At 38.8% G+C, this 60,948-nt stretch overlaps 1 pseudogene; it reads right to left on the minus strand.

Moving 5' to 3' along the window:
* Window positions 1–28,494: 28,494 nt before the first annotated feature.
* LOC149832245 (uncharacterized) lies at window positions 28,495–39,994 on the minus strand (annotated as a pseudogene).
* Between the last annotated feature and the right edge of the window lie 20,954 nt (window positions 39,995–60,948).

Here is a 60,948-nt window from a genome sequence, read left to right on the forward strand (position 1 = left end):
TCTAGGTACTCAATTTTATGAAGTTGGTTACTTTTCAAATTGTGTCAAACATGTTCTAAGATACATCTTGGTACTTTTAAATTTTGAACATTTCCTGGACTTTTCTAATTTCCTACCATGACCAAGGATCGGGTTGCGACTGTCTTTTTTTTTTCTGATGAGAAGGAACCCATCTGGATCAAGCCCGTTAATCTTTTTTTTTTTTTGAAAGGCAAGCTGGGGGTTAGGCAGACCCCTACCAGTTACACAACTATACCATTGGGTTTTGAAACTGCAACGTCCCAACACAAGGTGACGTGCACCAGCTGCTCCTACCAGACAAGCGGACCCCCCCCCCTTTGGTATCAAGCCCGTTAATCTGCTCCATCCCGAAGTTGTGAACCCTATGAGAGTGGAACAACCCCAAAGAGCCACTCGGGGGGTTGTGAGGGCAACTTGTGAATGACACAAAGTTGATGAGACATCACAAGTCCAAAATCCATGGATGGCATCCTTTGTGGCAAGGTCGAAGCTGGGTGGGCAGGGGGAGACCTCAAGGGTTTTACCAATTGGAATATGTGCAGCCAATGATCGAGGTTTCTCTTTGGAATATCCAGAAAAAAAAAACATTATGGCACTCGGCCTAACCCAACTGGGCAACCTGACGGGGTGCATCAAATGGGTGTTTGGCAATGGAAAAAATGAAGACTTCTGAAATCCCGGAAAGCACATGACTCCCCTCTCCCCATTGCCTAGTTTTTTTAAAAAAAACAAGGCCTAATGGTCGGTATAGATGCTCACAATTTTAGGAAATGTATAAGTTGGAACAAACAACTCAACCACCTCTACTTTTTTGTGGAATATATATAGGATTATCCCACTCGCTCCCCACATGTGATGAACCCTATGTTAAATGAAATATGAGCCTTCCATTTTTTTCAATCCCTTTAGGTCAATATTGAGAAACATCACCCCACAAACAAGAAAAGGAAAAAAAAAAAAGTTACCATGATCTCAAAAGTCATGTCAATGCATTAAATATGATAATGTAGAATAACAGAGTTATCCCATGAATCAAGGCACTACACCACACATGATGAGGTTGGATAATTGAAAAAAAAAAGTAAGAATGCGGTGTGTGTAGGTGTGGAAAAAACTGGGAAATAACTAGAAATGGACCCTTCAAGTTATAAGGACCACAGGCTTACAGGTGCCCACTAGAGAGTGCAATCTCATAAAGATATGGCTTTTGTAGCTGCACCCTATTTTAAAGTAGAGACTTCAATTACAGGGTGTTGCTGTACAGAAAATAACGTACGCAATTGTTTCCTTTCTGGTAGGTAAGGGAAATGAAATGAGCCCCTCCTGGCTCGGTTTTGTTCAGCTCATAAAGAACCCGTTTGAACTCGTGACATAAGCTCAGCAAGAGTAGTGAATATATTTTCAATATAATTTATATCATAGAGTGTAGATGGCCCAAGTGATTGGCTTGAAAGCAATATGTTTAGAGTTCAAATCTTATTGCTTACATCTTTGAGCTAATGTATTTATTTTTTTTGTAATGAACAGCTGGTTTGAGCTTGGCTCAATGGGTTTAGAGTCTAAATTCTATTATTTTTACTCTTAAAAAACAAATTTTTTTTTTGGTTAAATCAGCCAGCTTGTACTCGGCTCATTTAACTTAAATTGCCATGAGCTTGAGCTCAGCTTGGTTTGTCACAAGAATGAACCCAGCTTGAACATGCCAGTCCATTTACCATCCCTACCTATACGTAAGTGAATGAATCAGGTCCCAACTTGCCAGTGGATTGATGCTTTGGTCTCCTATCCAACTATAAGACCAGATCTATGGATCGGATTGGAGTAGAAACAAGCAAGCCCAGACCTAAAAAGTGAGATTCAATTGCAGTATATAACTCCCTAGCTACATAAAGGTTCAACATATACAGTAGAATCCTATGTCACAATGACACGACTAAAAGGATCCGTGATACATCATTTTTTTATGCTTTCATAACGGGGGCACAACACGTGTGGATAAGTTGGAGTATCCTTGTGACAGGCAGAATCCACATGGATACATGTCAAATATATAGCGATATAATCAGCAAGGGAATATATTGTGTTATTGATCAAAGCAAATTGGTTTTGCCAAGAGAATGTTTAAATCTTGTGGTTCTCTAGAAAAGCAGCTAGAAGCCTCAATGAAGGGAAATTTGGAAAGATGAATTATGAAACACAATTAATAAATCATGCTTTTAGAGCGATTTCGTTAAAAGAACAGGATAAATTGAAAATGTTCACACGTTAAATGCATCACATTATGTTTTATTTTTCGTAATGACCTAAAAGTATTACAATCAATTTAATTTAGTGTTCACATTACGTGCAGCGTCCACTCATCTTAGCATTTCTTTTCTTTTTCTTTTCTTTTATTTTATTTTATTTATAACCCGAAGAAACCACACCGGGGATGCGACCCGATTGAACTCATCTTAGCATCTTTTCGTATCAATGTGGTGTCTATCTAGAGAAATGTTGAATAGGATGGTCATCAGCAGCAGAGCTGCATAAAAAATAACTTCCTTAATTTACAGTCAATATCAATAAATAACTTGGGATCTGACCCAGCGTCATGGATCTCGTTTCATATATTGAAAAAATAATTGTTTTTTTTTTAAATCAAGAAATCTTTACACACACAACATATGTACATAATTATTTATTTGTTGATAGCCAAGCTAGCTAGCTGGAGGCACCACCATGGGTTTCGAACCATTGACCCACGGTTGTGAAAGTGAGACCAAATCATTCAGGTATGCCATTCGACTCCATATATGAAAATTTTAAAATAGAAAAATTTGCCAAAACAAAGAAAATATATAAATGAGATCAAATGTTAAAATCTTGAAAAATCACAAGATATGGGAAAAGGTGATGTTTTGAGACCATTGCAGTCTTATCAAGAATTTCCGGCTTCATGGATTTCTCACCCCAAATTAAAGATGTCAGACATAATTATGACATAGAACTGACCCACACACATGAGAGGATGTCATATCTGATTAAAGTAAAACTGACCCATATCCGTTTGATATTATCACAAGTTGGGACGCTCATGGACATGGAACCACATGGATCCGACCCATCAAAAGCCTTGTTTTCTTGTGGGCCTCTTTGGTGCCCTAAGATATTTGATGCAGTTGGCTTGGTTGCAAGATAACAATGATGCAAATAGAAAACAATTACTGACATTTTCATTATCATCATTGTAGGGCTTTTGCCGACTACCAGATGATGACAAGGAAAAGGGGGCCACCCTGGCTGCTGCTATTGATTGATTGATTAATATATATATATATATATATATACATATGAACACATCCCATGATATATTCACATTCACATGCAGTGTCCCTATAAACATTGGTTCTGACTGCGAGGTGACAAGAGAGTGGCCCCTAAAATGTCATGATTTTTAATTAAAAAGCAGCATTATGGCTTCTTCTTTTTTTGCAGGGATGCATGCTCTTGACAAAAACATAGCCATGGTCTGAATTTGCCATATTACGATTCGAAGCAGTGTTTTGAGAATCGGTTTATGAATCAATTCGGGTTTGCAAAGAAAACTTTGAACGAATTGAAAAACTGAATGGGTCTATTTAAGCAAATGATATTTTATTTTGTTAAAATCATATATATAATAGAGGATCATCCTACACAAGCAATCCGACATTTACCAATGCTAAATTAGTATCAGTAAAAGATGGCCTTGAGTAAGTAAAAACCTTTATTGACACTAACATAGTGCTAGTAGTTTCGCTAGTATAATACATTTATTGTCACTAACTAATTCATAGCATGAGATTTAACTGCTTCAAAAATAATGTAAAAAAAAAACTTTTTTGGCGTTAGATTAGTGCCAGAAACAATGCATTTTCTAACACTTTTTAGTGCCGGTGTTCATTTTTTTAGTTACCTTAGTTTTTATCTCATGTATAACTTGCTTATTCATTTATTCATTGAAAAATGAATATGTTTATACGTACATTCATTCATTTAAAAGTAAACCAACTCATACATTCTTTCATAAGAAATGAACTAGCGCGTTCATTCATTTATTCTAAAATAATTCATTTTTTGCATACATTGATATTTTTTCATTTAATATGAACAAACTTTTACATGCATTGATTCATTCATCACCAAACACTTCATAACTTCAACCCTCCAAAACTCTAACATTAATATATGAAACCCTCCAAGAAACACAACATATACACATACATAAACACACAATTATCTTCATTCAACACTTTATAACTTCAATATTTTACATATAAAACCCTACAAGAAATACAACATATAAACATACATAAATACACTATTATCTTTATTCAGTACTCCATAACTCCAACATTCACATATAAAACACTGCAAGAAATACAACATATAGACATAAATAAACACACAACTATTTTAATTTAATGCAAGAGTTATGCTCAACTTGGACTTGCGCTAAATACATCATTGTAGGACACCTTTATGACAAACATCCATATACATTCATATTTGTCTAGTCCCAAAACCTGAGAAAGGACATCTCATTGCGATGGGTCATCAAGAGATTCATCTGACATCTAAGATAATTGAGCTATCTTGTTTATGAACTTCATCTACACGATAACATATTAATTTAATAAGAATTATATATTTTATTTTCATATATAATTCTTCTATGAATAATAATGAACCTTAATAACACAAATTGTCCTTATCATCGCTTGATTTGTTTCGACAACGACAACCTCGGGTTTTTGGTTGGTATGGGTCATGCAAAATATTTATCCTTGAGAAGGCCCTCACCTCATCATCACCTACGAATAAATGAAATGTGATTAAAAAGTATAAAGTCTGTGCTTATAGTATGAGAACATTTTTATTAGGCACGATTGATTGTGTTTTGTGTACTTAGTGCTTATAAAAATATGTAAGTGATATATATATATATATATATACTATTACAATCGGATATAATGAATACATATAATATTAACATATAATAAAAAATGCAAACTTTTGATTGATTAGAATCAAAATGACGCATCAAACATTCTCACTGATTATCAGTGACGTAAGGTGAACGTATAGCAATGTGCTCATCGAAAGTATTATGTTACTTGTAGATCATCATAAACTTTAACCTAAAGTTTCTCTAAGCTCTAGTGTATTCTTTCAACACATATTCTTTCATCATCTCTAAAATTTCATACTTTTCATACATTAATAATATATGTATCTTACATATTATTGAAAAAATAAATGCTAAAAATCAAATTAATTATAATATATATATATATATATATATATATATATATATATATATATATATATATATATATATATATATATATATATATATATATATATATATATAAACATACATACCAGAATTGAAGCTCAAACATCCTCCTTGTAAGAATGTGGTAATGCACGCCATGCAAAAAATATAGAGGTATCTGATAATAATCTTGTGTGATGGTTTATATGAAGATACTAAGGTATTGTGTCTCTTGCACTATGGGTTGTTCATACATATTAATGACAACCTTATGCTATACCCTCTTGTCCTCCTATCTACTATATTGAAAAGATATGCATTAATAATTTATTAGTTACCATAAACAACATTGCATTGTCAATATGACATAACAAATACCTAATGACTCAATAGGGATTTCAGATTTATGCGTCGATGCATAAGATGATACTAGTCTAGAATTTTGCATCTGTTTGAATAATAAATTCAAATCTAAATGATATATAAGAAAAAAAAATCTTGTATGCAATCACTTAATATATTATAAAATTAACAATAAAAATGCAAAACTCTTAAAATCTAAATCATATATAAGAAAAAAATTATAGATTTAGCATGTTTTTGCTAAATAGATTATAAAATTAGGAATTAAAATATAAAATTATTAAATTTTAAATAAGATATAAAAAACAAATTTAGCATGAATTTACTAAATAAATTACATAATTAAGAATTAAATATAAAACTCATAAAATCTAAATTATATATAAGAAAAAAATAAATTTAGCATGCATTCACATAATATATTATAAAATTAGCAATTAAAATACAAAAATCCTAAAATCTAAATCGTATAAAAAATAGATTTAATATGCTTTTACTAAATAATATTTTAAAATTAAAATATAAAACCCTTAAATTCTAAATCACATATATAAAAAAATAGATTTAACATACATTCACTAAATAAATTAAATAATTAAGAATTAAAATACAAAGCTCCTAAAATCTAAATCATATATAAGAAAAAAACCCATAAAATTTAAATCATTTATAAGAAAAAAATAGATTTAGCATGCATTCACTAAATAAATTATAAAATTAAGAATGAAAAACACTTAAAATCTAAATCAATTATAAGAAAAAAATAAATTTAGCATGCTTTCACTAAATAAATTTCTAAATTAACAATTAAAATACAAAAACCTTAAAATCAAAATTTGCAAAAATTAAAAAAAAATACCTTGCTAGTAGTGGCAGGCAGTAGGAGCGAGCGCCAACTATGGTTGTGGTCGGTTAACGAGAGAGAGAGAGAGAGAGAGAGAGAGAGAGAGAGAGAGAGAGAGAGAGAGAGAGAGAGAGAGAGAGAGATGTCAACAATGGTGGTCGTTGGTGAACACATAGAGAGAGAGAGAGAGAGAGAGAGAGAGAGAGAGAGAGAGAGAGAGAGAGAGATGCCAACAATGGTGGTCGCCGGTGAACATAGAGAGAGAGAGAGAAAGAGAGAGAGAGAAGAAAGGGAGTTGCCGATGGTGGTGGTTGGTGAACATAAAGATAGACAGAGAGAAAGAGGGTGCGAAAGTTCAAGAAGTCATTTTTTTTTAAATCTTCAATTTTTATTGGCACACTTTTTATGTGCACTAGAAAAAACTAATATTTAATGGTGCAACAAGTAGATGCACTGGTAAAAACCTTTTTCCATACACACTTCCTTTGTATGATAAGGAAAATTTATTGTATTAGCGCCCTATGTTTGGTGCAAGTATAACTTACTTTTTCACTGACACTAAGCATATTAATGCAACTAAGAATGATCTTTGAGTGGTGCATCAAGGGAGACATGACACTAAATATATTATTTCTTGTAGTGCAACCAAAAGAAGGTCCAAAATCGACAACCAATGATTGGCAGTGTTGTTTCTCTAATGATCAAGTTTTTCATTGATCAAACTTTACATATTGAATTTTTATCATTTATTTAGTAAGTGACATATTTTAAATTATGAATTTTTGATATTTAGATGCATTTTTTAAAGCACTAAAATTAAACTGCCCACAATATTTTGTATTATAAAGTTTTAAATGCATAGTGAGTCATCAATTTTTCTGTGTTTTGGAAAACATGTCTAGATGTCATAATGACTTTGTATAAAGTATATTTCGTACTAAATAAATTATAAAAAGCAAATATATATAATTTGATCAATAAAACACTCAAACAATAGAGAAGGGAAGTCGTCTGATCATCATTGATTGTAGATTTTGGATCTTTCGTTGGTTGGATATATATATATATATATATATATATATATATATATATATATATATATATATATATATATATATATATATATATATAATGGGTGTGTAGAATAGAGTGTGTCAGGCAATTCATCCCAATACAACAGAATGGGCCTGAATCCACCAATTCAGTAGAAGTCTTGAATAGGCCTTCGAAGGAAATAAAAAAATAATTGATTTGATTTGATTTTGATAACACTGACTAGAAGTGCAATTGGGTTGGTTTAAGTCGGGTTTAGGTCAAATGTTGTCGAACATGTTTTTGAAATGAGTGCAAAGTTTAGGTTCAAACCTGACCCAATCCGACTTGGGTTCAAGTCCGAGTTTCTGCATGATGAAATTATAAACCCATGTTGGATCAGAATTGAATGAGTTGAGCTTTAAATAGATTTGAGAAGGAGCTTTATGTTAGGATTATATATATATATATATATATATATATATATATATATATATATATATATAAGATTTTATAATATTTAAATTGGTATAATAGTTTTATGTTGGGTTACATCAAGGATCTGTATTAAGTCATTTCCTAGTTGCTATAGTGATGGTTGAGCTTACGTAATCAATTCAAGAAAATATGTCGTGGTGTATGTTGTTTGCTGATGATATTGTTTTGATTGATGAGTCTAGAGCTGGGGTTAATGCTAAGTTAGAAGTATGGAGACAGACATTGGAAGCAAGAGGTTTTAAGTTGAGTAAGAGTAAGACAAAATATATAGAATGTCGGTTTAGTAAGCAATGAAGTAGTGATGGGAGTGTAGTGAAGCTTGGTGAGCAAGAAATACTGGTGGATGACTGTTTCAAATATTTGGGATCTATCATTCAAAAGTATGGAGAAATTGATGGAGATGTAAATCATAGGATAAAGGTTGGGTGGATGAAATGGAAAAGTGCAACTGGAGTGTTGTGCGATCATAGAATGCCATTGCGGTTGAAGGAAAAGTTTTATAGGATGACAATTAGGCCCGCTTTACTATATGGTACAGAATATTGGGCTGCCAAGAGACATCATATTCAAAAAATGAGTGTAGCTAATATGTGTATGCTTAGATGGATGTGTGGAAATACAATAAAATATAAGATTCGAAACAAGGAGATACGTAAGAAAGTAGGTGCTGCATCCATTGAAAATAAGATGAGAGAGAATCATTTACGGTGGTTTGGACATATTCAACGAAAGCCTAATGATGCTCAAATTAGAAGGATGGAGAAATGGAAAAATATATTAGTTAAAAGAGGTCGGGATAAGCCTAAGAAGACTTGGATGGAGATGATAGGAAAGGATATGAATGCTTTGAACCTCACCGAGGACATGGCATTGGATAGAAATGATTGGAGGAGAAGGATTCATGTGGAAGACCCAGAATGATTTTCTGTTTTGGTTCATATAGCCGACCCCAATTGTTTTGGGATAAAGGCGTAGTTGTTGTTGTTGTATAATAGTAATTTCTTTAATGGAGATCAGGGATGGGGTGAGGCGGGTGACAGAGTAAGTCCATCCTTGCTCGTATTGATGTTAACTTTCATCCCTGGTCCATTCCATGTTTCATGTCCTCCATCCCCGATCCAAATGGGACGAGGCAAGGTGGTGCCCTGTTTTCCCCTACTCCACTGCTATTCTTAAACGTGGTTGTTACCCATGTGGTCATTGGTGTCCTATATCAAGTTGAAGGCCCATGATCCAATCCTACTGGCACATGGAGGCTGCCTTTACTTTATCACTATTGGGGAACGTAAGGTGCCCTCAAAACAAAGTTTTACATCGCAGGAAGGCGGGCCCATTAAGTGACCCGGTTCTTAGTGAGGGTTTTCCTTTGTCTAAATGAAAAGAAAAAAAATGTAGGCACATAACGAGTTCATATTGAGCCGAGTTGAAACTTATTTTGCAAGTACAAACAAAGCTCATGACCCAGTCGGTCACTAGAGGCTTGGTTCGTCTACCAGCCCTAACCGTCAGGTCGCCCAACCTTGACCGAGTCACAAGACTGATGACCAAGTCATCGAAATTTTACAGCAAAAGAAGCAAAAGCCCACAAAAATCCAAAGCAGTTTCGGTTTGTCCAACTCACTTAGTCACAAACCCGATACGATCGTCTTACAAAACAAACAAGATTAGTTATGGACCAAAGTGGTGAAAAGGGTTGGGACCTCACCAGTTCCATAAAAGCAACGTGAAGGTGACACCATCTTGGATAATACGAGATATTCCTGATCCTGCAAAAAAAGAAATTCCCGCGGCCGAGACGTCATGAACTGACTTGGATGTACAGGGGCAGTCTTCTCATTGTTTGAACAAATCGGGAAAATCTGATATGGTACGCTACCTCGAGATCAGTGCTCAGTGCATATTGGGTGGACGGTCATCCTTTTGAGTGACGCCTTCCCAATTCTCATCTTTTTTTGATGTGATCTGAATTCCAAAAATTTTCACATACTGATTTTGGCCATACATTGCGGAGAGGGTTGTGACGGTTGTCTGCATTTTTGAGCTTAGGAGCTTATTGTATAGCGTATGGTGGGTAGGAATGAAGAAGGTTTAGATCTTCATGATGAACGGCAATAACTGTGGGTGTATCGAAAGTATGTGAAAATGGTTGTCCATATAGTTGAGGTGAAGGTTTTCAGTGGATGCTGAGACCTTTACAATGATGGGATGCCCTTATTTCGACCTTGGAGAGCCCGAGATGCCCTACATTTCATGCCTATGAATGCATCACGCGTCCTCTATAAATCCCCCCCTCTCTCTATCCTCTATCTTAGAGGCTTTGAACGATTGGGGGCTCACTTTCGCCCTTCGTCGCCAAGGTGCTTCTGTTGCCCTCCCTTTCCGCTTATCTTTTCGTGTGTTCTTCTCTCTATCGGAGGCCTTCGCGTCCTGTCTCACCGCCGGATCGCTGCTGGCTCGTGATGTCGGGTGATTCCTTAGAGCTGTTAGGGTGGAATCCCTTCAGGCATGCTCTGTTGGCGCCACTCTACGGGCTCTGTTTTTCTTTCATAGGCTGCCCAACTCGATCGACGGTCGGGGTTGGCAGGAGGTGAAAGCTACCTGGCAGCGATCTTTCTCCAAAAAGCTTTCTCGTTCTCGTCTTTCACAGGCGAAGCCGGGTGACTGGTGGTGCGCGGGTTGCCTTTCGCTCAACTTTCACAGGCGTCGTGCTTGCCTCCATTGCGCCTCGTTGTTCAGATCTCGACGGCACCTCGTGGGCTGTAGTCCCTCTTCCATCTATCGAATGAGCCTCTTCGCGAGGTATGCAACGCCCTCGCAAAGCTTCATTCGCGCCTTAGGTCCAGATCGGTATCTTGGAAGATTCTTCGTCGTCATTTTTGGGATTCAAGATCGGCTCTGTTTGGGTGCCGATGCGACCGTCAACGGCTGCACCAATGTCTTTCACAGGGAAGCGTTTCAATCTCAATCATCTTTGTCGTGACCGTATCAGTGGCTCGCCTACCATCTTGGGTCGGGTCAGTTACTGCTCTGCTGTGTCGGGCCCGCCTGTCTATTGTGCTGCCACCATCTCTGAGGGTTCCGCTTCTGGTGACTTTTGCAGCCAGGGAGTGCATGTGTCATGCTCGGGGGCGCAGGCGGCATGCTTTGGGGTGCCTGCGATTTATCTGTCCTTTTCTCCTCAGCGTAGATCGGGGATGCAGGTCGCGTGCTCTGGGGTGCCTTCGATTTATTCACCTTTTTCTGTTCGACGAAGGTACTATTTCTCTTCTTTCGCTCTTTTTGATTTGCGAGGAGATGTTAAGGCCAAAGGTAAGGCAAGCAGGCTCTCCCTGATTCATTTATCGAGATCTCGCCTCTCCTTGTCTTGGTGGTCGTGCTGGCCACTCGGTTTTCGAGCCGTATGGAGACCGATGGATAGCGTGGGGCCCTTTATCGACGTTACAAGGTCTTCTTGGGTGAGCAGGGATTTTCTTCGTCCGATGTCATCATCTTGCTCTCCTTCGGGGGCGTTGGGGTTCGGGCTACCACGGCTCCTTGGCGGTGTTTGTGTCTTTGTGTCGGCAGGGGGCTTTTTTGCAGCCTCGGGGTGAGAGTCTGCTAGCATCATCATCATCATCTATAGTATCTTCCTTTATGGGCTCGTTGTTCAAAGTGGGGCAGGTTATCAGGTGGAATGGCGGGTGTGATGAGGCATCTTGGCCTCAGTCAGGAAGATGTTGGCTGGTGTGGCTTCCCGGGTGGTCTGAGTCTTGTACTATGTTGTTGCGGAACCTTTTGATGGATCCTTTCTTCGAGCTTGATGGGGATCGGGGACCGTCAGGTGTCGCCTTGGCGTCTAAGGATTCTCTCTGCCCCTCGGCAGTTGCAACATCCTCTATTTCGTTTGCTTCGACCTATGGGGCATCTGAGTTTGGGCCTTTCTCGCGAAAGAGGTCTTATCTCTTGGAGGACTCTCTCCTTGCTCGGGCCCACAGGTCGCCTATTATCGAAGTCCCGATCCAACAGTGTTTCTTCCACAAGCTGGTTGATGGCCTTTCAGTCTTGATTTCGTCTATCTCAACCAAGTGCATCGTCTGTCCGATTCGCCTGGTCTCCATCAGTTTGGTAAGTGCCCCTCTATTAGCCGTGTATTGCAGGGCTCCGTCTGCATTGAACACCTCCTCTTTCATCTAGGAGGGCGACTTCGAAGGCCTGAAGGGCTCCTCAAACTTGGTCTATCCGTCAATTGCGAGTTCGTCATCTATGAGTGGTCAACTCTCATCCTTTTTGGGTCTGCCTGTGGACGATGCAGCTCGGCGGCTCAAGCTTGCGCTTTCCCAAGCTCAACTACTCAGCGTCGATTCTGTTATGCGTGAGTCCTTGGCCACGATCGCAGATCGTTTACCGACCTTGGTCGCGGATGATGGGTGTATCTCGTACATCAACACCCCATCTCCTTCGGTCGAGGGGTTATCTCATCCTGGGTGGGGTGGTCTCCCAATTAGGAGACATTGTCGACCTTTGCTATCTCCATTCCGCAAGTCTGGGGTCTCTCCTAGGCGGTCTGTGAGGATCCGCACTGCTCGGGTATTTTCGGACTTTCAGCTATGAAGATCTTGTGTTGGAATATTTAGGGACTGAATTGCCCCACCAAACGTCTTTTTCTGGCGAGTTGGATCCGTCAAGAAAAGCCCGATCTAATTGCACTTTGTGAAACGAAGATGGCAGATATCTCAAGCTCCGTCGTCTCCGAAATCTGGCGTGGTGCAGATTTCTTCTTTAAGCCTGCGACTCAATATGCAGGAGGCATCCTCTTTCTCGGGAAGCATTCTCTAGCCTTACAACGGGTGGACGAAGGTACATTTTTCATATCCATCACTCTTCCCTTACCTCCTAAGACTATTTCAGCAGTGGTCACTATGGTGTATGGTCCTCACCGTCAAAGTCGTCGGGAGGAGTTTTGGTTGGACTTAAATAGGGTAATTGCATCATTCGGGGACCAACATATTATCATGGGAGATTTCAACTGCCTTATGTCTCCTATCGATTCTAGCATTCCGGTTAATTACTCGGCTTCAATGAGGGGCTTTCAAAACTTTATTCAGATGAACCAGTTGTACCACATTCCCCATATAGGTGAAGCTTTCTCGTGGTCCAATCGATGATCTACACCGTGCTTCCGTCTGCTAGACAGGGTACTCGTTTCGTCAGAGTTGTTGAGTTCTATTAATGACATCTCTTGTTGCCTTCTTCCACCATCTGTCTCAGACCATAGTCAGATTGTTATTCGATGGGGTCAAGGCTTCACCGGCGACAGATCCTTTAGATTTGAGCAATGGTGGCTTAAGGAGGCGGGCTTCGAGTCGTTAGTCCATCAATCTTAGAGTAGACCTTGCTTTGCAGTCCGGGCGGCTACAAGATGCATGGTTAAGCTTTTTCGACTATCCCGCGATATCAAATCTTGGCTTATCTCCAATAGAATAAGCAAATTCCAAAATATGAGGGATTGTGAGCGAGAGTTGGCTTCTATCAATCAGTCTCTCTTGGATACGTCCTATATGAATGCATCAGATATTGAAAGTCGCAATGCTAAATCGGCCGAGCTGACTCTTCTAGTGCAATCGTGGCGTCTAAAGGATGAGATTCGTTGGAAGCAGCGGTCAAGGGTGACTTGGCTTAAAGCGGGTGACGGAAATACAAGGTTCTTTCATTCTTTAGCGTCTCACCGGCATCGAAGACATGCAATTCACACTCTGTATATCAATGGTGTCTCCTTTTTGGGCGATCAGGTAATCAATGTTGTCTCCAACTATTTTCCTAACCTGTATTCCTGCAACCAAGCTGTAGGTAGCAATATGGGTACAACTTTATTTTTGTCCATGGATCAAGCGCTATCCAACTCGATTCAGGGGTTGTTCACCGAAGAAAAAATCGTCTCGGCGGTGCGGGATTCATCTGGGTGGAAAGCTCCAGAATTTGATGGGTATCTTGTGGATTTCTTTCGCATATTCTGGCAATGCGTTAAGAGTGACATTCTTAGTGTCTTTATCGAGTTTCATCGTAATGGCCGATTGCCGGTTCATTCTCACCTAGCAATTGTGTCGCTTATTCCTAAGGAAGAAGCCGCATCAGATATCTCGAGGTTTAGACCTATATCAGTGTTAGGGAGTTTATATCGCATTATCGCCAAGGTCTTATCTAACAAGATGCGGTCAATTGCTCCTAGGATTTTTTCGGAGGCTCAGTTCGCCTTCATTCCTAACAGAAGACTTCAACATTCATTCATTTTGGCCACAGAAGTGTTGCGCTCTCTCAAGATCAACGGGGGGGCCTTTTTCACTCTAAAGCTTGACTTTCATAAAGCCTACGACTCGGTTCATTGGTCGTTCCTCTTCAACATGTTGACAAACTTGGGCTTCGAAAGCCGTTTCTCTAGCTGGGTGCATGAGCTAGTAACCAATGCTCAATCACAGTTTCAGATCAATGAGGTCAAGGGAAAACAGTTTAAACTTGGTCGTGGTCTTCGACAAGGATGTCCTCTGTATCCGTTACTCTTTAACGTCGTCTCTGAAGGCCTGGTGGTTTTGGTTAAGAGGGCAGTGAAGGGTGATCTAATTGAATCTCTCGGTATTCAAGAGTGTCGTAGTCAGATCCTGACCTACGCTGATGACATAATTATCTTCGGAAGGGCCTCCATCCAACAAATGTTAAGATTCAAGCTTGTCCTTTTTTTCCAATCGATGTCAGGTCTATCCTTGAACTATGAGAAGTGTTGTCTATCCATGGTCAACGCCCCTCCATCAATGTTGGACATGGGCCAGCGGATATTCGGATGCTCGGTATCGGATAACTCTTTTTCTTATCTGGGTCTGCCGCTTCAAATCAGTCGTGTATCAACGGCAGCTTGGAGTACCACTATCCAAAGGGTTCAGAAAGAAATATCGGGCTGGCAAGCGTCCTACCTTTCTATCGCGGGTAGACTAACTCTCATCAAGCACGTTCTTTCTGCTATGCCAGAATTTTTTATGTCTATGTTCCTGATGCCTATGGGGGTTAGTAAGAAGATAGCTCAGGTAGTGATGCACTTCCTGTGGTCTGAGCGAGGTTCCAAAAACAAGCGCCACCTAATAGGGTGGGACACTCTTCGACTACCCCCAAATAGAGGGGGATTGGGAATCAAGGATCCCCGGCTGAGGAGCATGATTCTTGTCATGAAGCAGAGCTGGCTTGCACACCAACCTGGGTCTCCGTGTGCAAGTGTGCTTCTAGCTAAATACGGTGGTGTGGAATCATTGGTGGAGGCCACAAGCGTGCGTCAACAAACTATGTCAAAGCTTCGGCGATCATGGATCCAAGCATGGTCTGCAGTTTTGTCTCATAATGGAAATGTTGACTCGCAGTCTCAGTTCTTTGGTCGTAATCTTGCTCTGAACGGATCTTTCCGCTCAAAAGAAGGCTACCTCGCTCTCCTTCCGTCGGGGGTGGACCGGTTCCCGACGAACCTAATCTGGGGCAAGGGTCCCACTCCGAGATCATGTTTCCTGGCTTGGCTAATCTTACACGATCGGGTGCAGACTGACAATTTCCTCAAATCCATCGGATTTCATCTGCCGAGTAAATGTGTGTTGTGTGAGGCGGCTGAAGAATTTGCCTTTCACTTTTTTTGGGAGTGCTCTGTTTTTCAAAACATCTTTAAGGTGACTTGGAATAAGCCGGGGGTCAGCGTGCGCCAGGAATCGTTCGCCAACGATTTGTTGTGGGGTCCTCAACCAGTTCGTCATTGCAACAAATGGCATATTATTTGGTGAACTTGGCTTCTCTCGTCATGGTGGGCCGTATGGATGACTCACAACAACGCTATTTTTCGATACATTCCGGTAGTGTTCAACAAAATGGTGAACCTTATTTTGGCGGACGTATACGCCATTCTCCGCATCAACATCCCTGATCTGCAACACCATCTGCCTCCAGGGACCATTCATGATCCAGGGTGATGCTCGTCGCCTAACTGTATTTGTTTCTTGTTTCTTTTTTCCTTTTCCCCTTGCATCTCTACTTTTCTTTTTTCCTTTTTTGGGGCTCCTTGGCATGTCTTGGGCACGGGTTTGGTTACCCGGTAGGTTCAATTTTGGTTGAACCTGTTTTCGTATCGTAATGTTGATGGTTATAGTTCGTCTCTCTCTCTCTCTCTCTCTCTCTCTCTCTCTCTCTCTCTCTATATATATATATATATATATATATATATATATATATATATATATATATATATATATATATATATATATATATATATATATATCAAACCTTGAATCCTGTTATTTCAATCTAAAAACAATTTTTTGAGCCGTGAAATTTTAGTGTGCATCCTGGGCCATTGATTTTCGAAGTCCTTGAAAAACCAGTTTACAGCACCCACCTGACGATAACAACAACCATTTTCTTTTAGGGCACTATGTAATTTATCTGTCATCTTGAGCACCATAGTGTTATGTTGAACTTGCATATTTCATAGCTTTTATTTGGTACCTAATTTTTACTGAAAATGATGTTTGCTTTTCTTTATTTAAGTTGATAGCCAAGCTGATGGATAACGAACATCAGTTATTTCATTTATGATTAATTTAGCTGTTAATTGTCGCCACACTCGATTTGATATTTGTCCCATTATTTTCACTATTTTCCAAATTTATTTTTATATTTTATTTTATTTGATCTTAGTTTTCTTTCTTAACCAAAGAAGGAAATCTGAATACATTCGCATGCCTTGTCATAAACACGGTTCTTATGATCGTCCTGTTCTTTAGAGCAAATATGCTTGCCATGTTTTCCAAAGAATCAAATAAAATACAAAAAAACAAAAATCGAAAACATAGTTTACTTTGTTGTCACTTTGATTATGCATATTTGCCACTGTTAACAATAAAAAGGATGCTATATAAAGGCAATGCTATCTTTAAACTCTTTGTATCACTGAGAAATTTCTACATATGTTTTATGTTTTGACTTTGTTTATTTGTGGCATGCAAGAAGGCACTAATGAAGATTATTGAAGACTGTAGGGTTCTATGCATCCTCTATATTTTGCTCAAGACTGTCCAGCCCTGTTTCAGTTACGCTCATGGCTTAATGGCAAGAGTAATGGCTCGTTTTGGTGCTGTGGTTGCAGGGGCTGTATTGTCTTGAGCAGATTCTAGAAGAGCTGACATCTACAAGCTGATGTATCATTAAATGGCAATACATTCACACTGATCATCATTACCACAATCTCATGACCAATATTATCACTATTGTTGGTTTGCTGCTGCCACTGCTGTTACTTTTTTTTTTTTGAAGAACACGGTGCTGGTGCTAATTATGATGATTACATAAATGAATCATGCATATTTTATTCAAAAAAACATTCGGGAACAATTTTAGATCTACCTACTTCTATTACATGGTAGTTTGGTGTGTATGAGATAGAGGTAGGGGATAATGTGTTTTTGAAGATATATCATATATATAGTGTGAGTGAGAGAGAAAGTGGTAGGTGCTTAATGCTTGCTAACTGAATTCTACTTAAAAAGCCTGGCCGTTGGATCAACATTAGATCCAACGGCTAAAATACATATCATTTAAAAAAAATGAGAGGGATTCAAACCTTTTTTCCCTTTCTCTTCGTCTCTCCCTCTGTCTCTCGTTACCCTAAACTAGCAACCCCTCTCTCTCTCCTAGATCAGAGGAGCGCGTCCGTGGCGGTGGAGGAGCACACGACCAGGTTCCTCTCTCTCTCTATATATATATATACGGGGCAACCTGCCGTGGGCCTGAATCCATTTGAGGGTTTTGGGGTTCATGCAAAAAAATGAAAAATATTTTCACAATGATGCCTGTTTAAGGGTGGCTAGCCAATATAGCATATTAGGTATATCAAAAATGGGCTTAGTGATTTATGGTGTGGTTCCTTTTTATTCTGTTTATGCGAGTGTTCGTCTTTGTAGACAAAGACGACGACGGGAGAGGACCAAGGAGGGGTTTTCTTTTTATTCTGTCTTGCTTATTTTCAATGAAAGGTTTGGTTGATTTACTGATCGATCTTATTTTTTAGGGTATGATTGCTAGGTAGGGCTAATGAGATTGTTATATGTGATCTTTTTGTTTTTTTTTTCCCTTTTGTTCTATTAGTTGGGAAGCAAACACGGGAATGGTGAGAGAGTTTTGTTCATTGCATTGATATTGTAGAGGGAAGATCTTTTACCTCTTTTGAGTGTTAATTAACGTTTTTTTTTTAATGTCATTGCACGCATAAGAGAGGTTCTATAAAGTTTTTATAGGACAATGATTGTTTAATAAATCTCATATTTTCTCTGAAAGCTAAGGATCTGACTTGTATCCAGGGTTGGGTTTGTTGGGTCCAGCCCAATCCCTCATTAATGATGTGAGGAAGCGGAATAGCCACCTACTACTTCTCATTAATGCAAAGGAAATTGAAGGTCCAAAACCCCTTCAGTTTCTTGAATGAGTCTAGAAGGCTCTATGCCATTTATAAATAGGGGTGTAAAGGCTGTGTGCTGGTGGGAGAAGTGCAGAGTGCAGTGAGCAGAGTGGTTGTATGCAGCGTGTAGAGAGAGAAAAAGTAAGAAAGAGAGAGAGTGAAGAGAAGAAGATGAATGAAGAAGGTTCGTCACCAAGCATTGATCCTCAGAGAGAGGTGTTGGTTGTGGTGTGGGTTTTGACTCAGGTTGTGCACCCGAGAGGTAATCTTGTATCCCTCTCTTCCTGTGATTCTTTTGCTGTTATTTTCTTTAGCTTTAGGCAAGCTATTGGATGTTGTACTCTCTACATTGTATTCTCTACTCTTATTATAGTGAATTATTCTCTTCGTGCCCCATGGGCGTAGGTCATGTTGACTGAACTATGTAAACCCTTGTGTTGTGATTTGATTGTGCCTTTGTTAGATCCTATATTGCTCCCGCATAAATTTTTGTTACCCTCATTTCTCTACAAGTGGTATCAAAACTGGTTCGTGGAAAGTCATGTCTTCTAAGTCAGTTAGCTTCAAGTTTGAGGTGGAGAGGTTTGATGGCAAAGAAAACTTCTCCTTATGACAAAGAAGGGTGAAGGCTCTACTTACACAGCAAGGGTTACACAAGGCCCTTGTCGGGAAGACGAATAAGCCAGAGACCATGACCGATGATGAATGAGATGATCTTGACTTGAGGGTAGCTGATGTGATTGAGTTGTATCTATCAGATGAAGTCATGTGCAACGTGATGGAAGAGAGGACATCGACGATATTGTGGTTGCGGCTAGAGAGACTCTATATGACCAATAACTTGTCCAACAAGTTACACCTCAAGAAACAACTTTATAGTTTTCGTATGAAGGAAGGTACTCTCATTCTTAACCATCTTAATGTATTTAATAAGATTATTGCTGGTCTATTTAGTTTGGATGTTAAACTTGAAGATGATGATAAAGCTTTGTTGTTACTAACCTCATTGTCCCCGTCCTATGAGCATCTTGTGACAACCATAATTTATGGGAAAAAAATATTGGATATGGAAGAGGTCACATGTACGCTCATTTCAAATGAAATTAGAAGAAAACCATCACCAAATGAGGATTCTGGTGAAGGATTGATGATGAGTTCATCCAAAGGCAGGGGTCGGTCAAAGGACAGAAAAAATGACCGCAAATATAGGAGCAAGTTCAGGTCAAGGAATGACATCACTTGCTACAATTGTGGAAAGAAAGGGCACTTCCAGAATCAGTGCAAAGAGCCAAAGAAAATCATAAAAAAGGGAATAAGACAATCATCAAAAACCAAAGAAGATACCACAACCACAATTGAAGGTGAGCTTGTGATTTTGTCTACTACTAATGATTCATGTACCTGCGTGTGCTAGGATACAGATTGGGTCATAGACACATGAGCCTCGTACCATGCCACACCACAGAGAGAGTATTTCAATACATACAAGACCAATAATTTTGGTGTTGACCGAATGAAAAACACAGGAACATCAGAAATTGTAGGGATTAAAGGTATTCATCTTCATACCAGTCTTGGGTACATGTTGGTGATCAAGGATGTCAGACATGTTCCAGACTTAAGGTTGAATTTGCTTTTAGTAGAAAAGCTTGATGAAGAGGGCAAAAGCTATGTTTTCAGCCAAGGACTGTGGAAACTCAGGAGCAGTTGGTTCAGGCCAGAGAAAAGAGGTGTTGTACTCTTTACAAGATGCAAGACAATGTATGCAAGAGACAGTTGAATACAGCTGAAAACTCTTCTATTGATTTGTGGCATAGTCGATTAGGCCACATGAGTGAGAAGAGCTTATATATTCTTGCTAAGGGGGGGGCAACTTCCAGAGTTAAAAGGTATACATCTAAACCCGTGTGTTTATTGCTTAGCTGGTAAGCAACATAGAGTATATTTTGTATGATAAGATGAGGCAATGCATTTTTCTGGGATATGGTGATGCTGAATTCGGCTACATGCTATGGGATTCAGAGAAGCAAAAGGTATTCAGATCCAAAAATGTGATATTCTTTGAAGACTAGACACTTGAAGATATCAAGAAAGAGGTACCAATTCAGACTTCTGCAGGTGGATCTATCCACTTGGATCCAGTTACTTCTCCAGTGGCACAAGTTGAAGGAAGAGCAGTGCAGGAAGATGATGCAGAGGCTGATGTTGATTTACTTGCAGGCCATGTTGAGCAGGAAGAAGTTTGAGAATAACCTCCTCTAGAACCCCAACTGAGAAGATCATCCAAAGAGTCACAATCTTCTAGAAGGTATTCTCCACATGAGTATATGATGTTTACTGATGCAGGTAAACTAGAGAGTTACCAGGAAGCACAGGAGTGTGAGCAGAAAGAGCAGTGACTAATAGCTATGCATGATGAGATGGATGCATTACGGAAGAACCACACTTATGACTTGGTGGAACTACTAGAAGGCAGAAAGGCCTTGAAGAACAAGTGGGTTTTTAGGTTGAAGACTCAAGAACAATATTCTCAACCAAAGTACAAAGTCAGATTGGTTGTGAAAGGCTTTGGTCAAAACCAAGGTATTGACTTTGAAGAGATTTTCTCTCATGTTGTTAAAATGTCTTCTATTCGTGTTGATCTAGGTATTGCTGCTAGCCTGGACTTGGAGATTGAGTAGCTAGATGTGAAGACTGCTTTCCTCCATGGTGATTTGGAGGAGGAGATATACATGGAGCAGCCAGAAGGCTTCAAAGTCAAAGGTAAATAAAATCTTGTCTGTAGGTTGAAAAAAAACTTGTATGGGCTGAAGCAAGCTCCAAGACAGTGGTACAAGAAATTTGATTCATTTATGGCTGAAAATGGATACAATAGATCGGCTTCAGATCATTGTATCTACATAAAATGGTTAGGTGAGAATTTTGTTACTCTCTTGTTATATATTGATGATATGCTTATCCTTGGGAAAGATATGTCTATAATTGACAGGCTCAAGAAGGAACTGAGTAAGACCTTTTCAATGAAGGACATGGGGCCAGCAAAGAAAATATTAGGCATGCAGATCTCTCGTGATAGAAAAATCAAGAAGATATGGTTATCACAGGAGAAGTACATCGAGAAGGTGTTGGACAAGTTCAGTATGAACAATGCAAAGCCAGTTGGTTCTCCTTTTGCAGGTCACTTTAAGCTAAACTAATAGCAGAGTCCATCAAGTGATGAGGAGAAGGAGAAAATGAAGAAAGTTCCTTATGCTTCAGCAGTCAGAAGCTTGATGTACCCAATGGTATGTACGAGACCTGACATCGCATATGTAGTAGGTGTTGCTAGCAGATTTCTTGCAAATCCAGGAAAAGAGCATTGGGCAACAGTAAAGTGAATATTTATATATCTTAGAGGGAGCTTCAAAGTTTGTTTAAGCTTTGGGGGTGGACCACCTGTCTTGACAGGTTACACAAATGTAGATATGGCTGGAGATATTGATACAAAGAAGTCCACATCAGGTTTTATATTCACTTTTGTAGGGGGGGTTGTATCATGGCAGTCAAAATTGCAAAGGTGTATTGCTTTGTCTAGTGCTGATGCAGAGTACATTGCTCTTACAGAAGCTTGCAAAGAGATGTTGTGAATGAAAAGATTCTTGAAGGAATTGGGTTTAGAGCAAGACAAGTACTTGGTGTACTGCGACAGTCAAAGTGTCATTCATCTCGCCAAGAATTTGAGTTTTCACTCAAAGTCAAAGCATATAGATATCATGTATCATTGGATCCGAGATGTGTTTGAGAAAAATTTACTTCATCTTGCAAAGATCTCCACAAATGATAATGGTGCAGATATGCTGACAAAGGCCTTATCGATGGAGAAACAAAATACATGTCGACAGCTGGCCGGCATGGACTCCAGTTGATTAGTTGAATTGGAGTATTCCCTTGGGCTGGAGAGGGAGATTGTTGGGTCCATCCCAATCCCTCATTAATAATGTGGGGAAGTGAAATAGTCACCCACTACTTCTCATTAATGCAGAGGAAGTTGAAGGGCTAAAACCCCTTCGGTTTTTAGAATGAGTCTAGAAGGCTCTATGCCATCTATAAATAGGGATGTAGAGGTTGTGTGCTGGTGGGAGAAGAGCAGAATGCTGTGAGCAGAGTGACTGTGTGCAGTGTGTAGAGAGAGAAAAAGTAAGAGAGAGAGAGAGAGAGTGGAGAGAAGAAGATGAAGCATCACCACACATTGATCCTTAGAGAGAGGTGTTGGTTGTGGTGTGTGTTTTGACTCGGGTTGTGCACCCGAGAGGTAATCTTGTATCCCTCTGTTTCTGTGATTCATTTGTTGTTATTGTCTTTAACTTTGGGCAAGCTATTGGACGGTGTACTCTCTATATTATACTCTTTACTCTTATTATAGTTGATCATTCTCTCTGTGCCCCGTGGACATAGGTCGTGTTGACCGAACCACGTACGTAAACCCTTGTGTTGTGATTTGATTGTGCCTTTGTTAGATCCTATATTGCTTCCGCACGAATTTTTGTTACCCTCATTTCTCTACAGGGTTTTCATTGTGAAGTGCATAAACCAAGTGCAACAAATCTGAAAATCAAATTTCATTATAAAGTGTTGCTCTCAGATTTCGGGGTCTTCTTTTCTTGGCATTTTAGAGTGTTTGATTTGCTATTAGGTTGATGTAGTCGAGTTTTGCTGGTTTAGGGATTATGGTCTTTGGATTATTGTTGCAGTCGAATGACATAGTTGGATGGTTAGTCTCATGCTATCAAAAGAGGTCACAGGTTTGAATCCCATGGGAGGTAATCTTTTATTTTAAAAGCAAAACATGTGGTAAATGTTGGAGCGACTGCTAATGTTTATTGATATTTTTTGAAATTTAGTGAAAGAAATGAAACGCTTCTCTTTAATAAAGCTTGGGTGAATCTTGTCAAGTGTATTTATAAAGCACTAAACTGGTTCTTGGTGTGTGCCAAATGCTTTTAAACATGTACTATGGTATCACACTTTGCTATATTGCCACCAAAAACTTCAAAATGACTAATCATGTCTTCATTGTGCTTTTAGTGTTCTTGGTTCTGGACTGATCATCTTGGGACTGTATGCTGTGTGTCCGGAGTCTGGAGAAACTTGTGAAGCTTTCAAGCCAAAGATCTAAGCAAGAATCTATCGAAGGTGCTGTGTGAGTGTCCGACATCATGTGATGCTGGAAAACCAGATGACAAGAAGGATGATGTTCACAGTGCTTACCTAGCTGTTTGAGCCATCAACAAGGAGTTTTTGCCTGGTTTTGAATGTTTTTTTTTTGTTGCAAACGGGCAATAGCTCCTCATATATGTCTATTTTACAGAAGAGAAACTGTTCAACAAAAGATATGTGCAATAATGGCAGATGAATACAAAAATTAATATATTCCGGCATACCATGTGCAATATACATGTAGTTGATAATGATGACAGCATTAAGTGTATGGTATGTATTTAATTGATGCTTTTCCTTTTCTTGTTTGATCAATAGCTTATGTAACATGCCAAAGAGTGGGAGTTAATAATCTAAATGATACGGCTAGATCCATAGAGGACATAATAGCAGATTATTTGACTTATAAAGGCTGCAGTTTGGACCATCAACTTACCAACCAATTGAAGCAAGAAGCTACCAGCAGGGGGTCCGCTTGTCTGGCAAGAGCAGTTAATTAGTGAACGTCACCTTGTATCAGGAAGTTGTAAGTTCGAATCCCAGTGGTATGGTTGTATAACCCCAACTGGTAGAGGTCTATCTAACCCCAGCTTGCCTATCAAAAACAAAAATGGAAGCAAGAAGCTCATCTTAAACATTGACGGCATCAAAAGGCGTACTTTCGATTCTTATCTTAAGCATGCTTTCTGAAACAAGACCCTGCATAACAACGTTGACATCCATTGCCCTCTATGTACTAGGTGCACTTCAACACTGCAGATGCATAACATTGGCGTGATTAGTTACACCATAGATACAGCAGCCATGCCTCACACATGCTAGTTTACTAATTAATAAACCATGTTGTCAAGTACGCCTGCATAGCAAACAAGGCGTTCGTTAACAATGCAAAAAAAAAAAACTCTCAAGTTTTTGTATCCTGCAATTCTACAAATATTCATGGACGAATTTGTGAAAACAGGAGACATCAAAACTATATGTATAAAGAAGAGGCGATGAATGCTTAGGCTCATAGTTTCCATTTTATGGCACTACTAGCACGGTTGAGTCTACCAAAAGACGAATCTTCAAGACCTCGCATTTCAAAGCTTGGTCTGAAGAACGGCACCTCTATCAATCTCGTAAAGTCTTTTATATGGGTTACGAGACAGATAGTTTTATAGCAGATGAACCCACTAGGAGACGAACCCTTAAGACCTTGCATTTCAAAGCCTAGTCTAAGAAAAAAGATGTGCTAGTACATGCCAGAGAGAACGTGGGAATGATGAAGGAGGAAATAAGAGAGATTCATGAACAGTTAGGACGAGAACAAACAAGAGCTGAAAAAAGAGTTTGAAGAGCCCACGAGTAAGAATGTGAGAAGGAACGATCCAACAGAAAAATAAGGACCAGGCAAAGTCTGAAACTGCAAGATGACAGGGAGTATAGTTAGTTGGGAGAGTCCCAAGTGTTTAACTTTGAGAGAGTCAATAAATCTAGGCTGACCCGTCCAGTCCAAACTATATTGTTCGAGTCAGATAGAAAGATCAAATCACTAGAATACATGGTCGACAATCTAATATCAAGAATGATATACATAAACATGGATCAAAGAGAATACTCAATGGATGACTTCCTGTAAGAGGGATACGATGATGAAGATAATGAGACCCCTGTAAAATTCCTAAAGTTCAATGGAAAGGAGGACCCAATGACTCACTTATTCTTACCTATAAGAAACATTGCTAAATATCAAAACAATAATATGAGGCTAATAAATTGGTTTCCCAAAAGCTTGAAGGGTGAGGCGTTGGAATGGTTTGTCACCCTGAACCTCTAGATGTCCTCACTAACTATGGCATCCGAAATGTAGTAGGGCTTCAGCCGTTGCCCATTGACCTTGAGCATGTTGTCCGTTCGTGGGTCCAAAATCTCAATAGCACCATGCGGAAAGACTTTATGGACTATGAACGGGCCATCTCATCTAGACTTCAGCTTCTCTGGAAAGAGATAAAGTCACGAATTATAAAGCCAAACCTTCTGCTCAGGCTCGAACTGTTTTTGCACAATGTGCTTGTCATGAAAATGCTGGGTTCGAGCCTTGTAGATTTGAGCCCTCTCATACGCATCATTTCGCAACTCCTTGAGCTCACTCATCTGTAATCTTCACTCTACGTCAGTTTGGGCCATATCAAAATTAAACTTTTTGATTGCCCAATACGCCCTATGATCTAATTCAACAAGAAGATAACATGGCTTCCCAAAAATCAATCGGTAGGGGGGCATGTCAATCGGGGTCTTAAAAGCAGTCCAATATGCCTATAATGCATCGCCAAGGTGTTGAGACCAGTCCTTGCAGTCTGGTCAGACTGTCTTTTCAAGAATCTTCTTGATCTCCCTGTTGAAGACCTCGACCTGGTCACTCGTTTGTGGATGGTATGGTGTAGCAATCCGATGTTGTACAAAATACTTTCAGAGTAAGGAAGCTACCTACACATTCTTGAAGTATACCACCATCACTAATCATTGCTTTCAGGACACCAAACCTACTAAAGATATTGTGCTTGATAAATCGAAGCACCTCCTTATGATCATTGGTCTGGGTGGCCACGACCTCGACCCACTTAGACACATAATCGATCACCACTAAAATATAAACAAAATCGAATGATGGCAGAAAGAGACCCATAAAGTCGATGACCTAGACATAAAAAATCTCTACGACAAGAATGGAAAGAAGGGGCATCATATCACGCTTGAAAATGCTCCCTGTCTGCTGACAACATAAGCATTTCCTACAAAAATCATGAGCATCTCGATACAGTGTCGGCCACCAAAATCCAGATTGGAGGACCTTCATAGCGGTCTTTTGACTAGAAAAGTGGCATCCATAGGCCAGAGCATGACAAAAAAACATAATAGAATCGTACTCCTCCTCAGGGATGCACCTTTGAATCACCAGATCGAGACATAATCAAAACAACTCTGGATCCTCCCAAAATAATCTTTCACCTGTGCTAGAAAATGATCTCGCTCATTCTTGGCCCAATGCGTAAGAAACTGACCGGTCACCAAATAGTTGATGATATTCGCAAACCAGGGTAAATGCTTGACATGAAGTAGTTGCTCATCTGAAAATGAATCATCAATCTGTCCCTGATCAGTGGATGTCTTCATCGTCAGTCTGGACAAATGGTCTGCTACAAGGTTCTCACATCCACTCTTACCTTGAATCTCGAGATCTAATTATTATAGCAAGAGGATCCAACGGATGAGTCGTGGCTTGCCATTCTTTTTACTCACCAAGTATTGTAGGGCGGTATGATCTGAGTAAACAATGACCTTGAAGCCCAATAAATATGAACAAAATTTCTTGAGGGTAAATACGACAACTAGCAGTTCCTTCTCAGTGGTCGTATAATACATCTGAGCATCAGAGAGGGTCTTGCTAGAGTAATAAATTACATGAGACCTTCGTTCTATCTTCTTGCCCAGAATGAGTCCTACCGCGTAATCTGAAGCATCATACATGATTTCAAAAGGTACAAACCAATCGAAAGATCGAAAAATAGGTGCAGTGGTCAAGGCCTCCTTCAAAGACAAAAATGCCTTCAGATAGGCATCATCAAAATAAAACGGCTGATCTTTAGAGACTAGGTTGCATAATAGTCTAAAAATCTTGCTAAAATCCTTGATGAACCGCTGATAAAAACCTTCATGCCCTAAGAATGAACACACTTGCCGTACTGAGGTTGGTGGAGATAATTTAGCAATAGACTCCACTTTGGCCTTGTCGACCTCAATCCCTTTCTCGAATATAATATATTTAAGAACAATCTCCTGTTGTATCATGAAATGACTTTTTTCCCAACTAAGTACCAGATTTGTTTCCATACATCGTTTAAGCACATGCAATAATTTTTAGAGACAATTATCAAATGAAGCACCATACACCGAAAAGTTGTCCATAAAAATCTCTAGGATGTCATCAACTATATGGGAGAAAATGGCCATCATGCACCTCTAAAAAGTTATCAGGGCATTGCAGAGCCCAAATGACGTTCTCCTAAACATGAAGGTGTCATAGGGACACGTGAAGGTAGTCTTCTTCTGGTCCTTAGGGTGAACGACCACCTGATTGTATCCTGAATACCCATCCAGGAAACAGAAATAATGTTGACCTATGAGTTTCTCCAAAATCTAGTCGATGAACGACAACGAGAAATGATCCTTCCATATTACACTATTCAACTTTTTATAATTGATGCACACTCGCCACCCCGTGGTAGTCCTCATGAAGACGCTATCTCTCTCTTCTCATTCAGAGCAACAGTGAGCCTAGACTTCTTGGGGACAACTTAAGTGGGGCTCACCCACTGACTATCGAATATGGAATAAATGACCCCTACATCCAACCATTTGACTATATCCTTCTTCACCACTTCTTTTATATGAGGATTCAACCTCCTTTGCATCGCTCTTGAGGGCTTGAAACCCTCATCCATGATAATCTGATGCATGTAAAAGGAGGGGTCTATCCCTTCAATTTTGCCACCGACCATCCAATCGCCTCTTTATGTTCATATAGAACCTGAAGAAGCTGACACTCCTAGGTGTCTGTCAGGTCTGTGGAAATGATGACGGAAAGAGTCTGGTCCTTGCCTAAAAAGGCATACTTAAGCGAAGTTGATAAGAGCTTTAATTTAAGTTTAGGCAGACTCTCAATGGAAGGTCGTACAAGCTTCTCTGCCAACTCAGGGAGTGGGTCGAAGTGTCATGTATAATTCAGCTCACTAAATTGTCTATCAATCAATCCAAGGCATCTCCTTCGAGTGATTCATTCTCCTCCTCTTGAAGTGGATTGCTTAATGTCCATATCGGCTTTGCTTCTACCAGGTCCTGAACCAAATCAGCCTGGAAAGAAGCACTCTCTCCTACAGGGCCTATCATTGCGTTGAAAATGTTCAACCTCATCTTCCTATTGTCGAACAAAATATCCATCACACCGGTGCAACAATTGACGCATGTGTTGGTAGTAGCTAAGAAGGGACAACCAAGAATAATGGGTGTCTGCCTCATTTCATCCATGCCCTCCATACCCAAAATGATGAAGTCTACAGGGAAATATAAGTCTTCCACCTTGACCAACATGTTCTCAAGAATCCCTTGCAGGATCTTGACTGGACAATCTGCTAGCTGCAGGGTCATCGGTGTCGGCTTCATCTCCTTTAATCCAAATGCGTCATAAAAGAAACCCAGCAAGATGTTCACACTTACCCTGAGGTCAAGCAAAGTACTCTTGACTGTAATGTCTCCTATGACACAAGAGATAATAGGAGCATTTGGGTCCTTGAGCTTCGATAGAATTTGGTGCTGGAGCATTCCACTCACCTGCTCAGTTATATAAATCGTCTTCGGTATATTAGGCTGCAACTTCTGTTTCTACATACAAAGCTCCTTCAGAAACTTTGCATATGTAGAGACTTGTTGAATGGCATCAAGCAAATGAAGGTTTATCTGAATATGCTTGAATATCTCAAGCATCTCCTGCATGTTCACTCCCTACTTGCCGAACAACTTTGGCATCTCTAGCACCTTAGGAAAGGGGTCTTTTGGTATATAGGACTTGGAAGGCTCAGATGAAGAAGCCCTCACGCTTTCTTGAGGTATGATAGTAGGGACTGACTACTTTTCATGCTTTCTTCTACAGCCTCCCTCGCTTTATATTACTTCCCACTCCTAAGGGTTGTAACTGCTTGAGCCTGCCCTTGATGGGCATCTGTCATGTGCAGGCCATGTATTGGCTCCTTACCTTTAGGGTTAACCACCGACTAACTAGGCAGTGTCCCCTCGCTTTACCTGCTAAGCGCCTTGATGAGCTATCCCATCTGCATCTCTAATTTGGCAATAGACTGCGTGTGAGAGCTCATATTCACATTGATATCTGAGAAGGTCTGCAACATCTTGTCCTCAACGGATTGAATGGATGCAGACTCATGGGATGGAGACTGACTAAATGAAAGTTGGCTGAAAGAAAACTAGACTGCTGAAAATCAGACGCATAACCTCCTTACCTGGGTGGGTTCTAGAAATGGATGGGGGGTTGGTTCTGTGGATTTCTCCATGAGAAATTGAGATGGTTTCGCCAACCCGAGTTATAGGTGTTGGAAAATAGGTTGGGCACAGGTTTAGTGAAACCTTACACCATCTGAGTTTGCTTCTAGACAAACTCAGAGTATTGTGGCGTTGCAGGGTAGTAAAAAACATGGTGTGCTAGGCTAGCACACATCACACACACCTGTATGGCTGGAGAGGAATTCAACAATAGCTGATCCAATTTTTGGGTCAATAGGTCGACCTTATTATGCAACTCAAGGTTCATCCCTAATTCGAAAATACCAGCCTTCTTGGCACCAATAGGGGTAGGTGTAGCCTACTCAGATCGTGAGGCTAAAGCGTGATGCATCAAATTCTCGCTCAGGGTCTCAAACAGGGCCCACGCCTCATCCTCACTCTTCAGCATGAAAGTGCCCCCACAGGCTGCATCAACCATCTGACGATTCTTCTTAGTCAGCCCATTATAAAAGTATTACACTAGTTGCCAATGGGACACCTGGTGATGAGGACACTTTCAAAGAAGATCTTTTATCCTCTCCCAAGTCTCATGAAATAGTTCTCCCTCGATTTGTGAAAAGTTGGGGATGACTTTTTGATACTGGTTCATTTTACCAATCAAAAAGTATTTTTTGAGGAACTCTCTTTGCATGCGTTCCCAAGTGGTAATTTGAACTATATATAAAGCCTTCAACCAGTGTTTGACTTTGTCCTTGAGAGAGAAAATGAATAACGTCAACCTAAACGTGTTATCCCCAAAATTATTGATCTGCACTATAAAGCATATCTCGAGGAACTCATCAAGGTAATGGTAGGGGTCCCCAAAATTGGTTTGCTCCTACAACAAGTCTAGTGATACAGGAGGCGTGAGTATATTTATTGGGAATAAAATACTTCCTCAGGAAACGGGTCAACTGCTGATCTTCAACCATGAGGCCAGATCGATGGGCTCTCCTAATACTAGATTCACTTTCCTCAAATGACTCAACAAGTTTGGGGTCAAGCGAGCGTCATCCTTGCATACACCTCAGAGTAGACTGGTGTAGCAATCATCTTAAAAGTTGGGTTTCTACCTAACTAGCGCACTAACGTGATCAAATCACACCACGAAAGCAGACAAAAACAAAATAATGAAAGCAGAAAAACAAAAAATAACCAACCACACACTTGCAACCAACAGATATTTTTGCACAAAGCAAACTATGAGCATGGTATCAACCGTGCGCAGTCACCTCCTAGGGGTAGCCTAATAGGTGGGTTGTGCAGAAAAAGTAAGTTGGTCTCTAGGTTTATAAGCACGTAGTTCTGCAATCCTAAATGCAGAAAGCAAACTAACAATCCTAATTAATCAATAAGAAAATAAACTAAAAATCCTAAATAACTGCAAAAAAAAAATTAATAACCCTAAATAACGTGAACTAGGCAACAAAATGGGTACTCAGTTCTTAGTTCGTCATTCCCCGACAACAACGCCAAAAATTTGATGCATCTTTTTCAATAGAGTATTTTAAAAATATAATTTTCAATAAAAATGTTTGTGCAAACCGTGCATCAAATAAAAATTGATTCACACTAGTGGTGAAGTCTGGGTCAAACTCAGGAAACAAAATAAGTACTTTTGGACCACACACAGAACTACTTTTGTTGCCTTAAAAATAAAGATTAATTAATTAACTAAATAAAAGAATGAGTACTACCCTCCGTGGAGGACTTACAAATATTAATTAATGGTTTTATTACAGACCCAATGAATTAAATAAAATAAAGTCCTAATCTAGAAATAAAAAGAAAAGGTCTTTAGTGCACAAGCCGCTCATCCCTTTAGTTGTTGCTATAATCTTTCCTTTCTTTTGAGGGTTGCTTAAAGGGCTCCTTGAGGGGCCTGAAGGTTCTTTTGAGGGGACCGTTTAGGGATTTCAAAGGGCTCTTCAAGGGCTTGTTTGAGGACTCACCATACGTTTGAACGCTTTTCTACAAGAATAAAAACACAAAATGAAACAAAATAGGACAAAACTAGACAAAAACTTAAGGTTAGTTGAATAAAAATTCAGCAAACAAGAATCTAAACAACTACTAATCAAACTAATTAAAATACTAGAACACAAAAGAGCAAAACAAACTAACTAACTAAATGACAAATTGCAACAACCTATGCAATGACCAACTACTTAACGCTTATGCAACTAACTAAATCTGAAATAATAAAACGTGTATGAAACAAACTACCTAATGCTTGGGTCACTAATTACTTAAAACAACTTCAACACTACTATTTAATTAAACGACTTCCTGAAAAAAGACTATATGATCTAGATTTAAACTAATGCTGGAGTATGAATCAACTAATAAAAAAAACTAAACTAAGAAATTGCATGCATCAAAAAAAATAAAATTCTATTGGCCGAAAAACACAACCCAACCTGTATCTGGTTCACACACAATCTATTCATCTTGCAGCTCACTGTGATCCGATCTAAACTCGTCCAGCAATCACCTTGAAATAAGTTTTTGATCAAAACAAATTACTGTTGAACTTGACCCAGGTATTGATGCTGAAGTGGACCAGTAAGCAGAGTTTCACGCTGGTTCTCTAAACAACATCAAACACGTTGATGTCTTTTTTTGTAATCGTTGTAAATTTTGAAAAGATTTTTATATGAAAAACATGTGAAAACCAGACATCAAATAATAAAAACCGGTTCTCACTAGTGGATGAGACCGAGTCGAACTCAGGGAACGGGAATATTTTGTATTCAAGCACACAATTCTAAACTATTCTTTATTGCTGAATTATTGAAATGTAAATTGTTCTAAGAAAAGTAAAAACAACTAGCTATTACAACAAATGAATACCCTTCGCAGAGGGCATAAAGTGCAATATTTACAAACCCAATTAAAATTCTAAGTCTAAACTGAAAAGTAAAAATCTTCTATCTTCGTACTTCGTGTCACGTAGTCTCTTTAGCTCCAATCTCGTGCAATTCTGCACAAGTCAAAAGGACACGAGCAGTACCAGAAATAGAAATATACTCGCTAAATGATCTAATGAAATCACAATTCACTAAGAAATGCTAAACAAGTAACTACTTAATCTACTAGCAAAGCACTTAACAACAACTAATTATATCTAGCTAATTATTTACTAACATCTAACAATTAACTAATATTCAATTAACTAATGTCGAACCAAAAACAAGGAATGGACAAAATAAGAGATTTATATAAGGAAAAGCAAAACAGTTATTGAAACAGGAACAAAATAGTGAAATTCAACAACAAATGAAAAAATACTAAACAAGGAAAATGATTGAACTAAGTAATTTGAAAAAGATATGAATCATGAAAAAAACATTGAAAACAAAGAATGCAAACAATCGGAAAATGAACAGTAACAGCTATTAAACTTTGAATAACGGATTGAGTTCAATTGATCAATCACCAGCTTCTATCAGACACTTTAAGAAAATCATAGTTCAGCTTTGAATAGTTTCAAATTGAACAGAATTTTACATTGCTGAACAAAATTTCTGCATATTAATTAGTGAAATACAGTCAATTCAAATACTCAACAACTCCAATGGATGCTTGGATTCACTCATGCAATCAATTTCAGTTTGATCGAATGCATATGTAATGTAGATAAACACTGGAGATACAACAGTTTCAGGAAATCACTGTAAATTTAAAGCTCAAAAACAACTTCAATTCACCAGAAAGATCAGATGATCTATTACCGGAAAAAAAACAGAGATGCCGGAAAGAGAAAAAAAATTAGAAACAAACATATCGATTTGCATTTTAATCACTTGGAATTATCTCAATCCGATTTCTTCAGTTGATCAAACAATGCTCACTCATACTGAAATTTCTTAAACATCATTCAGTTGATCAATCCAGATTTTCATTATCCAAGATTTACTCATCGGAAAACAACAACCGCACGGTGATCAGAATTCCAGAACTTATCTTTCACCGGAAAATGCAAATATCGATCCAGATGATCGATAATGCTTAGAACAGATTTTTTTTTCTGATAACAATAAACGAATTCACTAAATCTGAATCAAGAATTTGATCAGATCATCAAGATTTATTCATCAGAACAACATTCCGGTCAGAATAATTGTCAATCACCGGAGTTCTTCACAGAATTTTTTTTTCGTTTTATGTTTCTTGTTTTTTTTTTTTTCCAATTTGAAATTCAAACATTATGATTCAGAAAGAATTAAACTGAAGAAGAAGAAGTAGAAGAAGAAGAAGAAGAAGAAGAAGATGATGACTTACAGGAAATGAGGGAGAAGATGGCTTCCAACTCGTGCGCTGCAATCGATCGAAGAACTCCTTGCCACCGGATGAAGAATCTTTGCTGCTGCTGGAAGAAAAAGAAGAAGAAGAAGAAGAAGTAGAAGGAATCCGGCAACTGGGAAACAGAAGGAATAGGTGAAAAGTAGAGGGGGAAAAGAAAATTTTGGCGCACAAAAATGGAGCCCCCTCCGATCTGCTTTACACCCCTTTTTAAAAGGTTTCAAACCGGTTGGAACCGGTTTGAAACAACCATTGGTTATTTTCAAAACTTCCAAACCGGTTCCAGCCGGTTTGGTTTTCACTTTCTCCTTTTTAGAAATACAAACCGGTTCCACCTGGTTTGTATTATTATTTAGATATTTTTTTTCTTTATTTATTATTTTTATTTTTATTTTTTTCAAAAGTAAAGAAAACTGTGAAACTTTTCAAAAACCAAACTATTTATAAAAGAACTTCAAAAACTAATCTACTATATTTTTCTTCTTTTCTAAAACAACACTTAAAATGAATAAAACTATTTTTCTCTAATTTTTTTATTTTTTTCTTTTTAATAAAACTAAAACCACTAAAAAAAAACTAAAATAGGCATAAGAATGTAAAATAAAACTATTTTTTATTCATTTTCTAATTTTAAATCATTTTAGCACTTTTACTCAAAAACTAACATAATATTGGGTTTTTGAAACATTATTTTATAAAATCATGCATATTTAAATGTTAATAACCCTGAATTATATGCATGATCAAATACCCCCATGCTTATGTTTTGCTAGTCCTCGAGCAAACTAGAAAAATGCAAGAAATCAAACTATCACCTAACTCACTTTCGTAGGAATCACGGTTGCATTTAGCTCATGCAACAAGCCCTTTCAACCCATGGGTTACCCCAGTGGACGAGTAAGGTCTCGTGAGGGTTTGCAGTGATGCTACCCACAAACATCTCTTTCATGTATGCATAATATTACACATCCTCACAATCAGTAGATAATCAAAGACTTTATTTTCACAAATATTTCCTGTTATTTCAAAATCATAATATAATTAGAATCTTTTATGTACCACCACAGAAAAAGAATTTCTTTCACTTTTCTAAAAATCACAATTATTTATGTTTAATTCTTAGAAAATCCAATAAAAATATATTATTATTTACTTATCCTCACTCATATGTTTTCTACACAGGTTTTCTCAATCACACTTCTAAGCATTTAACTTTTCTTTCTTTTTAAGCTCTTTTCTCTCTCTTTTTTTTCTTTCTTTTCACGCTTTTTCTTTTTGCGCACTTATTTTTCTCATATAGTTTGCGTGTGGTCTGCTTCTATGCCTTGTGCAATGTCAATATCTTCTATACTTTTTCATACCAAAAGATATCAACTAAGACATAAAAGTGACTTCCTTCATTCACCCTTATAACATGAGAGTCAAACATTTCAACTTGTATATGTTCTCAGTTACTTAGGATCACGAAGTTTTCCACTCTCCTTTTCGAAAATGGAATTAAAAGTTTCAACTTACATCTAAGTTCCATCTACTAAGGATTGTGGAATTATCCAAACAACCTAACGCATGCTTTTTCTCACTTTTTGAGCTCATTTTTATGCTTTTGTTCATTTGCTTAGTTTTTCAAAAATAGAACTGTGCATATTCATATTTATGATTCAAAATAAATTCTAAAATGTATCTATCATCATTTCCTCGAAATCCGCATAAACAACCATAATTTTTAGATCTATGTCAGAAAAAAAAAATCGTGGGGCTTAAAAATCCTCTAAAAACATCAGATTTGAAATAACATTCATATAAGTTCAACTTTTTCTTTAAAAATCTACTTTTCATGAAATATGTGTAAACATGTGCAAGAACGTAGACAAAAATATTCTGGTGAGCTACTACACCCTCCCCCATGCTTGAATTATACTGTCCCAGTGGCATTCCCCCATGCTTATGTGAAACTAAGTGAATGCACATGAGATAAAATCAATGAGGGAAAGAAAGTAAACTCAATGAAATCTAAAATGTGAAAATATGCCTACCCTGATCATAGTTTATGAATTATGCACATGAACTATATGAAAGTACTCTTAAAAAAAAATTTGTTTTTCAATGAATATTTACAAAATTTTAAAATATATACAAACATGTGTGAGTCCTAAACTTCTAAAAGATCAACATCCTCAATGTCTTGTCCTGTCCCAGTATCTGAGATATAAGGCTTCAGCCGTTGCCCATTTACTTTAAAAATAGCACCCGTACGAGGGTCAAAAAGATCTATCGCTCCATATGGAAACACCCTATGCACAACAAATGGACCATTCCATCTTGACTTCAACTTACCTGGAAAAAGATGAAAACGTGAATGATAAAGCCATACCTTTTGCCCAGGCTCGAACTGTTTCCTAACAATATATCGATCATGAAAATGCTTAGTTCGAGCTTTGTAAATCTTTGCACTCTCATAGGCCTCATTACGCAATTCCTCTAGCTCACTCAACTGTAATTTTCTCTCGACTCCAGCTTGGGTCATGTTGAAATTGATTTTTTTTATAGCCCAATATGCTCTATGTTCTAACTCAACGGGAAGATGGCAAGGTTTCCCAAAAACTAATCGAAATGGTGACATACCAATCGGGGTCTTAAAAGCAGTCCTATAAGCCCACAAGGCATCATCAAGGCGCTGAGACCAATCCTTGCGGTCTGGTCTGACTATCTTTTCAAGAATCCTCTTTATCTCCCTGTTAGATACCTCAACTTGGCCGCTGGTTTGTGGGTGGTAAGGTGTAGCAATCCGATGATGCACAGAATATTTCCTAAGTAAGGAAGCTACCTGCACATTACGAAAGTGCGTACCACCATCACTGATGATCGCTCTAGGAACTTCGAACCGACTAAAAATGTTGTGTTTGATAAACCGAAGCACCTCTTTATGATCATTGGTCCGGGTGGCCACAGCCTCGACCCATTTTGAAACATAATCAACCGCCACTAAAATATATGTAAATCCAAATGATGGCAGAAAAGGACCCATGAAATCAATGCCCCAAACATCAAAAATTTCCACAATCAGAATAGGTAAAAGAGGCATCATGTCGCGCTTGGTAATGCGACCTGTTTGCTGACATCGCAAACACTTCCTACAGAATTCGTGAGCATCTCTATGAAGTGTGGGCCACCAAAATCCAGACTGAAGGACTTTTGCAGCAGTCTTCCGACTAGAAAAATGACCTCCACAAGCTAAAGAATGACAAAATGATAAAATGGAATGATACTCTTCTTTGGGCACACATCTCCGAATCATCTGGTCCGGGCAGGATCTAAATAATTCTGGTTCTTCACAAAAATAATGTTTCACCTGCGCAAAAAATCTATCTTTTTCATTCCGGTTCCAGTGCGCAGGATACTCTCTAGTAACCAGAAAATTTACGATGTCCGCGAACCAAGGTAAACGCTTGACATGAAATAACTGCTCATCCGGAAAAGAATCAACAATCTGTCCTTGATCAATAGATGAATCTATAGTCAGTCTAGACAGATGATCTGCTACAAGATTCTTACATCCACTCTTATCTCGAATCTCAATATCAAATTCTTGTAACAGAAGAATCCAACGAATGAGACGCGGTTTAGCATCCTTTTTACTCATCAAATATCTCAATGCAGCATGATCTGAGTAAATGATAACTTTGGAGCCTAACAAATATGATCGAAACTTCTCAAGTGCAAATACAACGGCTAGTAACTCCTTCTCAGTGGTAGTATAATGCATTTGTGTGTCAGAAAGAGTCCTACTAGCATAATGAATAACATGAGATCGTTTCTCAATCTTCTGTCCTAAAATTGCTCCAACCGCATAATCTGAAGCGTCACACATAATCTCAAAAGGCACTGACCACTCAGGAGATCTGAGAATAGGAGCAGTGGTCAGTGCTCCCTTTAGGGCTAAGAATGCCTTCAGACAGGCATCATCAAACACAAACGACTGGTCTTTTGACAACAGGTTACACAACGGTCTAGAAATCTGACTAAAATCCTTAATGAACCGTCTATAGAAACCTGCATGCCCTAAAAATGAACGCACTTGCCTCACAGAGGTCGGTGGAGCTAATTTGACAATGGTCTCCACTTTGGCCTTATCGACCTCAATACCTTTCTCGGACACAATATGTCCAAGAACAATCCCCTGCTGTACCATGAAATGACTCTTTTCCCAACTAAGCACTAGATTTGTCTCCCTACAACGCTGAAGTACACGAGATAATTTTTGGAGACAATCATCAAAAGAAGAGCCATAAACCGAGAAATCGTCCATGAAAATCTCAAGGACATCATCCATCATGTCAGAGAAAATCGCCATCATACATCTCTGAAATGTAGCCGGGGCATTACAAAGCCCAAACGGCATCCTCCTATACGCAAATGTACCATAGGGACAGGTAAATGTCGTCTTATCCTGATCCTCGGGATGAACGACCACCTGGTTATATCCGGAATATCCATCTAAAAAGCAATAATATTGCTGGCCTGCAAGTCTTTCTAAAATTTGGTCGATGAACGGTAACGGGAAATGATCTTTCCTAGTTGCACTGTTCAACTTCCTATAGTCAATACATACTCTCCATCCCGTAGTAATCCTCATGGGAATGCTCTCTCCTTTCTCATTCTTCTCCACAGTGAGCCCAGACTTTTTGGGAACAACCTAGGTAGGACTCACCCACTGACTATCGGAGATGGGATAAATAATCCCAGCATCTAACAATTTAATTACTTCCTTCTTCACCACTTCTTTCATGTGAGGATTTAATCTCCTTTGTGATTCTCTTGAGGGTTTAGCTCCCTCATCTATAATGATCCGATGCATACAAAAGGAGGGGTCAATCCCCTTTAAATCCGCCACAGACCATCCAATAGCTTCCTTGTGCTCATGCAAAACCTGTAACAACTGATGCTCCTGTGAATCTGTCAGGTTTGCAGAAATAATAACTGGGAGAGTCTGCTCTTTTCCTAAAAAGACATACTTGAGTGAAGCTGGTAAAGGCTTCAACTCCAATTCTGGGGGACTCTCTATCGATGGCTTTGCGGGCTTCTCAGCTAACTCTGGAAGTGGTTCGGAATGCCAAATCCCACTGACATTATCTGCCTCACTATCTATCATATCAAGGCGATCCTCTTTGAATGATTCATCAACCTCCTCTTGAGGTGGATCACTCAACAACCAATCATGTTCAGCTTCTATAATATCCTGAATGATATCAACCTCAAAAGAAGCTTCTTCAGTATCAGACTCCATCGATGCACAAAAAATGTTCATCCTCATTTTCCTATTTCCAAATGAAACATTCATCTCACCAGTGCGGCAATTAATGCACGCATTGGCGGTAGCTAGGAAAGGGCGACCAAGAATAATAGGAGTCTGTCTGATGCTATCAACTCCCTCCATATCTAATATCACGAAGTCGACAGGGTAATAACAATCCTCCACCTTGACTAAAACATCTTCAAGTATCCCTTTTGGGACCTTAATCGATCTATCTGCTAATTGAAGCGTCATAGGTGTGGATTTCATCTCTTTCAATCCAAATTTGTCATAGAAGAAACCCGACAAAATGTTAACACTTGCCCCAAGGTCAAGCAAAGCACGCTCAATAGTAATGTTTCCTATGACACATGAGATGATAGGGGTCCCTGGGTCATTAAGTTTGGGTGGAGTCTGGTGTTGTAATACTGCACTGATCTGCTCCGTCAAATATATTTTCTTCTGCGCATGGAACCTCAACTTCCTTTTCTGCGTACAAAGCTCTTTGAGGAACTTTGCATATGCAGGGACTTGCTGGATGGCATCTAGTAAGGGAAGGTTTATATGGACGTGCTTGAATATCTCAAGCATCTCTTGCATGTTTACTCCCGACTTACCTAATGCTCTTGGTTTCTCTAACGCCTCAGGAAAGGGGGCTTTAGGAATATGGGTTGTGGAAGGCTCAAATGGAAGAACCTTCTCGCTTTCCTGAGGTACAACATTAGGGACAGGCTGCTTCTTACTTATCTTCTCTCTTTCTTCTGCAGCCTCCCTCAAATGATACTGCTTCCCACTTCTAAGGGTTACTATTGCCTGAGCTTGCTCTTGATGTGTATCTGTCATATGCAAACTCTGCAGAGGTTCTTTACCCCTAGGGTTAACTATAGGCTGACTAGGCAATGCTCCCTCACTTCTCCTGCTAAGTGCTTCAGCGAGTTGCCCCATTTGAGTTTCTAACTTTGCAATCGACTGGGTATGTGAGCTCAAAGCTTGCAAAATCTTATCCTCAAAAGATTGACTAGGTGAAGGCTCCTGAAAATGGGGTTGAGTATAAGCAGGTTGGGCTGGAGGGTCATTGGATCTTTGAAATCCAGGTGTATAACCACCTTGTCTGGATTGACTCTGGGAAGGGTTAAGGGCTTGAGCTTGTGAGTTACGCCATGAGAAATTTGGATGGTTTCGCCAGCCCGGGTTGTAAGTATTGGCAAATGGATTGGGTGCGGGCCTAGCGAAGTTTTGAGCCATCTGAGCTTGCACTTGGACAAACTCAGGATACTGTGGCGCAGCTGGACACTGGAGAACATGGTGTGCAGGACTCGCACACAACGCACACACCTGCATGGCAGGAGAGGGACCCAACAACAATTGATCTAATTTCTAGGACAGTTGGTCTACCTTGTTGCTCAACTCAAGGTTCATCCCTATTTCGAAAATACCTGCCTTCTTAGCGCTATCCTGTACAGGTGCAACTCTATCAGACCGTGAAGCTGTCGCGTGGTGCATCGAATTCTCGCTTAATGTCTCAAAGAGCAACCATGCTTCATCCTCACTCTTGAGCATGAAAGTACCCTCACATGCGGCATCAACCATTTGACGATTCTTCTCAGTAAGACCGTCATAGAAATATTGCACCAGTTGCCATCGAGGCACCTGGTGGTGGGGACACTTGCGGAGAAGATCCTTCATCCTCTCCCAAGTCTCATGGAACAGTTCCCCCTCTATTTGCGAAAAACTGGTGATGGCCTTTCGATACTGATTCGTCTTACCGATTGGGAAATATTTTTTTAAAAATTCTCTTTGCATATGTTCCCACGTGGTAATTCGAACTGTATCTAATGCCTTCAGCCAGTGTTTGGCTTTATCCTTCAGAGAGAAGGGAAACAGGGTCAACCTCATAGCATCATCTCCAAAGTTGTTGATTCTCATTGTAGAACAAATCTCTAAGAATTCGTCGAGATGACGATATGGGTCTTCATTGCTAAGGCCATAAAATGAGGGTAGCATTTGGATTACACTGGCCTTAATCTCAAACTGATTTGCTCCTACATCAGGTCTTGTGATGCAGGAGGCGGGAGTATAGGTGTTAGGCATGAAGTACTCCCTAAGGGGACGAGTAATCTGTTGATTCTCAGCCATGGTTGCAGATCTTTGTGCTCTCCTAATAAGGGACTCGGGGTCCTCAATCGGTTCTACCAGCTCAGGGTCAAGTGAGCGTCGCCCTTGCATACACCTTAGAGTAGACCGGTGTAGCTCACGTCCTAACTTTGGGTTTTCTACCTAACTAACGCACTAAGCGGCCAAACCACGCAAACCACAAAACGAGTAAACTAAAAAACAACAAAAACTAAACAAACACCACGCAGTTACACATAACAGAGATTATGCATGAGAAATATAAAATCTATGTGTACGGTACCAATCGTACACAGTCACCTCTAAGGGGATCCTAATAGGTGGGTTGTGCAGAAAAGAAAGCTCGTCTCTAAGATATGCACATACGTGGTTCTAAACCTAAATGCAACACAAACACTAGGCAATAAAGTGAATACTAATATTACGCCGTTCCCCGGCAACGGTGCCAAAAATTTGATGTCTTTTTTTGTAATCGTTGTAAATTTTGAAAAGATTTTTATATGAAAAACATGTGAAAACCAGACATCAAATAATAAAAACCGGTTCTCCCTAGTGGATGAGACCGAGTCGAACTCAGGGAACGGGAATATTTTGTATTCAAGCACACAATTCTAAACTATTCTTTATTGCTGAATTATTGAAATGTAAACTGTTCTAAGAAAAGTAAAAACAACTAGCGATTACAACAAATGAATACCCTTCGTAGAGGGCGTAAAGTGCAATATTTACAAACCCAATTAAAATTCTAAGTCTAAACTGAAAAGTAAAAATCTTCTATCTTCGTACTTTGTGTCACGTAGTCTCTTTAGCTCCAATCTCGTGCAATCCTGCACAAGTCAAAAGGACACGAGCAGTACCAGAAATAGAAATATACTCGCTAAATGATCTAATGAAATCACAATTCACTAAGAAATGCTAAACAAGTAACTACTTAATCTACTAGCAAAGCACTTAACAACAACTAATTATATCTAGCTAATTATTTACTAACATCTAACAATTAACTAATATTCAATTAACTAATGTCGAACCAAAAACAAGGAATGGACAAAATAAGAGATTTATATAAGGAAAAGCAAAACAGTTATTGAAACAGGAACAAAATAGTGAAATTCAACAACAAATGAAAAAATACTAAACAAGGAAAATGATTGAACTAAGTAATTTGAAAAAGATATGAATCATGAAAAAAACATTGAAAACAAAGAATGCAAACAATCGGAAAATGAACAGTAACAGCTATTAAACTTTGAATAACAGATTGAGTTCAATTGATCAATCGCCAGCTTCTATCAGACACTTTAAGAAAATCATAGTTCAGCTTTGAATAGTTTCAAATTGAACAGAATTTTACATTGTTGAACAAAATTTCTGCATATTAATTAGTGAAATACAATCAATTTAAATACTCAACAACTCCAATGGATGCCTGGATTCACTCATGCAATCAATTTCAGTTTGATCGAATGCATATGTAATGTAGATAAACACTGGAGATGCAAAAGTTTCAGGAAATCACTGTAAATTTAAAGCTCAAAAACAACTTCAATTCACCAGAAAAATCAGATGATCTATTACCGGAAAAAAACAGAGATGCCGGAAAGAGAAAAAAAATTAGAAACAAACATATCGATTTGCATTTTAATCACTTGGAATTATCTCAATCCGATTTTTTCAGTTGATCAAACAATGCTTACTCATACTGAAATTTCTTAAACATCATTCAGTTGATCAATCCAGATTTTCATTATCCAAGATTTACTCACCGGAAAACAACAACCGCACGGTGATCAGAATTCCAGAACTTATCTTTCACCGGAAAATGCAAATATCGATCCAGATGATCGATAATGCTTAGAACAGATTTTTTTTTTCTGATAACAATAAACGAATTCACTAAATCTGAATCAAGAATTTGATCAAATCATCAAGATTTATTCATCAGAACAACATTCCGGTCAGAATAATTGTCAATCACCGGAGTTCTTCACAGAATTTTTTTTTCGTTTTATGTTTCTTGTTTTTTTTTTTCCAATTTGAAATTCAAACATTATGATTCAGAAAGAATTAAACTGAAGAAGAAGAAGAAGAAGAAGTAGAAGAAGAAGAAGAAGAAGAAGAAGAAGAAGAAGAAGAAGATGACTTACAGGAAATGAGGGAGAAGATGGCTTCCAACTCGTGCGCTGCAATCGATCGAAGAACTCCTTGCCACCGGATGAAGAATCTTTGCTACTGCTGGAAGAAAAAGAAGAAGAAGAAGAAGAAGAAGAAGAAGAAGAAGTAGAAGGAATCCGGCAACTGGGAAACAGAAGGAATAGGTGAAAAGCAGAGGGGGAAAAGAAAATTTTGGCGCACAAAAATGGAGCCCCCTCCGATCTGCTTTACGCCCCTTTTTAAAAGGTTTCAAACCGGTTGGAACCGGTTTGAAACAACCATTGGTTATTTTCAAAACTTCCAAACCGGTTCCAGCCGGTTTGGTTTTCACTTTCTCCTTTTTAGAAATACAAACCGGTTCCACCCGGTTTGTATTATTATTTAGATATTTTTTTCTTTATTTATTATTTTTATTTTTATTTTTTTCAAAAGTAAAGAAAACTGTGAAACTTTTCAAAAACCAAACTATTTATAAAAGAACTTCAAAAACTAATCTACTATATTTTTCTTCTTTTCTAAAAACAACACTTAAAATGAATAAAACTATTTTTCTCTAATTTTTTTATTTTTTTCTTTTTAATAAAAACTAAAACCACTAAAAAAAAACTAAAATAGGCATAAGAATGTAAAATAAAACTATTTTTTATTCATTTTCTAATTTTAAATCATTTTAGCACTTTTACTCAAAAACTAACATAATATTGGGTTTTTGAAACATTATTTTATAAAATCATGCATATTTAAATGTTAATAACCCTGAATTATATGCATGATCAAACGTCTACAACGTGTTTGAAGTTGATTGTTAAACAATTTATTAACAACGTGAAATATTGTTCTGTTTGCTTGATGAGCAAGAGAAAAGAATTTGTAAACTGCACGGGTTGCAGGCTCAAGCAATGATCCGCGGTCAATGCACATTGGTGCATACAGTTTCAGCATCACACAGATTTGTCGATCGTGTGATGTTGTGATCGTGTTTCACGTGTGCGGGAAACTCAAATAAAAACTTTGGAAATACGAACAGTAACTAAGCAACAACTAAAAAAATGATTTACAAATTAACTATTGCTAGAAAAAAATTTAATTTTAATCTATGCTATCTAGAACAATCAAGCAAAAATCGAATATAACCAGAAAATGAATGAAACTAATTTATATGATGCATGCATTTTATTCTAATATATGAAAACCATACGAACACTAATCAAATGACTCTATATGTGATGATGAAGATGATAAATAAATTATGATGCATGCAATGAATCTAAAAATAACTATGAAGATAGGGGAGAAGAGGTTTACCTTCGCAGTTTGCCTCCGACAGATGGGTTGAAAAGAAGAAGTGGCATTTCCATTGCAATCACACGGACCTCCAATCTCCCTGATAATGGGGGTAAGAAGAATCAGCGACGATGAGGTTTAGAAGCAAGAACAAGAAAGACGAAGAAAGAGGAAAAAGGTAAGCAACCAGTTGAAAAGAAAAAGGGGAAGAAAAATGTTTTCCCCTCCCTCTAAAAATTCTATGTATAGTCTTTAATTAGGTTTTTAGAAAATCTTTCAAAAAGTGTTCATAGAATTTTAAATATTTTAAAAGACTTCTCTTTCTAAACATATTTTCTAAAAACTTAATTAGTTTTCCCAAAATATTTCAAAAAGGCACAATTTGCTCAAATTATGATTTGATGAAAAACAATGAAACCCTTAGCAAACATGCATTTTTAAGCATTTATTGCACATAATCATGCATAAAAATATATGAAAGTATGCATAAAAATTATGCAAGATCAGTTAGGTCAACATAGTGTGGACCACGTGGCAAAAGGCCAAGAAAGATGGTAGCTAAAGGTAGGATACATATAACCAGAGGGTCTCCCCAAAAAAGCAGAATGAGAATGGATACAAGGGAAATCCCAAGTGGACTAGAGACAGAATATTCACCAAGTTCGAGCAGCCTCAATCATGGGTCCTAGATCTACTATTATAGGATGGCCTAGTCAAGTTATCTAATGTGTTAGATCTACCACACATAAAGGGTAATGACCCAACCAAATATTATAGATACCATAGAGTTGTGCGCCATGACACCAAAGAATGCTTCATCCTCAAGCATATCATCCAAGACCATATAGACAGTAGAGAGCTATTGATGAATTAAGAATAGCCAGAGTCGAGCGACAACAACTGTATCACAGAAAAAGCAGTTCAAGCCTATGAAATGAGTGAAGATGGGTTCCTGGAAAAAGGTATGAAAAAAGGGCTATCTAACAATGCGGTAATCTGTGCTCCACAAGTCCTCACCTACAACGATTGTTCCTACCCAATGCCTCTAGCACCCCATATTTGCTATCAAAGAGGGTGAAGGGTCAAAGAAAGAGGAATTTCATGAGAGAACTAGAAACTTAATTAGATGAATGTGATAGATTTGGGCTCACTAAACAACAATCATACAACAGTTTCTCTACTAGTGCCCTATCACCGAAAGTTCATCATAGAAAAGGATGACCTCCCTATACAGTCTTCATTCTCTAAACCCAAGGGGCAAACTGACATGGCAACCTTTAGGTCAAAAGATGAAATGACCACCCCATCAGTAAGCTTAGTTGTAAGTAGAGCATTATCCAATTCGGGCCAAGTGTCAATCAAAAACCTCTCAAAGCGGCCCAAGATCATAAGAGAGCATCTCTCAACTGCATACAAAAGGAAAACCTAGGGTCTTGACCACAAAAGGTCTGAATAAAAAATGGGCAAACAAGAAAAATTATCTTGGGTGTTGAAGGATCATTTCAAAACAATGGCCACCATCATAAGCTCAGTGAAAGGACCAGGCATGACAGATAATATGGGATTGACACTCTCATTACAAGGACTTAGCCTGGGACAAAAAAAGCTACAAGGCAGCTTGAACTCCTTCGACCCTTCTTTAACAAAAGAAAAACATCTTGCTCAGAACAAGGTTCCTACAGGTCAGGGCCAAACCACCATTGTATGGAGGAAAAATGATATCTCGCACGAGTTACCATCCTATGGCCCCAAGTAAGCCTTCAAAACCTTTGAAATATTAAAAAAAAAAACTAAAAAATAAAACTAAAAAAACTAAAAATCTGATAAAAATAAAAACATTTTGAAAATAAAAAATAATTTAAAATATTTCAAAAACTATGAAAAGCCAAAAAAATTTAAAATGATTTTTTTTTCTGGGGTCCAAGTTATCCTCTTTGTTGCAAGAGTATACTATTCTTGTTGACAAGACTAAAGAAGCCTTTATCAAACCCCTTTCTTTATTTTCTCTGAACATTTTCAATGATGTCTTTCTATTAAAATCATATGGAGGCATGTCAAAGGAGTCTGAACCTATGTAAAACCTAGGGATAGGACATTATAAAGCTATCCTAAGTTCAATTTTCTTAAGCAAGAAGAAACCTTTAGCAGCTAATCATACAAATTTCAAACTGGTTTGACCTTGTTCAACGAGACCAAGTGGTCTTAAAATCCTGGTTTACCTCTAGACACTGGTCTAACCTCATTCAGTAAGACCACAAAACGGTCTTCAAGTCCTAGTTATCCTTGAACTGATCTGACCTTGTTTGGCAAGACTTAGAACGATCATGATAGTCTAGTTCGCCTTGACTCTAACTGCCATAGTACGATGATAGAGCTTCATTATGATATAAAGTATAACATTAACGATCATTAAAGGTTAGAGATCTTCTTAAAAAATGGATTCAACTCTCTTTAAAATAGTCCTTACTTCGATTATGTCCCTGCACACAAGAGTCTACTACCTTCAATGACCATACAGAGCATATTATTTGCTCTATGCTAAGAGAATGCACACATATGGAAAAAGTATGTGTTTTGCTCCTCGGATCGAAGCCAATGCACCTTGGCCCATTGCCTCCATTTAGCATTCTCCTTCACCTGCCACTCATAAATAATTTTAACGAGTTGTTCATGCTCTAATTTCAGCCCCATGTTCATCTCTCCCACTAGTAAATTTTTCTCATCATCCTGTAGGACCCACAGTCTAGACTCCTATTCATCTAAGTCCTTAAATTTAGTCATCTCTGTGTTCTTATTCCATTCAATGAGCTTAGAGCGAACAAATGCAAGTTTTGAGTTCACCCTTTGAGCATCTCAACTACCCACACATGGGGCCAAATCCCACCAATTGGCGATAAGTTTAAACATTTTGGGCTCTCGAACCCACCATATTTTCAAAAGGAATACACGATTAGTGCGCAGTCCTATATATCATCCCCCACTCCACCCAAACTAATGAGTGGTGCAATATTGAAATAGGATCTGCCCAGGCCCGCATATCATGCAGCCCATGCACCATAGCCGATGACACAAGAACCCAATCCAGCTTTCTCATGACGAGCGAGGATCTTTTATTGAACCATGTGAACTTCACTCCTTGTAATGGTAATTTTGATAGGTTTTCAATATCCATGAAATTTGCAAACCTTTGCATGTTACAAGTATAACGTTGGGGAGTGTTCGAGTCTTCGAGCCGTAGGATGGAATTAATTAAAGTCACCCCCTATACACCAATTTAAGGATGTGCAAGGGAGGATTTCATTCCCAATTTTTTGAAGCTCTGCCCAAATTTTTTGTTAATAGGGCTCGTACATGGTCCATATATTGTTGTAAGTAAAAAGGGAGCAACCAATGACAAATCTGAAAAAAAAATGATATATATATATAGAGAGAGAGAGAAATTATTGATGAATAAGATCGATCCCATCAAGTCCTTCCTCCAGGTGATGAGAATACCCCCTGCTCTCTCTTGTGCTGCAAGGTACAAGAAATTGCAATTAATCCAAATGTTATTCATAAGTGCCCGATCCAGGGAATGCACCTCCATTTTTTGAATACACACAATATCCGACCTTTTGCGATAAATGATATCTGTAAGTATTGTTGTTTTTCACGACCACAAAGATCGTTGAGTGTTTCAAGTTTCTATACACATTATAACCGATGAGCTCTTGCTTGCTTCCCGAGAATGCATCATCCTCAAGAAGACTTTGTCTGCCCTAATTTAAGGGTGTGATGCTTCGATTTTATCTTGCTGACGATCACCGAGTATGAGGAAGGTGGTAATTTTAACTTAATTGCTCTGAGTATCTCGCTCAATGTGCAATGAGCGTCAAAAGGAACATTGATTTTTGTCAATAGATCGTGCAATAACATGTGGTCGATCTTGAGGTGGGGTTGAGTGAACCAGATCTTGAACGCTGAGATTGCAGTCATCCTTAAAACCACCTCTGGAAATAATGATGCCTAGCGGGGTGTAGGGATGGCAGTGGACTCGGGGCGGAGGCGGGGGACAAGGTCTCCACCCCCGCTTTATTTCAAAATCCGAACCTTCATCCCCGCACAGGGATGGATTTCAACCTCCACCCCCGCCTCCATCCTCGTTTCATGTCCTCCATCCCTAGTCCAAACGGGGGCGAGGCGGGGCGGGCCCATTTCCCCTTAGTCTATAGTAATCCCTTAAAGGATTGGGGACGAGGCGGGGTGGGGCTAGGCGAGGATTGGGGCGGGGACGGGGCGAGGCAGGGAAAAGCTTAAGTCCATCCTCGCATGGGGATAGATTTTAACCTTCATCCCCGCCTCCATCTCTGTTTCATTCCCTTCATCCCCGGTCCAAACGGGGCTAGGCGAGGCGGAACCCCGTTGTCCCCCGGTCCACTGCCATCCCTAGCTGGGTGTGTTGTGGTTGATTGATCCTACATTGTTACTCGACGTCCACACAACCCGACACAACTCCTAGCCAAGTAAGCTTAGTAATAGTAAGGGCGACGGTAACAACACCAATATGTTGAACAAGAGAACGAGGTGCATCGTCCCCACGAGCCCCCTTAGGCAGACCTATAACTGGTTCAACATCAATAGATTGAACTGGTTCAGTGTCTTGGGAAGGCATGTTATTCTCCAGCAGAACCGACTCAGACATAAATAACAGGATCGAGTCATTAGCCAACTGGTCTGGGTCTGTGTCTCGGGAGCAATTCAGATCTGATTTTTGGCACTGGATCTGTCTGAGGTCAATCCAGAGATCTTATATCACTACCGTTACCGTTTTAGTTGCTTGACTCAGGTTTGTAGTTTCTAGATCCAAATGGGGTCCATCCAACATTAAATTGGAATCCGAAAAGGTAGGGGAGGTCTCTAGCCATTATGGGGAAATGATGGTGGGCAGAGACCGGTTCCACCCTCCTTCTAGAAGAGGCAACCTGGTTGGCCAATCTAAGAGGCTAATAATGAAAGAACAATCCACAATGTTGCAGCCACTTTTAAAGGGATTTTCTTTTATCTTTATTGGGCCGCCCCAAGGAAGGATATTGTTGCACGCCTTTCCCATGTGAAGAGAGGCCCAATCTGTGGTTATTGGAAGAATCAACCAAATGATCGAGGATCCTCATGTCGAGGATCAGACCAACAACCGGTTTGAATCTTTGACCGGTAGGGTTCAGGCTACCTATCGGGAGAGACGATGATGTAGGTTGGAAGAATACAGTGACCAATATGAAACATTGGTTGGTCCACCCTCATCAATAATGTGCAGGTCCCTCAGTGAGTAGCAGAGCTAGCCGAAAAAGATGGTCCTATCCTCGTCTGCAGCATGTCCCCCATCACTACTCGATCCCGAGGCGGTGGTTGTTTCCAACCCCCCGGCGAGTTCCCTTTGGGGGCCTACTCTTGAGCAGCAACGAAGTCTTTAATGGCGGAGGCTCCCATAACCACTTACAGATTTGTTTGGTAGTCTTGATCTGAAGATTAACTGAGCCTGGATGAGCAGTCATGGTTAATTTTATTGAGCTTAGGTCCGCTACAGATATGACAATAGGCACACATTTAATATGTTGTTTTCATATTTTTGATATTTATTCTGATCTGTTGTTTTCATATTTTATTTTCCTTTCTTGTATTCTACTGCCAAATTATGTTTTCCTTTATTGTATTTTCCTTTTACCTTGTTTCCTTGTTCAATCCCACGATGTATGGGATTCAACTACTTTATGTAATATTTATACCTACAACATATCTCTCTCTCTCTCTTAATTTTGTGTGCCATATTCTAATATCACACTTCATATGGTATTAGAGCAGTGCATGGATCCTTTGAGTCTAACTTAGATCTTGCCTTCTCTTATTCGACTGGCATAGTTTACCTTTCAAGCATGATTCTACAGATGTGATCCTTTCTCTCGACAGTAAGTGATTTTTGGTGGCCTCTGCAGATCAGCTTGGGTGGGGGCAAAAATGGAGACGAGATCCATCTTTTACAGTCACTAACTGTAGTTTGCATTTTTTGTAGTCACCGTAGTGGTGATTGTAGTTTGCATTTTTTGTAGGCATTTCCAGTAGATTGCCTTCTATGTGGTCATAACTACTGAGTCACTGCTCAGACGTTGCTCATACCTCAGCCTCTGTTTGCAACCTCTGTAAGAGATGCTTTTGCTCTTGATCATCATTTCAGAGGTAAGCATCTATGGCCGATCAAAGTCAAAACCAAAGACAAAATTCTGATTCTATTTTTTTATGTCACAAACCCTTTCTATTTGCACCACTCAGACAATCTGGGTGTTGTTCTCATGTCACAACCTCTTGATGGTGATGATTACGTAACTTGGAGTCGTGTCGTGGTGATGGCTTTAAGTGCAAAAACAAAATAGGATTTATTAATGGGACCATAACTCCTCCTAAGCCTACTGCGCTTGAGTTTTCTAAGTGGAAACGATGTAACCACATGATTTTATCGTGGCTACTTAACTTGATTTCTCAAGAATTGGCCAACAGTATATGCCACTACGGCTCATGAGGTTTGGATTGACCTCAAAGAGCGATTTACTCAGAGCTATGCCCTACACTTTTTTCAGATTCAAAGTGCCATTTTTAAGTTACAACAAGAATCCATAATTGTTGCTAATTACTTCACCACCTTGAAAGGGTGTTTTGATGAATTAGCCTCATACTCTCCTATGCTCACTTGTTCATGTGAAGCCTTGAAAGTTATTGTTGAGCAACAACAAAGAGAAAGAATCATTTAATTCCTTATGGGACTAAATGACTCATATAATACTATTAGAGGATAAAATCTTCTGATGGATCTCCTACCAACCATTAAAAAAAAACATTCATTTATATTGCTAGAGGAGAAGCAGTGTGAGGCTCGCATTAATCCTGCCTCGTCAGATCGTGCTGCCCTTGTTAGTACTTGGTTTCTACCTCAAGATAGATGAAGAACCAAGCCCATTGTTGCTCGTCTCTCATGACCAACATGTTCTCATTGCAATGGGGTCAGTCATATTAATGAAAAATGCTACAATTTGATTGACTATACTCCAGGACACAATTTTATAAAATAAATCAAAGGATAGTCTTTGTCAATGCTACTGAAGTAGGGATGACTCCTATAAGTAATGCATCAAGTGAACCTGGGTCAAGTGTTAGCCTTATTCGAGAGGAGTACAATCAGCTCATGGCACTCGTAAAAAACAACTCCTTTGTAGCCTTGGCAAATTTCATAGGTTTGTTTTGCCAAAATTCTTCTCTTTCTTCCTCCTGAATCATCAATTCTGGGTCAAGTGAGCATATTGCTTCCTCCTCAAAATTGTGTTTTGATGTATCACAAAATAATTTATGTATTTCTGTTAAACTTTCTGATGGTTCATGTACTCAAACTCAAGATCAAGGGTTAGAAAGATCTCTGATAAAGTCGTTTTGAAAGATGCCTTATGCATACCTTCTTTCAAGTTCAATCTTCTATCAGTTAGCAAACTGACAAAGTCACTAAATTGTTCTGTCACTTTCTTTTTTGACTTGTGTATCATTCAAAACCTTTCTTCAGGGATGAAAATTGGAGTGGGTGAGGAGCAAGATGGACTCTTTATCTTGCATCACGAGCCTTCTTCACCTTTATCCATGATTTCATCTTCACCTTTAGCTTTGACCTCATGTCATCCCTTTTTTGACCTATGGCACTGGAGATTGGGACATCCATCTACATCTCTTATGAAACTTTTTTCTGCATATGATTTCAATGTTACTTTGAATGATACTTGTCATTGTGAGATTTGTCCTTGAGCTAAACAAAATGGTTTACCTTTTGGTACTAGTGCTATTTCAACAACTATTGTTTTTTAATTAATTCATGTTGACATTTGGGGTGTTTACTCTCAATCTTCTTTGTCGGGGGCCCATTACTTTCTGAGTATTGTGGATGATTTTATTAGATGCACTTGGGCATACTTAATAAGACATAAATATAAAGCAAAAACCTTACTTCAATCCTTTTACGCATGGTCCAAACTCAATGTCAGACTCAAGTCAAGAATCTAAGATCTAATAATGGGACTGAGTTTTTTTCTCATGAAATGCAAAGTTTTTGTCCAATAATGGGATTATGCATCAATATAGTTGTGCCGCAATACCCCCAACAAAATGGAGTTGTTGAGTGCAAACATCGATACCTTTTGGAGGTTGCTAGGGCCTTGATGTTTTAAGCCAACTTACCATACAAGTTTTGGGGAGAATGTGTGTTGAATACAACTTAACTGATTAATAGAATCTCTTCACCCAAATTTGATAGTAAAACTCTCTTTAAGTAATTGTTTATCAAAAAACCAAGTTTTGCTCACTTGTGTGTATTTGGTTGCCTTTGTTATGCTACTAATGTTGATCACACTAAATCTAAATTTGATTCTCGTGCAAAAAAATGCATATTTCTTAGGTACCCTTTTGCTCAGAAAGCTTACAAGGTTTCTGATTCAGAATCAAATACTCTTTTTTGTAGTCATGGTATAGTTTTTCATGAATATTTTTCCGTTTCACGAGAAAAACGAGATGGTGACCATATCAATGCTACTTGTATTTATAATTGAACCACCTATTTCCCAAGAAAGACATGATTGCCCTAAGAATGAACTAACTCTTGAATTACCCTCTAAAAATCATCAACCTGAGAATGAACTTCAAAATGAGAACCAAAATACTCTACATTGGTCTTCAAGAGAATGTAGACCATCTATGATGTTGAAAGATTTCTACTGCTCAATATCTCAATGCTCACCTCATTCAACTTCGTTGCCAAGGCATGCTATTAGTAAAGATACATGATTTCTCTTAGTCAACTTTGCCTCATTTGAAAAATCTTCTCCTTCTCACCAAGCCTTTTTATTAGCCATTTTCTCTGAATTTGAACCTGTGACATTTAGTGAAGCCATGAACGAGAAGTATTGGCGAGATGCTATGACAGTTAAAATATGTGTCTTAGAGGAGAATAACATTTTGGATAATTACTTATCTACCTAAAGCTGTCAAACCCATAGGGTGCAGTGGATATACAAAATAAAATACAAGTCGGATGACACCATAGAACGCTACAAGGAAAGATTAGTAGCAAAGAGGTATTCCCAACATAAAGGACTAGACTATCATGAGACATTTGCACCCGTAGCAAAATTGATCATTGTGAGATGCCTTCTCATGGTTGCAACAACCATAAAATAGACTCTTCATCAAATGGATGTTCATAATGCCTTCTTACATGGTGACCTCCATGAGAAAGTTTATATGGAAATGCCACCAGGGTTCTCACGGCAAGGGAAGAATATTGTGTATAAATTAAACAAGTCTTTGTATGGTCGCAAGCATACACCTAGAAACTGGTTTGCCAAGTTCTCAGGCACTCTCATTGATTATGGGTTCTCTCAGTCTAAAGTTGATTACTCTCTGTTTACGTACATTCAGGATAATTCATTTACAACTATTTTAGTATACGTAGATGACCTAATAATTACAATAAATAATGAAAAGGAGGTCATATGAAAGATCTTGATCTACTCAAATATTTCCTAGGTCTTGAGGTGGCTAGGTCCAAAGCTGAAATTTATTTGTCTTAGAAAAAATATTCATTGGAAATTATTGATAAAATGAGAATATTGAGAGCAAAACCTGCTGAATTTCTCATGGAATAATGTCAGAGCTTAAGCTCATTAGGAGGAGAGTTACTTGAGAATCCCTTCGTATATCGGCATTTGCTTGGACGTTTGATTTATCTCACCATTACTCGGCCTGATATTCTATATGCAGTCCATGTCCTAAGCAGATTCATGCAAAATCTCTGACGCCCTCACATGGAGGCCTCCATGGGAGTTGTTCGCTACGTTAAGAAGAATCCTCGTCATGGAATTCAGTTGCATGTGTTAACACCATCGTGCCTCAAGGCCTTTTGTGATTCGGATTGGGCCGGATGCCCTCATTTTAAAAAATCAGTGACTGGTTACTATATTTTCTTGGGGTAAAGTCTAATGGCATGAAAATCCAAGAAACAAAATACAATGTCTCGATCTTTTACAGAAGCAGAGTATAGGGTGATGGCCAATGCAGTTTGTGACATAGTCTCGATAAAATCTATATTGATTGATCTTCAAGTCATTGTTGAATTATACTGTGACAATCTGGCGGCTATCTATATTGTTGAGTCTATCATGAGAGGACAAAACATATTGATATAAATTGTCATATAGTGCAAGAAAAAATAGTTGATGGAGTGATTAAAACTGCCTATGTCCGCTCAAAGGACCAGCTTGCAGACTTGTTCATAGAGGCTATTGGAAAAAAACAATTTATGAATCTTCTTTTGAAACTGGGCATTCAAGATCTTCATGCTCCAGTTTGAGGGGGAGTGTAAAGAAAGAAAGGTTGACAGTCTTGATGATATCATGAGAGTGATCTTTGATATCTATCCTCATCTGTTGTTTTCATATTTTTTATATTTATTCCGATATGTTATTTTCGTATTTTCTTTTCTTGTATTCTCCTGCTAAATTATGTTTTCCTTTCTTTCAGCTGCTTCATGTAATATTTATACCTGCTGAATGAAATCATATATCTCTCTTAATTTTGTGTGCCATCTTCTGATATCACACTTCACATGGCATTGCCTACATAGCCAATCACCATTAGCTACAGTGTTGTTGAAGAACATTTGAGGGGTAGAGGACTTCCTTCTTTACTACGAGACCGACATGATTTAACAATCGTCCAACCCTCGTCCGACTGATTCTCACTCCGACCTGTTGCTGGTGCTGTGAACTGGTGAGGATGACAGGAATTCCTGTTAAACCCACAACGCTTACAAGAGCACAAGATCACCCAGTTTAGAGTCGCACAGGCTTGGCACCACCATCCTTAAAATTCAGGCCGCCGAAGGGAGTGCGTCGTCTTTATCAATCTTAGCACACCATCCCCTTCTTTGCCCATGTCATGCCATCTTTGTTGAGCTATAAAGTCGATACCCAGCCTAGTGAAGATGGGTTGCACATCCTGCCACTCGAGTCCACCGGTCTAAACACAACGAACCATGGCCGCTACCCATGCCTTTCTGATTTCGACAACGTCCATTTTTTAAATGAACATGAGTTTGTTAAGAGCAAGCACATGTTTACGTCCCGAGATTGACGCCAGTGAAATCCCCCCACTCTCGCCTAGATGTCATCTACGGATTCGCCTTTGAAGAGCCAGAGTTGCAGTCGCTGACCCTTGGCCCTCGTCCACCAAATTAACCTTGCTTCGCCTTCGCACACGAAGAGCCTGGATCCTGCATTACCCTCCTCTCCAGTCCATAGCCTTTCTTGAGCACTTCAGCATAGGTTTTGCGAGATGGATTCTTACGAGCATTCGCATCCTCGGCCATGGAGGATATGTGTGCCCTGATCCATTGAGAGCCGACATATCCAATGCTGTTGCCAGTGCTGGTGCTCTGTGGGGATCTCAGCATGCTGCCCGCGAGTATCAATCTGAAAATCATGCTCCTGCGGACCGGCCTCCGAGCGACCCCCGCCCTTCTCTCTCTCGCTCCTCCCTCTCATTCTCTTGTAGTATCTCAAATTTTAGTTTTTCTGATATTAGGTTTTTGCCTAATTAATCTAGTTTTTGCTTGTTTGGCATGCTAACGTGTACCATGCAACGAAATGTAATAGTGAGGAACTAGCTATCAAAGTGTACAGAACTTCTATTCTTATTCAAGTTAATCACATCTTTCCATGTTTTCTCATGATACCTTCAGCCAATTTGAGATTATTATTGATAGGTATTCAGGTTTTCTGATACTAGTTTTTTGTCTAATTAATCAAGTTTTTGCTTGTTTGGCAGGCTAATGTGTACCATGCAACGAAATTTAATCGTGAGGAACTAGCTATCAAAGTGTACAAAACTTCTATTCTTGTATTCAAGTAAGTTAATCACATCTTTCCTTGTTTTCTCATGATACCTTCAGCCAATTTGAGATTCTTATTGATAGGTATTCATCGTTGTTCCATGTAGCGGTGAGACCGTAGCAAGCTTTGTTGCCACAAGTTGGTAAATCATTACTAGTGGTAGGCTTGTTGTCTGAAGGGAGGTTTTTGTCTCATTAAGAGTTGGCTTTGTTCCCTTTGTATTGTGTGTGTTGCAGATGCATATGTGGATGTATCCAAAAGAGAGAGAGAGAGAGTACATGCCGCCCTATGTGATTAACCAATTGACGTACAATTGGCATGCAGTGTATGGAAACCAAAATCCCCCTGCTCCCAAGTGTAAAACTGCAAGGTCATAATACGAGCATACCATTTTAATTAAAGTTTAATTGCAGTGGATAATTATGGAGTTCATTATCTTGATCCAGCACATGTTCATTCGTTTTCCTTTTTCTTCTTTGGTTGATATTCAAACTGAGAAATGACCCCGGTAGGATTCGAACTGGTCTCAGTTTTGAGAACTGATCTAACCATCCAGCTCTCTCCCTTTTTAACATCAGATGACACGTATTATTAAAAGTAAAAAGTGTAAAAAAAATGAATTTGAATCGATCTTGAATCGGTCCCTTTTGAATAGTCTTTGGAACGATTTTATCTGAATCGACCAATTCAGACCAATTTTGACAATAATGCTCAAAAGCGTTTCATGTTTGCATTTGCGTTAAGTGGAAATGCACAGAACCGACGTATTACCCATGGGCCTGATTGTACAAAACAAATCCAGGAGCTGCAGTTTCTCTCTCTCTCTTGCTATATATATATATATATATATATATATATAGAGAGAGAGAGAGAGAGAGAGAGAGACTGCAGCTCAAGAAGCTATATAATCAAAACTAAAGACTCCAATTACTCGGGTGGGTTATCAAACAAACCCTTGGGTTCTTGAAACTACGAAGCAAGTTATATGTCCCCCCCTCCCCGCAGGTGTGTGTTCGGGGGTCCGAATGAGCACCACGTATATAAGCATGTGGGGCTCGTATCCCCGTGTGTATCGACATCACTTAGCGTCAGAGTCCGGTTCGGTTGCAAAGACTTAAGTACCCTTTCCCACCATTCCTTCCATGAAACGATGGATCAAGAAAATGACAAAAATGTCCTCCATCCAGAAAAGGGAGGATGATCTTAACTCTTCAAAGTTCAAACGTTATATTTTTGCTCTAAGCAGTAAACTCCTATGTTGCCACTGAATCACCCTTTGACGACGCACCATCTGTTGTAACAGGAGCTCCCTTTGGCGATGCACGCTTTGTCATCGTCTACTGTCATCGAAGCACTCATTGTCGTCGTCTGCTACCGTGGGAGCAACCTTTGTCGTCGTCTACTGCTGTTGGAGCACCTTTTTCCATCGTCTGCTGCCGTCGAAGCAACCTTTGTCGTCGTCTACTACCGTCGGAGCGCCCTTTGTCATCGTTTGCGCAATGGGAGCACCGTTGTCACCATCGGCTGCATCTACCTTCTGGGTGTTTCTCCTCCACTGTCAGATTACCAAAACTCCTGTCATTTTGGTGAGTTTCGTGTAAGGTTTCGTTATGTAAACAAATCAATTTATAAATCTTAATGCTAAATCTTACAACTAGTTGTACTATTCATGCTAAATAACACCTATTTTCATACTGAAACAAATCGATTTGTACCTATCCACCTTATGGGTATCAAAAAACAGTTAGCACGATTTGTTCTTATGAAGGTCAAACATTACAACGACATGTACTTATGAAGGCTAAATTTCTACAATGATTTGTATGTTTGAATGCAACAATGATTTATATATTTAATGCAGTAGCGATTTGTACGTTCGATGCAGCAATGATTTATACGTTTGAAGTAGTAGCGATGTGTATTTATGATTTATGAAGTTACCACGAATTGTACTTAAGTTTGCTGAAACCCAAACGTTACAACGATATGTACTTATGAAGGGTGCGATATCTACAATGATTTGTATGTTTGAGGCATGAACGATTTATATATTTAAATCAGTAGTGATTTATACGTTTGAAGCAGCAACGATTTATACGTTTGATGCAGTAGCAATGTGTATTTATGAAGTTACCTCGATTTGGACTTAAGTTTGCTAAATCTTACAACAATGTTTACTTATGAAGCAAATATTGCGATGATTTGTAATGTTGGTGATTGTGTAACAAATGTGATAATTTATAATAATATATACTTTGAGAGGCGGTTGTAATATATAATGATATGGTTAAATTTATGTGTTGTGCAGGTTAGCAATAACTAAAATTTATAAGACAAAAAAGCTCCGTCGTTCGAGGGGATGACTACTGGAGAAGTGATCCACCCGTCCAATATATATGAGCGTTATGAAACATATCAAAATATAATAAAGATTGAGAATGATAAAGACAGGGACAAAGTGTTGAAATTTTATAAAGCAGAGCCTGATCCATCAGATAGTGAAGATGAAAAGCAAAGGAAGAAAGATGAGGAAGAACTAAAGATGAAGAAGAAGAAGAAGAAGAATGACAAAGAGAAGGAAAAGCAAAGGAAGAAGGAGGAGAATGAAAAAAAAAAGAAGAAAAGGCAAATGAAGAAGGAGGAGAAGGAGGAGAGGGAAAGACAAAGGAAGAATAAGGAGAAAGAGGAAGAGAAGAAAAGGCAATTGAAGAAGGAGAAGGAGAAGAAGGAGGAGGAGGAGAGGGAAAGGCAAAGGCAAAGGAAGAATAAGGAGAAGGGTGTGATTTCTACAACGATTTGTACGTTTGAAGCATGAACGATTTATACATTTAAATCAGTAGCAGTTTATACGTTTGAAGCAACAACAATTTATATGTTTGATGCAGTAGCGATGTGTATTTATAAAGTTACCTCGATTTGTACTTAAGTTTGCTAAATCTTACAACGATGTTTACTTATGAAGCCAAATATTATGTTGATTTGTAATGTTGGTGATTGTGTAACAAATGTGATAATTTGTAATAGGCAATTGTAACATATAATGATGCGGTTAAATTTATGTGTTGTACAGGTTAGCAATGACTAAAATTCGTAAGACAATAAAGCCCCTGCTGTTTGAGGGGATGACTACTGAAGAAATTATCCGCCAGTCCAATATATATGAGCGTTATAAAACGTACCAAAATATAATGAAGATTGAGAATGATAAAGACAGGGACAAAGCATTGAAATTTTATAATATGAAGCCCGATCCATCAGATATTGAAGATAAAGAGTAAAGAAAGAAGGATGAAGAAAATTTAAAGATGAAGAAGAAGAAGAAGGATGGTGAAGAGAAGGAAAAGCAAAGGAAGGAGGAGGAGGAGAATGAAAAGCAAAGGAAGAAAAGGCAAATGAAGGAGGAGGAGAAGGAAAAGAAGGAAAGACAATTAAAGAAGAAGAAGGAGGAAGAGGAGGAGAGGGAAAGGCAAAGGAAGAATAAGAAGAAAGAGAAGAAAAGACAATTGAAGAAGAAAAAAGAGGAGAAAGAGAAAGAAAGGCAAATGATGAAGATGAAAGAGGAAATACACAGGAATAAGCATCAAGATGAGGAAGAGAAGGAAAGACAAAGGAAGGAAAAGGAGGACGAGGAAGAGAATAAAAGGCAAAGGAAGGAGAAAGAGGACGAGAAATAGAAGGAAATGCAAAGGAAGGAGAAGAAAGATGAGGAAGATAAGCAAAGGGAAAGGAAGAAGCAGGAGGAGGAAGAGAAGGAAAGAGAAAGTGTAAACACCCCAAATTTTCCTCATCCATTCTCAGATACCCCTCCTTTCGCAGATGCCAACCCCTGCAAGTCAATGTAGGAGTTCAGCCATAGGTTTGTCCTAATTTAGGTACCATTTTACCCTCTTTTAACCAAAAATTTACCATTTTACCCCTAGGCAACCTTAGACACCCTGTGAGTCAGACCCAACCAAGCTCATTTTAAGTTCAGAACAGTTAGAATGTCAGTCATTTCTAGCTCTCCTGAGCTCATGATGAGCGAATCTTGTT

The sequence above is a fragment of the Nuphar pumila genome, chromosome 7 (assembly GCF_984573655.1).
Source record: "Nuphar pumila chromosome 7, dmNupPumi1.hap1.1, whole genome shotgun sequence".
NCBI lineage: Eukaryota > Viridiplantae > Streptophyta > Magnoliopsida > Nymphaeales > Nymphaeaceae > Nuphar > Nuphar pumila.